General features: G+C 39.0%; 4 protein-coding genes across 5 annotated transcripts; all 4 read left to right on the top strand.

The window, feature by feature from the left end:
• Window positions 1-44,513: 44,513 nt before the first annotated feature.
• Window positions 44,514-50,865, top strand: LOC145048935 (uncharacterized). Its single transcript, XM_078997585.1, has 16 exons — window positions 44,514-44,800; window positions 44,891-44,935; window positions 45,041-45,081; window positions 45,211-45,292; window positions 45,399-45,443; window positions 45,560-45,616; window positions 45,786-45,845; window positions 45,993-46,120; window positions 46,282-46,534; window positions 48,877-48,943; window positions 49,213-49,283; window positions 49,353-49,442; window positions 49,544-49,652; window positions 49,931-50,022; window positions 50,352-50,457; window positions 50,645-50,865. The coding sequence occupies exons 1-16, from the start codon at window positions 44,705-44,707 to the stop codon at window positions 50,734-50,736; spliced, it is 1,434 nt and encodes a 477-aa protein (XP_078853711.1). The 5' UTR covers window positions 44,514-44,704; the 3' UTR covers window positions 50,737-50,865.
• Window positions 50,866-51,191: 326 nt separating this feature from the next.
• LOC145046612 (uncharacterized protein PHLOEM PROTEIN 2-LIKE A4-like) lies at window positions 51,192-52,614 on the top strand. The gene is made up of 3 exons (XM_078994899.1): window positions 51,192-51,334; window positions 51,822-51,940; window positions 52,112-52,614. The coding sequence occupies exons 1-3, from the start codon at window positions 51,224-51,226 to the stop codon at window positions 52,479-52,481; spliced, it is 600 nt and encodes a 199-aa protein (XP_078851025.1). The 5' UTR covers window positions 51,192-51,223; the 3' UTR covers window positions 52,482-52,614.
• Window positions 52,615-58,948: 6,334 nt separating this feature from the next.
• Window positions 58,949-60,906, top strand: LOC144998580 (uncharacterized protein PHLOEM PROTEIN 2-LIKE A4-like). The gene is made up of 3 exons (XM_078958325.1): window positions 58,949-59,092; window positions 60,126-60,244; window positions 60,412-60,906. The coding sequence occupies exons 1-3, from the start codon at window positions 58,982-58,984 to the stop codon at window positions 60,776-60,778; spliced, it is 597 nt and encodes a 198-aa protein (XP_078814451.1). The 5' UTR covers window positions 58,949-58,981; the 3' UTR covers window positions 60,779-60,906.
• Window positions 60,907-64,088: 3,182 nt separating this feature from the next.
• LOC144997339 (protein PHLOEM PROTEIN 2-LIKE A1-like) lies at window positions 64,089-65,124 on the top strand. Of its 2 annotated transcripts, none has more exons than XM_078957220.1 (3): window positions 64,089-64,281; window positions 64,386-64,501; window positions 64,578-65,124. In XM_078957220.1, exons 1-3 carry the CDS (start codon window positions 64,138-64,140, stop codon window positions 64,942-64,944), a joined length of 627 nt encoding a protein of 208 aa, XP_078813346.1. In that variant the 5' UTR covers window positions 64,089-64,137; the 3' UTR covers window positions 64,945-65,124. The 2 variants fall into 2 exon arrangements, with proteins under 2 accessions (XP_078813346.1, XP_078813345.1); XM_078957219.1 differs by having other exon boundaries at window positions 64,095-64,281; window positions 64,383-64,501.
• Window positions 65,125-71,848: the final 6,724 nt, after the last annotated feature.

Below are 71,848 nucleotides of genomic sequence, written 5' to 3'. Positions count from 1 at the left end.
TAGTCAAAAGAAGCTACTCGGCCCACAATCCTCTCACACTTCTGCCTCTCCTCCCTGAGGCCCTCGGCCTGCGCCTTTTTGATTTGCTCTAATAATGGAGTAATCACCATCATCCTCAAACAAATGTCTCTAATCGGGGCCGCTACTGCCTTGCGGCTCAGGGCATCGGCCACCACGTTGGCCTTCCCTGGGTGATAAAGGATCTCATAATCATAATCCTTCAACAGATCTAACCATCACCTCTGCCTCATGTTCAAATTCGGCTGGTCCATGAGGTACCTCAATCTCTTGTGATCCGTGTAAATGGTACATCGGACCCCATAGCGGTAATGTCTCCAAATCTTAAGGGCAAACACCACTGCCCCCAACTCCAAATCATGTGTAGGATAGTTAGCCTACTGAAGCTTCAACTGTCTCGAGGCGTAGGCTATCACACGACCTCGTTGCATCAACATTGCTCCCATACCTATGATCGAGGCATCACAGTATACTACAAAATCCTTTACTCCTTCTGGCAAGGTAAGAATCGGTGCCTCGCACAATCTCTGCCTGAGAGTCTCAAACGCTACCCGCTGGTCAGGCCCACAACGAAATGCCACCGACTTCTTGGTCAGGCGGGTGAGCGGTACTGCTATCTTGGAGAAATGCTGGATGAATCTCCTATAATATCCTGCCAACCCTAGGAAGCTCCGAATCTCGGATGGAGATCTCGGGACCTCCCACTGCATCACAGCCTCTATCTTGGCCGGATATACCAAAATACCCTTTTGGTTGACGAGATGTCCAAGGAACTGCACCTCACGTAACCAGAACTCGCACTTGGAGAACTTTGCGAAAAGTCTCTCCCTCTTCAAAATCTCTAGCACCTCTCTCAGATGCTCTTCGTGCTGCTCCTGAGTCTTGGAATACACCAAGATATCATCTATGAATACTATTACAGACCGATCTAGCATCGGCCTGCACACGCGGTTCATGAGATCCATGAACGCTGCTGGAGCTTTGGTGAACCCAAACGGCATCACCACGAACTCATAATGACCATACCGGGTCCTGAAAGCAGTCTTCTGCACATCCTCGTCTCGGACTCGCATCTGATGATACCCGGAGCGTAAATCGATCTTGAAAAACCAAAACGCTCCCTGCAGCTGATCAAACAAATCATCTATCCACGGAAGTGGATAACGGTTCTTCACCGTTACCTTATTCAGCTCCCGGTAATCTATACACATACGGTGCGACCCGTCCTTTTTCTTTACAAACAATATCGGTGCACCCCAGGGCGAACTGCTCAGCCTGATAAAACCCTTGTCTAGCAGCTCTTGTAGCTGCGTAGATAACTCCTGCATCTCTGGGGGAGCCAACCGATACGGTGCCTTGGCTATCGAAGCCACACAAGGGATTAGGTCAATCCCGAACTCAACCTACCTCTCAGGAGGTATTCCCGGAAAATCCTCAGGAAATACATCCGGGTAGTCCCGTACCACCGGAACATCATCAAATGTCATCTTGCCCTTCTCCCGGACATCTAAAACATAGGCAACATAACCGAAACAACCCTGCTGAAAATAACGTCTCGCTCTCGCCGCTGAACACATAACCGGTCCGCGATGTGGCCTCTCGCCCTGAATCACCAACTATCCCCCACTGGGACTGCGAACTCTCACTAACTGTAGCTCACAATCTATCACCTCCCCATTGGGGCTCATCCAATCCATGCCTACTATAACCTTATTCCCTCGTAGGGGAATAGGGACCAAGTCCACCAGAAACCGCTCATCGAATAACTGTAGAGAACATCCTTTGTGTACCCTTACGACCCTAACGGTCCTATCAGCTGCTATCTCAACCTCAAGTGGACAATCTAGCTCCCCAGGATATCTGTTAAACCTCTTGCTAAGCGCAAGAGAGACGAATGATCGGGTAGCCCCCGAATCAAACAATACTGTAGCTGAAATGCCGTTCACTGAGAACGACCCTATACAAAACATATAACCATAAGAAACAATCAATAATAAATGCAGAGATAAGGGAAAAAATACATACACATCACCACGCCAGGAGTCACTCGCGCCTCCTCTACTGTCAACTGAAAAGCCATACTCTTTGCCACCGGTGTCGCAGCTCGGCCCTGACGGCCATCTGTAATCCTCAAAGTAGCAGGAGCAGGTGCTGAAACCTTTCCTGCAGCAGCTAAACTCGGACACTGGGACTTTTTATGTCCCCTATGATTGCAATGGAAGCAAATCAGATCTGATGCCGCAACGGCGGCAGTAGTGGCTGTACAATCTCTGCTCATATGCCCAGTCCGACCGCACTTGTAGCAGTCGACACTCCCTGCCTTGCACGCCCCATCGTGCAATCTCCCACACTTGCCACACCGAGCATGGCTCTGCTGACTCCTAGCTCTGTGATCTGAACCCTTAGGCTTTTTGGCCGCACTCCCTGTACCTGGAGCAGCATCCGGCTTCCTCTTTCTCTCCATCTCAAGGTCAATCTCTCTCTCTCTCTCTCTCTCTCTCTCTCTCTCTTTATATATATACATATATATATATATATATATATATATATATATATATATATATATATCGCCCTAGCAATCATGTCATCCAGCGTTTTACAGCTGGACCGGCTCACAAACTGGCGGATATCACTCCGCAGCATCTCATGATAACGAGCCTTCTTTATTTCCTTATCAGTCGCGTACTGAGGAACAAGAAGAGCCCTCTCCCTGAACTTGGCGGTAATCTCCGCCACTGTCTCTGTAGTCTGGCTAAGATCCTGAAACTTGCATGGTAACTGTTGCACCTCAATAACTGGTGTGAACTCGACTCTGAACCTGGTAGTAAAGTCTGCCCAAGTCATGGCATCCAAAGCTGTGTCATCCCCGATGGCATGACCAATCTCCTCCCACCAATCCCATGCCCTGTCCTTCAAAAGACAGGATGCCAATCTGACCTTGTCCCCCTTGGGACATCTGCTAGTGCGGAAAGCGTTGGCCATGTCTGCCAACCATTTGGTGCTCACTATGGGGTCCCGTGCCTCGTGATAATCTGGAGCTCCACATGCCCGGAACTCCCTAAAGGTAAGCATGCGCGACCCCATCATGGCCGCCACCTCAGCACGGAAGGTGCTTAGCCTCTCGTCCATCATCTCTAAGATACCCTCCTTGATCGAACCGAAGATCACAGGAGTCTGCTCAAGTATGGTGCGAGTAATCTCTGAAGAGAGAAACTCCCTAGTCTGCTCATCCAACTGCCCGACCTCCGGGCCTGATCCTGATCCCCCTCCGACACCTGAACTGCCGATTGCTGGTCTAGGGCGTAATACCACCATTCTGAAACACAACATAATAAACATCAGGAACACTAATATATCTCGAGGAATCACTACTACCACAAGTTTCCTGGTCTTATCTCAGCTTTCCTTGATTCGAGTACGGATCCTCTGCTTTCAGTAGTACGGGCCCACACTACCTTCCACATCTATCCGCACTTTCCTCAAGTATTGCCTTGACTCCACTAAGTAACTGTTACTGCTAATAATCTCTGCTACTCCCATCCTAGGCTTGCCCTAGGGAATTCTCTGACTATAGCCGATTCAGTCCTCAGCTGCTGAAAGCCTCCTTGTGATGCCAATTAGCCATCACCTGAATACCATCACATGCGGCGAGGCTCAGATAATCCTCAAGTAAAAGACTTGTCCCTACAACGGTTAGACCCAGACAAGAGTTGCGCAATAGCGCCAAGTCTAACACTCTGAGATTATTCAACCATGTTCACATGTGACGTGACGCATTCACCTAATGGCTAACTCTCATCACTCAGAGTCCCACAAAGCACAAAGCAAGCAACATTCAGACACACGAGACTACTCAAGCAATTCTATCCTCATAATGGGAAACTGTACTAGCATGCAATGCTAAGCTCATGATATCAAGCATCACCTAAAAAGACTATCATATCGTTAATTACTCAATGCCAGCATGCAATTCTTATAAAGCTGAAACACATAAAGCAGGCATATAAGGCATCCTCCTAGATCCCCAGTCCTATACTAGCATGTTGTTATACTGAAACTGAAACTGAACATTAACTGATACATACTGTTGTATGGGTAATTTGGGAGTACTTACTTGAGCTCGGCTGATCGCATGAGCCACACCCTTTTCTCTTTTCAAAGTTCTCTTCTTTCTAAAATTCTTTTTACTTTTCTGAAACTCTTTTCTTTCGAAAAACATTTTACCATTTCCTTAGTTTGAGTTCAAACACACCCGGAAGTGTGCCCGAATCCCTCAAACCAAGGCTCTGATACCAACTTGAAACATCCCAAAAATACGACCCAAAATTTTTTGTTTTTTAAATACTATTAAAAGTCATAACACTAAATGTCATATAATAAAACCATACGTCGGGTATCTCAAAAGCCATAATAAAAATGTCATATCAAGAATTGTATCAAATCATATTTAAGTATCTGAACAAAACTCCCAGGAATAAAGCTAAAGTTGTGGTGTGTGCGATGCCATCATCCTGAGCTCTTCCCTTTACTTGCGGAAATACCTGAAACCAAAACTAAAAATGTAACCACAAAGCTTAGTGAGCTCCCCCAAACTACCACATACCATACAACCACATATAAACACATACTGGGCCTTGACCACTGCATCGAATTGAAGTCCAGAAACTGCATCGGACCAAGTCCGGAACTAACCAGGGCCTTGCCCTCTGCATCGGACAGAAGTCCGGAAACTGCATCGGACCAAAGTCCGGAACTGACTGGGACCTTGTCCCCTGCATCGGACCGAAGTCCAGAACTAACTGCATTGGACCGAAGTCCGGAAACTGACTGAGCATAACATAGCATGGCATAAACATATCAACTAGCATGAACACATAAACTGCATACTGCATCGGGCCGTAGCTCGGAACACATATCACATAAATCCTGTCTGAGCCACAAAGGCACTAAAAACTGCATCGAACCGAAGTCCGGAAACTACTACTAGCTAAACGGGCCGACATTGTGGCCTTAGACCCGTTCCTACTCGAAGAAAACTCACCTCGTAAACTGGCTGGTAAATGAACGGCTCTGGAAACTGTCTGATGCTGCTCTGGTATCTCCCCGGCTACAATTTCCATAACACACTGAATCAAATACAGATAACTATACTGAGGGTAAAATGACTATTTTACCCCTGGTCAAAGTCAACCCAATTGGTCAAAGTCAACATACAATTGACCTGACTCGTCGAGTTGGGTCACTAACTCGTCGAGTCCTCACCCTCACTTCCTTGCTTCTGATCGCTACTACTCGTCGAGTTTGGCATAGACTCGACGAGTTCCCCTTCAATGCTATCACGTAGTCAATCTGCATCCGACTCGCCGAGTTGTATGAACAACTCGTCGAGTCCTCATTCAACGTATGAACACTCTGGCTGTGACTCGCCGAGTTGTATGAACAACTCGTCGAGTCTGATCTAGAGGTATGAAGACTGTCTTGGACTCGCGAATCGACTCGCCGAGTCCAAAGAATGACTCGCCTAGTCGCAGGCATGCAATTACTATTCAGATGATTATGCTCAAAACCAACGCATCCAACTGATAGACTTGGGCTCCTAAGGCTTGGTTTGCACGTAAAGGTTCCGTTTTTACGTGCACATATACTCCTAAAGAGGTTTATAGGCTTAAAATGCATGAATAAGGTTAGATCTAGGGTTTCTTTGCAACAAGGTTCAATAAAGGTATTAGATCTGGGTTTTTGGATAGAAATATGATTAGATCTGAAAGCTATATCACTTACACAAGCTCCCTTACTAGATTAAGCTCATAAATGGGAAAAAAGGTAACCTAAATGAGATTCTTAAAGATAAACAACCAAAGAACAGAAAGAGTCTGATTAATACCTCAAATGACTCTGAAATGGATGCAAGATCTTGTTCCCCTTCTTCTCCTTTGGATATAGCCTTCCTCATCTCTTCCAATCTTCACTCTTTACGCAAAAATGCTCAAAAACACTCAAGATAGGTTAAGGTATTGCTATGAAACGTTATGAGGGTGAGGGAGGCCAGATTGGGTGCATAAGGGGGATTATATAGGGTGCAAAACCTGTGGATCTAGGGTTTCTTCCAGACTGGCAGACTCGCCGAGTCTAGGATATGGACTCGTTGAGTCGCCCACTTTCATGTGTTCGAAATCCCGTCTCTACTCAACGAGTCGGGCAACAGACTCGTCGAGTCTCTCTTGAAAAACTTGGAAAAATAAACATTAAATAATATACCAGAAATGGGGACGTTACATATTCCCCACCTTAAAACTTAAGAAAACATGAAAAGATAGGGGTATGAACTCACCTTATGTGATATCAGTAGGTTTGTGTTGGAGAGGAGAAGTGTTCAACTCAAGAACACTTGAAGATGCCTTGAAGATTTTCGAGAATCTAACACCAAAGCGATGGAACTTATGTGAGCAACCTATGATTGGAGTAGAATGAAGTGTAATAATCACAAGGAGGATGAATTTTACTTACCAAGAGTGGAATAAAACTTGATGATCAACCTTGGAATCCCAAAATTGAGAGAGAAAGTTTGAGAGAAAAGTTTTGTTTGATCTTTGGTGAAATGAGAGAAAATGAGTGAAGTGTGGAGAGAGGATGGATGTTCCAGCCCTAAGAACGTGGGAAATTTTTGGAAATGATGAGAAAGGACATTTGCATGACTAGGGATGGTGGAGAGGGTGTGGGATGATCATGGAGTGGGTATGGGGGGTTGCTTGTGTCATCAACTAAAGAAAAGTCAACACTCCACCTCTTGTACTTCATCCACTCTTCTTGGATTAGATTTTATCCCAAAAATGTGATTAATTAAGGGATATGGGTCTTACTATGTAAAAATAAAGTGTTGGGTGAAAATCCCACGTTAAAATGATGAAAAACGAGCTTAAAATGAAGTGGTAGTCGAAAACCAGGCTATATTTGAGCTTCCTGCGAGGCTTCTCGCATGAGGGACCGAAGGTGCGAGGCTTCTGTCCCTCTTGGTTCGGGTCCGAGAGTGTGTGCAAGAGAAATGGGGGGAAGCTGATCCGGACCGAAATGGAACGAAGGCGAAATGGACTGAAGGGTTCGGGTTCGGGTCATGTGCGAGGTTCAGGCCCGAGAGCACCCTTCGGGTTCGGTCCAAAAGGGTTCGGTCCCTAAGAGTACTTTTGGCCCTAAGAGGCTTTGGCCTTATAAAGGGGGTTTCGGGTCTTTTAGGGTATTTTATCCGTTCTAACCCCATTTTAAGTAATTTTTGACGCAATTAAGGGTCGGGATGACCCGAATGATTACAAGAAGTTACGGGAACTTTTGAGATAGATTTGGGAGAGCTTTCAAATAGAAAGAGATAGAGTGAAAACAATTGAGAGAGGTTTCGTTTGTGACCCTTTTGAGTGTCCGGCTTTGAAACGCAAGGTCTGTAAACCCCGTTAAGCCATGTTTTAGTTTCTTACACACTTCCAATGAGTGTGCATTAGTGTTTTATCGTTTTGGTTCATTGTTTACCGCATTTAAGGCTTAGGAAATTCAATCACACGGATTTTCCAAATGATGTTTTCTCATTAGAATAATGAATTGTACAGTGATTACATAACGTAAACCCTAATGTACCTGGGTTAATTGAGTTGACCGGTTTGACTTGTTGACTTTATTTGACTTTGACTTGACCGGAATTTGACGATTATCACATTAGGACCGAAGGGTAGGTCAGTACCTGAAGATGCCTGATTGTATGTTTATATCTTGATGATGTATGGTAGTGGTAGGGGGTGGAATAGTCCCCCGTTACCGGTTGAAAGATACCGATGATGGTTATCGGTTAAAAGATACCGATGATGATTATCGGTTGAAAGATACCAATGGAAGTTACCAGTTGAAAGATACCGATAATGACTACCGGTTGAAAGATACCGATGATGATTACCGGTTGAAACATACCGATGATATTGTATGGTATGTGGTATAATGGGGGAACTCGCTAAGCTTTGTGCTTAAAGTTTCTGTTTTGGGTTTCAGGTACCTCTTCGTCTAAAGGGAAGGAGCCGGCGGCGTAGCATCGCATCACACACACATGATTCCACATCGGATTTTTTGGGATTACACTTTGATTTTCATTATTTTGATGTCATGGTTTGGGACATTATATTATGATTTTGTGGTGTGTTGTTTTATTGACAATGTTATGGTAAAATGTTTTAAAAATTAATAATTCAAAAATAAAATTTCGGACTCGAATTTTGGGACGTTACAGGGACAGTGGGAGGTGTTGAAGATAATAGAGTTGCGTCTTGGGCCCTTTTGTTTTACAACCGGATTGGGCTTGTCAATCCGTGTTCAGCTTGATTAGCGTTATTTTTGTTAGAAAAACTATTAGGGTTTGATTATAAATATATGCATGCATGTATGCGTATAGTAACGGTCGTCATTCTCATTGAATATTGTAAACCCTAAAATCCTCTACAGTTGACGTTCTTCATCGAGCTCTTCTGAGGATTGTTTATTGAATCATTCGACACCTTTTCATTCATTAGCTTGTTCTTAATTGTTTACTTAGTCATTCATCTACCTGTTTCATTGATCTAATCGATCTTTAAGTTTGTTTTTTAAACTCATCAATTGGTATCAGAGCAGGAGGCTGTGTAATCCATACACTTCTTTTCTGTGAAAAAGCTTCGATTAGGGTTATTCCGCATTCATTGATATTTATTGACCGTCATCCTATAATTGACGTATCTCAATATTTATTATCTTTGCCCTAATTCGATATATTACAAGTCTGATCTTTGAACAGGTTATTCGATCAATTATGGACGAGTCACAATCCAATCCCATCAATATTTCAAACAGCATTGGATCAACGACAAAGATTCCTATCCTCTACACCCATGATTATGAAGTCTGGGCGAATCACTTTGAAGATTATGTCATAGGATCTGAGGATAATGGATACCTCATCTGGGAAGCAATTATCTCTGGACCGTTTTCTCATTCAGCAACTTCAAGGATTATTAAAACTCAAAAGGAGTATAATGATCTCCTGAAAGATGTTAAAGATATAGCGCAACATGAAAAAGTTAAATTTCAGTGCAATATCAAAGCGCTAAGATTGATTAGATTTTCTCTTCAATCCGATACCTTTAGGCTGGTAAGTTCATGCACAACTGCTAAAGAGATATGGGACAGGCTACGTGAATTGTACTCTACAGATGAAGATCTTGAACACTCCATTCAAACCTTACTCTTGTCTGAGTTTGGTGAGTTCAAGCAAGGAACAGAAGAAACAGTGACTCAAATGTTTGATCGCTTCAATCATCTTCTTAGCAAGATGATCAAACATGACATCGAAAGGAAGCTTATCGAACAGAAGGTTACTTTTTTAAATGGACTCAGGTCTGAGTGGAGAGCAATTGTGTCCACAGTTAAAGCACACGAGCAATTCAAATCCTACTCTTTGGCGAAACTGGTGGGCATCCTAAAATCTCAGGAAAAGATTGTGCTACAGGAGAAGACCGTGGTTTCAAGTCTGGGTTCATTAGCACTCCTGTCGAAAAGAAAAGCTGTGATAGAGGATGAAGATCTCAACTTGGATGATTATGATCTCACATATGAAGACTATGCTATGATGGTGTCAAATCCTAAGAGATTCATCAAGAAGAGATTCCCCACAAATAGGAACCGAAACTGGCAAGGAAGCTATAGCACTGAAAAAGTCAAAGATGAACCAAAAGCTGAAGAAGCAAAGAAGGAACAGAAGGCTGAAGGGGATTCTGGAGTGAGCTGCTATTATTGTGGAGGAAAGAACCACTATGCAAAAGATTGCATCCTCAAAAAGATGGTAGAAAAGAACGAAGAAAATGATGAAGAAGCTGTGTTGATGAAAAAGCTTGATGAGTTAAGGAAGAAGAAATCTGCTGCTAACCCTTCCATGAATGCTTTAATTGTGCAGGGCTCAGTAGCTGATGATGAGTTTGGTGGCGTGGAGGTTCGGTCAACCGATTCTGAAGATGATGAAGTGAGGAAGCCTTCTCATGGAAAGGCCTATGTAGCAAAAGAAGAAAGCAGTGGAGGAAGATGCTTGATGGTGTCCGACGTGTCTTAGATGAGAGGATACAACACTGATGGTGGGAATGAAGACAAAGAACAGCAGAATCTATGCTTTACCGCCAAACCACTCAGCGAGCAGTTCAACGAACTTGATGAACTGATCAAGAAGGTACAATCAGTTTTTGTCTCATTTAAAGTCCCACTGCTCATATGAAAAGGAATTAAAAAATGTTAATTCAAGAATCTCTCATCTGGATAGTAGTTTAACTCAAACTCGGGTCACCAATTCTAACCTAACTGATCAATTAAGCAGGGTGTCTTCGAAGAGTGAGGAACGGCGGAAGTGGATCGAACTGAAGGAGTCAGAGTTAATCAAAATAAAAGATGAAAACATCTACTTGCAAAGAGATAACTTAAAGCTTTTGAAACAGCGAAATGTTTTTTGTCTGATTGCCAAACGTCTTTATACTAATATTACTCAGCTTCATTTAAATTGTGAAATAGGGCAAAAGATTCATCGCATGATTTTACCCTTTCTTGAATTTAAGGAAGATGAAATTGATGCTGATGCATTTAATTGTGAGAGTATTATTTCGTCTGAGGATGTTAATCCAACATATTTATATGGACTAGACAAAATTGAATCTTTCATAAAATCCAAGGACCACAAGAATATGCTCAAAAATCTTTTGGATGAAAATGATAAACTGAAGCTTAGAACCGAAACTATACAAAAATTTGACTCACTGAATGTCAACTTAAGCTCGGAAAATAAAATTGATGTTGAAAATGCATCTGAGCTTAATGAGGACGATAACATGAGTGAAATTTCTGTAGAAGACACAGTTGATTGCTCAGAATTTGTCAAAAATGAACCCGAGAACCACAAAAATCTCATCTCAGAAAATTCTGTGGAATTCGCTCGGTTGTCCCAACAAAAGTCCCCGATTCTTGTAGAGAAGGCAGTTGTATACCAAAAATTTAGGACTACTCCGAATCAGGTATACAAAGTCACTGGTGTAACCGAAAATCAGACTGCTGAGCTAACAGCTATTGTGAACGAAGACAATGTTGATGGCTGTGATGAGTTCTTCTGGTCGGCTCCCATTGACAATGCTGATGAAACGGTAGGTCTGTCTGAAAGGACTTCATGGAAAAGCAAAGGCAGATACGTTCCAGAACCTTTAAATAAACCTGATTGCTTCAACGTGGCAAGTACCAGTGGAACGAAAGATGTTCCTCAAGAGAAAGAAATTCCTGCAAAAGAAGTCACATCTCCAAGCAAAACAACATCGGATCAGAGTGGTTCAACCAATGAACATAAAGCTAACGTCCATCATCGACCAAAGCAGATGAGAAGTCAAAAACGGGAAAGGAATCAGAGATACAGGAAAAATCTCTCCGAAAGAAAACAGTTTTGGCGATCGCAAAATGCCTATTTCTCACATCATGACAGGAATTTAAAACCAGCGAAAAATCCTGAGGGATCGACGGAGAGCAACAACAACCGAAAGCAGAGGTTCGGTTCTGAGCAGAACAACATCCGAAAGCAGAGGTTCGGTTCTGAACAGAACAACAACCAAAAGCAGAGGTTCGGCTCAGAGCACAACAACAACCGAACGAATAGATTCGGTTCAGAGAATGATTTCAACCAAAAACACAGGTTTGGTTCGGGAAATAAAAGAAGTCAAAACTCTAAAGTTGGTCGTACCGTCAGTCAAAAGCAGAAGAGTCACCTAGGTTCTTCAATCAAGAAGTCATATCGTTCTGAGTCATCTCTTCCTAACTCTTCTAAATCCACAAAATCCTCTGTCTCCTCTCGTCCTAAAGTCCACTCTGTTTTTTCTCAAAAATCTCAGTCTTCAGCTGATCAAAAATGGAAACAGAAGGTTTCAGATACTGAATCAAAATCAATTCCAAAACCGTTAATTCCAAATAAAATCAAAGTTTTCACCATCAAAAGAAAAGACGATAAAACACTAATAAAAAGGACATATGTTGTTAACATCTCTCTTACTAATCCCGCAAACAACTCACGAGGACCCAAAAAGCTCTGGGTTCCTAAATCTGCTTAATTTTTGCAGGTTATCAGTGACTAGCAGTATGATGAAGAATGGTACATTGACAGTGGCTGCTCGCGTCACATGACAGGGAGGAAGGAAGAACTAAGGGAATTCAGATCTCTTTTAAATGGTGGAAATGTCAAATTTGGGAACAATTCCTTCGGAACAATCAAAGGCTACGGGATGATTACAAACAGTGATTTTTCAATCAGGAAAGTTGCATATGTAGAGGGGTTACAACACAATCTCATCAGTGTATCTCAGCTTGTTGGAGGTACAGGTCTCAAAGTCTCATTCGATGATAAAGGTTTGGAAATTATTGAGAAGAAGACGAACAAAGTTATTCTCCAATCAAAGCGCAAAGGTGAAATGTTTCCTCTAAATCTCAAACCAATCAAAGGAAACCCAGCCATCTGTCTGTTATCCAAGGCACCATCTGATGAAAGCTGGCTGTGGCACAAAAGACTCTCTCATCTCAACTTCAAAGATATCAACAAACTTGTCACTGGAAGTCATGTGAGGGGTCTCCCATTACTCAAATATGATAGAGATCATCTGTGTGCTGCATGTGAAATGGGAAAGCAGAGTCGTCAAAGTCACCCATCCATAATAAACACTAAAGTCGTTGAACCACTGGAATTACTTCATATTGACTTATGTGGTCCATCTTCTGTAGAAAGCATTGGTGGTAGCAAGTATATTCTTGTTATTGTTGATGACTTTTCACGTTTTACATGGGTGTTCTTTCTGAATCTTAAATCTGAAGAAACTCACAAGCTAAAAGTGTTCATCAAGCCGATTGAAGTTCAGCTGAAGAAGGTCGTTCGCAACATCAGAAGTGACAATGGGTTGGAATTCAAAAATAAAGAGTTTGAAGAATTCCTAGAAGAAAAAAGGATCAGTCACAACTTCTCTGCTCCCTACACACCTCAACAGAACGGAATTGTCGAAAGACAAAACCGATCCTTATGTGAAGCTGCCCGAACAATGCTAAGTTTTGCTTCCTTACCTTTATATTTTTGGGCTGATGCTATTTCTGCTGCTTGTTTTACACAGAACAGGTCGTATCTTAACAAACGCTTCACTCTCACTCCTTATGAGATCATCAACAACAGGAAGCCAAATGTGAAGTTTTTCCATGTGTTCGGTTCCAGATGCTTCATTTTCAATTCCAAAGAACACCGCAACAAGTTTGATGTCAAAGCTGATGAAGGGATATTTCTGGGTTATTCTCTTACTTCCAAAGCATACAAAGTGTTAAACAAGCATTCAAAGAAGATCGAAGAAACTTACTACATGACTTTTGATGATAGCTATGTTAAGAAGCTACAGACCAACGAAGACACAGCTGGAGAAATCTTTCCTCAAACTGGCCAAGTCACAGCCTCAATTGCCAATCTATTCGAGAAATTCATGGAGCTTTTTGATGAACAAGAAAAGGCCACTCTTTCTGAAGCCAGTGCAACAGACAACAGGGTAGATAACTTGACGCAACTTATTGACGATGCTGCAAGAAGAATGAATGAAGAAGAATCGAGTTCACAAGACCCTCCTCAACACAATGCATCAGTAGAGGGGGAGGATCCACCTGCTTCACCAACCGAGAGTGTCTCACCAACCGAGAGTGTCTCACCAATCGACAGAGCCTCAACACCCGAAAGATCATCACCTCAGGAAACCCTTATAACTCAAGATTCACAAGACATTCCTGCAGGATCACATGTCGAGGGGGAGCATGCTGATATATCATACGACTTCGACAGTCTGTCCGAACCAGAAGAGATGATAAATGCTGAATTGGATCCATCCTTTGATCCAAACTTCCCTCCTCTCACCAAATGGACCAGAAATCATCCTATTTCTCAAGTTGTCGGTGATATCTCAGAAACAGTTCTGACCCGATCACAACTCAAGGCAAAACAAGCATCCTTGTACTCAAAAGTCGAATTTTGCATGTTTAACTCATTCGTATCCAAAGTTAAACCAAAGACAGTTAAAACTGCTCTTGATCACTCTGATTGGGTTCAAGCAATGCAAGACGAACTGAATGAATTTGAAAGGAACAAGGTCTGGCGTCTTATTCCAACTCCTCCTCATGCCTCGGTTGTTGGTCTTAAATGGGTCTTTAGGAACAAACTCGACAAGGAAGGGAATGTTATCAGAAACAAAGCTCGTCTGGTCGTCAAAGGATACTGTCAGGAGGAAGGCATTGACTATGAAGAGACTTTCGCTCCGGTAGCTAGGCTGGAATCAGTAAGAATATTTCTTGCTTATGCTGCTCACAAAAACTTTGAGGTCTTTCAAATGGACGTTAAGTGTGCCTTTCTCAATGGAGATCTCGAAGAGATTGTGTATGTGGAGCAACCTCCTGGATTCGTGAATGAAAAGCATCCTGATCACTGTTACATTTTGGATAAAGCTGTGTATGGTCTGAAACAAGCACCGAGGGCTTGGTAGGAAACGTTGACTAAATTTTTAAAGATGTCCAAATTCAAACAAGGTTTGGTTGACCCAACCTTCTTTCGCAAAAAGGAAGGTAACCACCTTATGATAGTTCAAATTTACGTCGATGATATCATCTTTGGCTCCACGAATCCAAGCCTAACAGCTGAATTCAGAAAGCTGATGGAGACTAAATTTGAAATGAGCTCAATGGGTCCCATTAAACTTTTTCTTGGTTTAAATATCAGACAGGGACCTGAAGGCATCTTTATCAACCAGGAAGCTTACACAAAGAATCTCTTAGCAAAATTTGGCATGATGGGAGATTCAAAGGTCAAAGTCCCAATGGCATTCGACACTAAGCTCACTCCATCCCTGGACAAACCGGCTGTTGATCTTACCCTTTATCGTCAGATGATAGGCTCTCTAATGTATCTTACTGCTAGCAGACCTGACATAATGTTTTCCGTTTGTTACTGTGCTCGATTTCAGGCAAATCCAAGGGAACCTCATATGCTTGCAGTGAAAAACATATTCCGTTATCTCAAGCGAACTACCTCTTTAGGTCTGTGGTACCCTTCTAACTCAGGCTTCTTCGTTCAAGCCTACTCAGATGCAGACCTTGGTGGTTGTGGTCTCGACAGGAAAAGCACCACTGGCGGTTGCCAATTCCTCGATGGGAAGTTGGTTAGCTGGCAATCAAAGAAACAAACCTGCGTGTCACTATCTACTGCTGAAGCCGAATACATTACCGCTGCTTCCTGTACCTCTCAAGTAATTTGGATCCAGAGTCAACTCCGAGACTATGGACTCAATATAAAAAAGATCCCACTATATTGTGACTCTGAAAGTGCAATTGGGATCTATCATAACCTAGTGCAGCATTCCAAGACCAAGCACATTGCACTAAGGTATCACTTCATCAAAGATCACGTGGAAGACGGAAACGTTGAAGTACACTTTGTTAGAACCACTGATCAATTGGCCGATGTCTTTACCAAAGCTCTTCCTGAAACGACTTTCAACAAAATTCTACAAGGCTTGGGTATGATGGTTGGAGAATCGGTCCCAAATCCTTATATCTCCATCTAAGTATCAAGAACCGAAAGAGACAGACCGCTCGGTTGCTCTCTGCTCTGAAGATTTAAAGGAACCGAAGCAAACAGACCGCTCGGTCTCTGTCTGCTCTGAAGATTTAAAGGAACCGAAGCAAACAGATCGCTCGGTCTCTCTCTGCTCTGAAGATTTAAAGGAACCGAAGCAAACAGACCGCTTGGTCTCTCTCTTCTTTGATGATTTACTGGAACCGAACTAGGCAGACCGCTCGGTTCATCTCTGTTCTGAAATTGTCACCGAAATACCCAGATCGCTCGGTCTCTCTCTGCTTTATCATTTTTTATGTTGTATATTTTTTTCTTTCTGTTTTTATTTATTTTTCAGAAAAATCCCAAAATTACAAAAACATTTTATCTTTCTGTTTTTATTTATTTTTCCGAAAAATCCCAAAATTACAAAAACATTTTATCTTTCTGTTTTTATTTATTTTTCAGAAAAATCTCAAAATTACAAAAACATTTTATTCTTCTGTTTTATTCCGTTTTTTTTACTTACTTCCACTACTTGCAAGTCCTGGTCGGTGTATGTTTTGCACAGGTAAATACAAGCATCATCTTCTGTAGTGTTTACCCAAGTATGTTTTATCTTTCTCAGACTAGTTAGACGTCCCTAGAAGCATGCTGCTGTATGTTGTCGCAAGCCTCTATGACCTTGAGTACGCCTTAATGATTCGATCTATACCTATTTTTTCTTCCCAATCAGGCTATTCTCTCACACTCGGTCTAGAGCTACCTTACTCTACTCATTTGAAACATGAGTTGCTCTGCTTTGTCCCTATTCTGTAGCAGAAGGTACGTTCGGTCTCTTAACCACCTCCTCAACTTCTTCATTTACCTTCGATTCCCCAAAGTAACCCTTGATGCTTTCGGTCTTTACCACTGAGGCTTATGGTTACATAACCTCTGTGTTTATGATCTTGGATTCGTTTACCACGTTCTAAGTGAAACCCAAAATCCAATACCTGAAATGAATTGACGGTGAGTGATATACTCAAGATTTTACTTGGAAATCTCATTTTTTTGTGTGATCTTTTATGAAATCGTCTCCACCTAAGACATTTCTTCCCAAAGAGGTCCAGTTTATTTTTATTTGAGATTTTTGTCTATCCTATGCTTGTAACGAGATAATTCTCACCTACCTGTTCAATAGATCACATCGGTCTCACAGGTATCTCTGCCAACACTCAGTTTTATGTTAAGACTTGATGTTCGGTTAGAGGTCAGCCACCCTTCAGCCCATGATCAAAAGATACCTTTCATTGTTTATTAATAGACAACTGATCGTATTTCCCGGGAAACCACACAAGCACTTCAAGTCTCTCTTGGCTTTGAAGGAAGCGATTCTTGCCCAGAATCTTCCGCTTTCTGTCTTCTTAATAGACAACACTCACATCCCAAACACCTTTGATTTATTTCTTTATCTTTCACACTCCTATGCACGAAAATTAATTTTTTCCAACATTCTGATTACTGTTTGGTATATGGTTTTAAGTTTTAGTTGTAACCAAACAAGGGCACAAGGAATTTCAAACGGTACAAAAATGATTTGGGCACGTGCAATTGATTCGTTTCACATCCACGTGTGCTGACGTATTCCTGGGATACACCATAACTTCCAATCGCGCTTTTTCAGGCGACGTTTTGGTTTCCTCATCATCATGATTTTCTCTCTCCAGTAACCGGTATAAATAAGGGGTGATCGTGTTCTTTGGCATTTACCTCCCACGAATTATCTCTCTGAAAAGTTTCCACTGTTCATCTTCTTCCACAACTCAACAATGGCGACTTCTTCTTCTGCACAAGATCAAACTGCCTCTTCATCTCTGCTCTCCATCAAATCTAATCAGAATATGATTATAGAGATGACCCCGTTCTTATATGATTCATACATGCTACACATGGTGGAATGCCTAAAATATTCCCCATTGTTGTTGGCACTCACGCAGGTGGAAGCCGTTCCAATGTCCCTGCTCTCTCAAGTCTACACAACGGCAAACTACAACAAACACATAGATCGCATCTTCTTCACAATCCACGACAAGAAAACCTCTGTGTCCAAAACAAGGTTTTGCTCTCTTCTAGGGCTTGCAGTCGACTCTTCCGTCATCTCACCGGATTTTATCACCACTACTCAACTCTTCTCAATGATGTACGAAATGGGGTATACGGATGTTCTTACTACTATCGCCAAAGTCAAGAAATCCTGTCTTCCGTCTCAGTGGAACGGATTGCTTACCCTTCTGATTAAGGGTTTAGCGGAGAGGTGTGGTGGTTCTGACACCACGAGTAAAGGGTTTCTCACCATCTTGTATGGTCTTTACAACGGCATCAATCTAGATTATGGCTCCATAATCTGGTCTCTAGTAGTTCAGAGTCTCAACACCACTACACGGTACTCTGAGATATCATGCGGCCGTTTCTGGACGCTTATTACCAAGAAGGCCATGGATTCCCTTGAAATCCCGATGATGAAGGATGCTCTTATGGCTTCAATTGCCTCTTACCACACCAAGAAGATCATCGTCTCTGATCCAAGTAAGTTTCTCCATTATAGATTGATCCCTGAATCCATGTATAGGTGCGTCACGCCTCACAGCAAAATCATGGATGACTATAGCACCAGAACACCCTTGCCTCCAAGGGTTCTGTCCGATGAATAAAGAGCTGCACTCGACGCCCTCGATCAACCTCCCAACCGTGGCAAGAGGGCAAGCAAAAAGGAGAAAACAGAGAAGAAAGAAACTGAACCAACGAAGGAGAGAAAGCACAGATCCTCCAAACGCAAATCTGATGCAGAGGAACCTTCTCAGTCCAAGTCCAAGAAGGTCAAGAAGATGGCTAAAAGAGCCAAAGGGTCTCCTTCTCCTGGCTCTGCTCCTAATGACCCATCCGACACAGAGGTTGCTGCTCCTCCAACCGAAACTACAATTGCTCAGTCTCCTCAACAACCATCTTCTCCCGCAGGCTCTCATCTTCCCTCTCCACCAGCATCTCCCAAAATTCCCAAATCACCCTCTCCACCAGCATCTCCTAAAATTACCAAATCACCCACTCCTCCCTCTTCCCCTAAAATTCCTACACCACCCCAATCACCAACATAGGAGGTCCCACTTTCTGTTCCTATAACCATCCCTCCCACTACAACAGAACCAACCATTCCCTTCTCTGTTACTCAACCTTCATCCTCTATCTCGACACCAATTATCACCGAATCCGTTACTATCACCTCTTCCCAACCACCAGTAACAGTCAATGTATCTGATACAGGGGCTGCTACCGTGGTTGAAACCCCGGTCATCAATATTCCCCCATCTCCTTCTCCATCCTCCAACTCCGGTGCCACCTTGGGTGGCGATGATGAAGAGTACGACTCTCTTTATTATAGCCCATACCGGATTCCCACAGACACTGATGCCGATACCCCTGTTACTAGTCAGCAGATTCAAGAAATTCACGACAAACTCGATAGTCTGCTGGCTGATAATAAAGCCTACAGGGGTGTTGTGCTAAAAGCCTTCATTGAGTCTGCGATCAAGACGTACACTGATGCTCTGGATCATTCAACTAATGCCATCGACAACTCAGCTGCTTCATGCTCCAAAGCCACCAAGGAAGTTTCTGAGGTTGTTCACACAACTCAGATCTTTCTTGATTCTCTAAAAGCTCATGCTGATTCCAGTGCGGCCAAGTTTCAGATGTCCGTTAACTCTTTCTCGGCTACCCTTCAGGGTGAAACCTCCAAATTTGAGGCTCTGCGTGCTGACCTCAAAACTGAATCCACATCATTTCTCAAATCTTTGGATTCACGTTTTACTTCTCTAGCAGCAGAGAGCACCCTAAAGGAAGATCTTGTCAAGCATCAGGCAACTATTGACCTACAAAAGATACAACTGGCCCAGGCACAACAAGAAATTTCTTTGCTAAAATCTCAGCGGGCAGTTCTTCAAGGTTGCGCTGGTGATGTCAAGAATATGTTGACAAGTGTTCTTGACACTCATGATCCCTTCCTTACCCTTACTATCAGACAACATCTCCAGGCTAAACTCCTTCCTGCAATTAACATCTTGAGCGAAATGAAGGGTGTCTCGGAGAAGCTTGTTCTTCCGCGACAAGGGGGAGAGGAAGGTGTGTCAAAGATAGAACCGAAGGTTAATGTAGCTTCGGGTTCTGGGAAACAAGTCCTTGTTGAGAGCGAGTCAGATTCAGATGAAACTATCACTCAAGCTCTTCAACGAAAGAAACAGGACAAAGAGCTAGATGAAACTCTTAAGATAGCTCGAGAGGCTGAGGCTAGGGAAAGAAAGATCAAGGAGGATGAGGATGCCATACAAGCCAAGAAGACTCTGTTCCCAGAATAGGACAGAGACACACTCATCACTCAAGCGATTGAGTGTCCCTCCATATATTGGTTGGAACCGATTGCATCCTTCGAGTGTGAAAATACAAACGACTCGCAGTTTGACATGCTAATCACGCGAAAAGCCTTTACATTTCATTGCTTTGATGTCACTGCTGATGTCCCTCATCCGAACTTGAAGGTTGACAGAGAGTTAATAGATTTCTATCTGAAGTATGGTCAACCGCAGTACTTGACATGAAGTGCTCAGAAGATTATTAAAGTCAAGGTACTGAAACCGACACAGGCTGGGAAATTTGTGAACGTTAATTTCAAAATCAACAGAGGAACGGCCAACATAGAACATCTCATTTCTCTGGCAGATCTTCCCAGTCTGAATCCGCATGATTGGATTCTGCTATACAACATTCTTCTCTCCAATCATAGAGAGTATGAACCGATTCTTAAACATCTCAAAAGAATGTTGGCTTCCTACATCCATGAGCTCGCCACTATGGATCAGGAAATAGCAAAGATTATGAACAAGAAACCGACCGTCAAGCCTACTTCCAAGACAGGAGATGTTCATAAAATGAAGGTAGGGCAAATTGATTCTTCCAATCTGACGGTCATGTTCACCAGAGGCGACAAGCATAAGTTTCTGTTTGCTTTGGTAGACAAACATCTGTTTTCAACAGATTGTCTGGAGCATATTATAAATATCATTCACCGATGCAATCAGAACTCAACAGCAGACAAGAAGAACTTCACTGATATGCTTCGTTGGTATATCACCTTCAGGCATCACATTCTGGCTATAATACCGAGAATTTTTGAAACGGTAAAGAAGCCTTCTGCTGTTAAAAGAGAATGAAGACTCTATGCCAAAGACGCAAAGGGGGAGATTGTTGAAGATAATAGAGTTGCATCTTGGGCCCTTTTGTTTTACAACCGGATTGGGCTTTTCAATCCGTGTTCAGCTAGATTAGCGTTATTTTTGTTAGAAAAACTATTAGGGTTTGATTATAAATATATGCATGCATGTATGCGTATAGTAATGGTCGTCATTCTCATTGAATATTGTAAACCCTAAAATCCTCTACAGTTGACGTTCTTCATCGAGCTCTTCTGAGGATTGTTTATTGAATCATTCGACACCTTTTCATTCATTAGCTTGTTCTTAATTGTTTACTTAGTCATTCATCTACCTGTTTCATTGATCTAATCGATCTTTAAGTTTGTTTTTTAAACTCATCAGGAGGCAAATCTATCTTGAAGAGATTCAAGATTCGAGTGATGAAGGAACCTCCTATGCTGGCGCTCAACCCGAGGAGGAAACTCCGATTGAACCGATTGACGAGTCCTTAGCTCTTAGACGTTCCGAAAGAGTTAAGGTTCAACCCCAGTTTTATGGTTTTCATATTACTACAAAAGGGGATACGTTTATTGGTGATAGTACACTAATGAATTTGGACGAACCTAACAATTATAAGGAAGTCATGGCAGGCGCGGAGTCTGTGAAGTGGAAAGAGGCGATGGACAGCGAGATTCAGTCCATGTATGACAACAAAGTTTGGAATTTGGTTGACAATGTACCATGTCATAAGACGTTCGGGTGCAAGTGGATCTTCAAGAAAAAGACTGACATGGATGGGAATGTGCACACCTATAAGGTGTGATTGGTCACAAAGGGTTTCACTCAAACTCTCGGAGTTGACTATGATGAAACCTTCTCACCAGTTGCGAAGATAAAGTCTATTAGGGTGATGCTGGCCATTGTTGCATTTCATGACTATGAAATATGGCAGATGGATGTCAAAACCGCTTTGCTTAATGGAAAGTTAAATGAGGATGTTTACATGGCTCAACCAAAGGGTTTTGTCAATGCAAAGCATCCTGATAGAGTGTGCAAGCTTGAGAAGTCCTTTTATGGGAATAAGGATAGTGAGAAATAGAAGTAAAAGGTTAATAGGACTTAGTCAGAATACTTACTCTGACAAGGTATTGAAACATTTTAGTATGGAGAGTTCAAAGAAGGGAGAGTTACCAATCCAAAGTAATGCCAATTTGAGTAAGACTCAAAGCCCGAGTACCAAAATCAAGATAGAAGAGATGAGCCAAGTACCATACGCTTCCGTAGTTAGCTCAATTATGTATGCTATGACTTGTATTCGCCCTGATGTGGCCTTCGCTTTGAGCATTGTCAGCAGATATCAAGGGAACCCTGGTAAAGTGCATTGGACCGTAGTTAAGAATATTCTTAAGTACCTTCGGAGGACCAAGGAATGGTTTCTAGTCCTCGGAGGGAGTGAGGACTTAAGGGTGCGAGGGTACAGTGACACCAGTTTTCAGACCGACAGGGACAACTACCGTTCGCAGTCAGGTTGGGGCTTTACCCTTAATAGAGGAGCAGTGACTGAGAAGATGTAACATCTGGAATCCCAGGTATATTATTTAATATTTTTTTTTGAATTATGAGAAGGAACTCGGCGAGTTGATGCGTAGACTCGCCGATTAGAGTCGTGATTGTTCATTCGGATTCACTTTGGACTCGGCGAGTCCACGCTGTTTAATGAAAACCTAAATCCTCCTGGGTTGGAGCCTATTTAAGGGTACTCTTAGCCTTCCATTGCGGCTACCAGTCCCTTGAGAGCTCCCTTAGTGATCTGTATCGTTTGGAAGGAAGGAGAAGCCTTTATTGATCTTTCTTTCCTTGGTTTGGCAAAAAGGAGGTGATCAAGAGCAAGAGGAGGCTGAAGGAGGTGTGGTTCAAGTGGTTTCAGAGTCCAGAGATTCCAACTTGAGGTATTCATTCGACTTTTCTTCAGTTTTGGTATTGAACCTAGAGATTAGGGTTTTCTAACCTTTTGTAAGGATGTTTATGTGGAACAATTGGTCCCTTATCGAGTCTATGCTTTGGATCTGGACTCAAAGAGGTTCAGAGACTTCAATCCAGTATGCTTTATGGGTCCTTGAGGGGTGATTGAACTTAGGTTGCCACTTATGGGACTAAATCTCTATGGGCACTCAACTAATAATTGTGCTAAGGTGATTGCTGCTAATAAATTGAAGGCTAGTTTGGAGGATGCTTTAAAAGTTGATAAGTCATTTTCTGATGGTATAGTGAATAGCATTGTAATTGATGAGGGATTTACTATGGTGTCTAAGAAGAATGGTAAAAAAATGAATAATAATGGGAGGCCGAATCTGGATACAAGGGGTAAACAGAATATGGGTAATAAGAATAATGGAGGATCATATGGTAGACAAGGATTCCAAGGTGTGCAGAGGAATAATTATGGAAGATTTAATGAAGGGGGTTCTAAAAGGAATAGTACAGGGGGTTCCAATTACTATGGGGGAATCATTAATAAGGGATACAAGGAGAATGGAAGCAATAAAGATGGGAAAATAGATGTTAGTAGTAATAATTTGAATATGGAAATTGGAGATAAAGGGAGTGATGGAATTGTAAACCTTTAACCAAGGGTAGTGTGGGGAAAGAGAATAAGGATGGTAATGTTCTAGTTAAGGATATTAGATTTTGGAACATTAGAGGGATGAATAAAAGTATCAAACAAAAGGAGGTTAAGGAGTTTATAAGTAGTAATAAGATGAGTGTTTGTGTTGTTTTGGAATCACATGTTAAGGAAAGTAAATTGAAAAGCATATGTAAGAGAATTTTTGGGAGATGGGAGTGGGTTTCGAACACATGTGATTGTGTGGGTGGTACTCGTATAATCATAGGATGGAATCCAGAAGTCATTAACCTTATGGTGTTGAATAAAACTGATCAAGTTGTTCATTGTTTCGGGCGGCTGTGTGATTCTGGAAAGGTTTTATATTTATCCTTTATTTATGGAGATTCCTATCATATTCGAAGAAGGGATTTATGGAAGGATTTAATAAAGCACAAAGTGGTTGTAAAAGATGATCCATGGGTCCTAATGGGGGATTTTAATGTGGCTTTGAATAATTCTGATTATATGATTGATTCTTCGAAAATTAAAAGAGGAGTTGTGGATTTTCAAGAATGTGTTGATGAAATAGAAGTAGCTGATGTCAATTACACTGGAATGAAGTTCACATGGTTTAAATCTCCTAAAGATGGGAAAAGGTTACGAGGAAAACTGGATAGAATAATGGTGAATATGAGGTTTATTGATAGTTTTACTGATGCTTTTTCTATCTTTAAGCCTTATAGAATTTCTGATCATTGTCCTGCGATTCTATCTTTACCATTGATCAGAAAGCGAATGATTCCTCCTTTTAAATTTGTTAATGCTGTTGCTGATAAGGAGGAATTTATACCTATGGTTAAGGATGTGTGGGGAAATAAGGTTGAGGGGTATTTCATGTATCAAGTTACCCAAAAATTAAAATTGCTTAAGAGGCCATGCAGGAAATTGTTTAATATTTCATATAACTTTGAAGCTAAGAAAAAAGAATTAAGGAATAATATGGAGCATATCCAAATTTTGTTGGATTCTAATCCTGATAATGAGGCAGTTAGAGGTGATCTCGCTAATGTGATGAAAGAGTATTATTCCTTATGTGTGGATGAAGAGAAATTCTTGAAGCAACGATCTAAAGTAAAATGGCTTAGTGAAGGAGATAAAAATACGACTTTTTTTCATAATACTCTTAGGAGTAATATGAATTGGCATAGAATTGAAGCTGTTTTGGATGAGAGAGGAAGTTGGATTAGAGGGAAAGATATGACAGATAGATTTGTGGGACATTTTAGGGATTTTCTGGGATTGGAAAATATTGTCCAGATAAATCCTAATTTTGGAGCGCTGTTTGAGAACAAATTAGATGAGAATATGGCAACTGACATGATTCGTGTAATTTCAGATAAAGAGATTCGTGATGCAATGTTCGATATTGATGACTTGAAGGCTCCTGGACCTGATGGTTTTTCTTCAAAGTTTTATAAGGCAGCTTGGGGAATAATTGGATCTGATGTGTGTAAGGCTGTTAGGGAGTTTTTTTGGAGTGGAAAATTGTTAAAGGAGGTAAATGCTACTCGAATTTTTTTAGTTCCAAAGGTTGTTGCGCCTAAGAAGGTGACTGATTATAGACCAATAGCTTGTTGTAACACCATCTATAAGTGTATCAGCAAAGTTATTGTTAATAGAATCAGAAGTTGTTTGGGGAGTATAATTGATGAAAACCAATCGACTTTTATCCCTGGAAGATCGATTTTTGAAAACATCTTGTTGTCTCAAGATTTGATGAAGGGGTATAAATGTAATAAGATTCCTCCTCGGTGTGCGATGAAAATTGATATCCAGAAAGCTTATGACACTGTGGATTGGAAGTTCTTGGAGTGGGCTCTAGTTGGATTTGGATTTCACCCATTCATGGTTAACTGGATCATGACTTGTGTGTCGACACCTAAATTTACGGTTTGTATCAATGGTGTTGATCATGGTTTTTTTGAAGGAAAATGTGAGCTGAGGCAGGGTGATCCGCTATCGTCGTATTTGTTTACCATTGTTATGGAATTTTTCAGCTTACTTCTTAAGAAGAAAATTATGGATAATAGTGATTTTAAATACCACTGGAGATGCAAATCTCAGAAAATTATTCACTTGAGTTTTGCGGATGATCTGTTAATTTTATGTTATGGCAATACTCATTCAGTTCGTGTTGTTAAGGAAGCTTTGGATGATTTTAAACTGGTGTCGGGATTGAGTATTAGTATTCCAAAAAGTCAAATTTTCTTTTGTGGAGTTAAACCAAACATGAGAAGGTTGCTTTTAGGAATCTTACCATTCAAGAGTGGTATATTGCCAGTTAGATATTTAGGGGTGCCATTAACAGCTGGTAAAGCTAATATTAGTGATTGTAAGGTTTTAGTTGATAAAGTGAAAAAGAGAATTCAGGATTGGAAGAATAAAATGTTGTCTTTTGCAGGGAGGATTCAACTTATTAATTCTATCCTTCTGACAATGCATGTTTATTGGGCATATGTTTTTTTAATTCCTGCTAATACGATTTATGAGATTGAAAAGATTATAAGGGGTTTTTTATGGAGTGGTGGGGAATTGAAAAAAGGGAATGCTCAAGTTAAATGGGATGATGTTTGTATGCCTAAGAAGGAAGGAGGATTAGGAATAAAGAATCTAAGAACCTGGAATATTGCTTTACTTACTAAACATGTGTGGAAAATTATTAGTGGGCATAATTCGCTGTGGGTGAAATGGGTCAAGGAATACCATGTGAAGGATAGGAATTTTTGGGATATTATGAATAAGAATAATATGAGCTGGACGTGGAAAAGGTTCTTGAGCATTAGGCAATTCATAAGGAAACATATTTTTCATGAAGTTGGAATTGGTGATAAGGTTTCTGCATGGCATGATTGGTGGTACCCGAAAGGGATTTTGAGTGAGGTTATAACAAGAAGAATGATTAGAGAGGCTGGTTTTGTTGATACTACTAAAGTTGCTGATTTAGTTGAAGGATGTTATGTTAATTGGCCAAATAACTGGATTGAATGTAATCAAGATTTTTTTGGGGACATATTTGTTATAAAGAATCATAATGAAGAAGATAGTATTGTGTGGGTGGATAATAAGGGAGTTAAGGGTCCGTTTTCTACTCAATGTGTTTGGAATGATATAAGGGATAGTAGGATGAGGGTGAACTGGTCGAATTATGTTTGGTTTGGTGATAATATTGCGAGCCATGCGTTTATTTTATGGCTTGTGATTATTGATAAACTGAAAACACAGGATAAAATGAAAAAATGGGGAAAAAAAGATGGATTGGTTTGTGTTTTTTACAAAAATCAAGAAGATTCGGTGAAGCATTTGTTTTCTGAATGTGAGTTGCCTAAAAAATTGTGGATTTTTTCAAAAAGTATAGCTGATATTGGCAATTGTCCTAATAATTGGGATGATGTGCTAAATTTTTTTGTGAATAATGTTAAAGGGAAAAGTTTGAATAATGTTGTTAAAAGATTGATTTTGGCGTGCACAGTTTATTTTATTTGGAGAGAGAGGAATGGAAGGTTATTTAGTAATAGAAGGTTGGAGTTTGATTCTATATCTAATGAGATTGAGGATTGTATTAGATTGAAACTGTTAGGAATGAAGAGGCATAAATTGGTTTCTAATCTTGATTTATGCAGTAAATGGGGAATTGTGATTAATGGAAGGATAGGTATACAGTTATAATTTGAGATGTTTCCATGGAGTGTGGGAATAGAGTTTGGAGCTCTATGAATAAGCTAGTGTTCAGAATTGTCAACTGGGTGTGTAAGTGGAGTATTTGGACTAGTGTAAATTCATTATTGATCCCTAGTAAGTATTGGGATTTAATTGAAAGTGTGAATAGTTTTATAACTAAGGGAATTGACGGATTAGGTGTTAAAGGAAGTTTATCTTTCTTTAATTCTTTTTGTACCTCTCAAAGGAATATAAGGAATATGATCTTTTTAGAGATTATTCTTTTATATTGCTTTGGACACGTGATTGATGTCGTGTAAAGTCTGGAACTTGTTAGAATTAACGGAAGGGGTTTTGGGGTTCATAGGGGCATTTTTGTCTTTTCGTCTTTATTTTGTTTAGGTGTTTGCAATTGGGAGTATAGGATGTTATTTTTTGAGGAAAATATTTTTTGGGTTGATTTGTTTGTTTGTGGAAATACCATTTTGGGTTTTTTTAAGGGTCATAACTCTCATTGTTTTGTTATATATAAGGGGAGCAGTTGGTTTGACTATATAGGGATTTGCTTTGATGAGTTGATGATACCTTTTTTCCCATTCTATTGTGGTATTTCCTTGTGCAGGATGTATTGGCAAAATGGTGTGAGGAGGATTACTCGAAGAATGGTTGGAGATGAGATAAAAGATGGGAGTATACAAGGATGGAGTGGCGACTATATTGACACATTTTGGGGCTGGTCTAGAGTTTTGAACTGCAATCTGATGAGAGGAAGCATGGAGTATGAGGATTATGTGTTGTTAAACTTTTTGGTTGTTTTTTTCTTTATGAAATATTTTATGGGGTTTGTTTGTGTTGGTTATGGGGGTGTTTGGATTAGAGGGTGGAATGTATTTTGTGTTAGGAAGTGGATGTATTGATGGTTATGGATTGGTTGGGGTAGATTAGATGTGGGTGTTGGTGTTTATTTTGTTTGAACTTTAGTCTTCTTGTATTCTTTTATTTTTTAATATAGTTTTCCCGAGACTCTGGTCTCTTCCAAAAAAAAAAAAGTTTCGAGCTTTACGTGATCATATTGATTGGAAAGGTCAGATCTATGGAATGGAGGAACAGATCTGACCTTAGGAGGTCAAATGAATCCGTGCATGGCATGTACTCACCGAGTTGTTCTTGGGACTCGGCGAGTTGAGTCAAGGTAGCCCCACGATTCATGCCTTGGGACTCGTCGAGTAAAATGAAGGACTTGACATGTTAATTGGACTAAGGAGTTGAGTGGAGATAGGTGAACTCGCCGAGTTGCCCAAGTGCACTCGCCGAGTCGGGTCAAAGTTGACCGTTGACTTTGGTTGGCTTTTAGGGTTTGGTCAGCAGCGAGGCCTTTGAGTCAAAAGAGGGGTAAAATGGTCTTTTACCCTTCTGAGGATGTTAAGAAAGGTTAGAATACGGTCATATTTATGGGAATAATTTCCTTATGTGTTTAGGCGGAGGCTAGATCGCATTTCCCACCGAGTCAGTGAGTTACCGAGATATCTGAGGTGAGTCTTCTCACTATACTATACTCGGAAGAGTAATTATGTGTGACAGGAAGGTCGGATATGTTATGAGAAGTATGCATTGTATGCGATTAAGTTAACTGTTTGTATGTGCTATGTATGCTATGCTTGATGTGGGCTGGAAGGCGTTATGTTATGGGTCGGAAGGCATTGTGATGAGGATCGGAAGGTCGACGCTGGTAGGACCGGAAGGTTTATTGGGTTGGGACGGAAGTCCCCTGAGACACATGGACTGGAAGGTCAGGGCCTGGAAGGGCGTATGTGTGTGTAAGTAGTATTTTGGGGAACTCACTAAGCATTTATGCTTACAGTTGTTGTGTTATGTGTTTCAGGTACTAGTGAGGACCGTGGGAAGGCGCCGGCGTGATCTGTACACACTAGCGGAGGATTTATTTTATGATCTTGGGATTTATATGTTTTGTATGACGATATGATATATTGGATTTTTATGACTTGATTTGGAGGAAAACATGTTTAAGAAATGAAAATTTTGTTTTGAAAATTTATGTCGTTACAAGTTGGTATCAGAGCCTTGGTTTGAGGGATTCGGGTGCACCTTCTGGCGTAACTGAACTCAAACCAAGGATTTGAGAAAAAAAAATTCAATAATAAAAGCATAAAATTGTATAAGAGATTTTGTGATAACCAAAGAAGAAGCGGTGTGTACGGTCAGCCAGCGCCCGAACGGTAACATCCCCAAAATACCCTTACAATATGTGTCATGAGATATGTTATGATACGTTATGCATGCTAAAGTAGACTAGGTATTCATATTAGGACTAGAGTGGCCTGATTTGTGATGCCTTAGTCAAGGAAATCCTGCTGCTATGAGATGTCTTGAGAGCGAGTAGGTAGCCAATGCATAGCCAAGAATAGAGTACTCGTGATCCGGAGTCCAAGGAGGAGGGCTGGGGTGAATGCTGATGCAGTGTAGTCAGTAGTATTGGGCCCGTACTACTGAAGACACCGGATCAGTGGGCAACCCAAGTAAGAATCCTTTGGGAATCGGAGGTCGAGTAGGGTTGCGTTATCGAGTGTCAGTATGCTCGATGGAGTCTCTGATATTTTTGTGTTGTATTTCAGAGAGGCATTATGGTTGGGACACGCCACAGACCTGGGACAAGCGATGTGAGTGACGAGGAGCTTCGTCAGATGATCCACGATGAGGTGGCTGCAGCGATTCGGGCCGAGATTTCGGAAATGTTTGGGTCTATCAAGACCACGCTGTTGGAGACTTTCGATGAGCAGTACGCCGCGGTGACTGAGGCCGCAGCCGCTGCAGCTACGGCAGCTGTGGCTGCTGCCAGACCTCAGGGAGGTGACTCGTTGCTATTCCGGGAGTTCAGCAACACGAAGCCACCCGAGTTTGATGGGACGTAGGATCCGATCGCTGCGATGAGATGGATTGCTGACATTGAGGGATGCTTCTATACGCGTTCGTGTCCGGAGCATCTGAGGGTACGGTTCGCTTTAAACCAGCTCCACCTAGGGGCGAAGGATTGGTGGAAGTTCGTGACGGTGAACTTCACTCTTGCAGAGATTTTAGCAGTGACTTGGGAGAGATTCACTACCATGTTTAGAGATGAGTATGTTCCCCTGGTGGAGAGGGAACGGTTGATTCAGGAGTTCTTGACCCTCAAGCAGGGTAATGATTCAGTTACTGTGGTCACCCGGAAGTTTCATGAGAGGGCGATGTTCTGCCCTGAGCAGGTGTCTACTGAGCAGGCACGGATGAGCCGATATTTGGGTATTCTGAGGAGGGACATTCGGGAGTTCGTATCGAACTTGACATACCAGACATTTGTTGAGCTCCAGGGCAAACGCCCGGAAGAGGGAGATCGAGTTGGAGACTCAGGTCAGGGAGGAGGCCGAGTCTCAGCGGGTGGATCGGAAACCGGCTCAGTCTTAGCCAGCAGCCAAGTGGACCAAGTCCGCCGATTTGAGGACAGGAGGTCAGAAGGGCTGCACTTGCGGAAAGTGCGGTAAGGGTCATGAGGGGGCCTGTCGATCGGGTGCTTGCTACAAATGTGGCAAGGAGGGGCACATCGCCAGGGATTGCCCCAAAGGATTTATGGTTTGCTTTCATTGCAACCAGACCGGCCATCAGAAGGCCGAGTGTCCTCAACTTCACCAGGGATCAGCACAGGGATCTGCGCCTGCTGCTAGGGTTACCGAGATTCGAGGCGAAGGCCGAGGCTCCGAAGGCTCGTGGGAGAGTTTTTCAGTTGACTACGGAGGAGGTCCACGCGGCACCCGATGCTGTGGCTGGTATGTATTCTTTCATGTATTTACCTTCATGTTGAGATATTGTGCTTATATTATGACATTTGTAGGTACTTTTCTTGTGAATTCTGTACCTTCCTTGGTATTATTTGACTCGGGTGCGAGTCGGTCTTTTGTATCTTTGGCTTTTAGTCAGCACATCAGTATTGATCGGGAGGTGATGAGTCGACCCCTGAGGGTTTCCATAGCTGATGAGAAAGCAGTATATGCCACCGAGGTGATTCGAGGATGCGTACTCGAGATTTTTGGTGTCAAGTTCCCTATAGATCTAGTTCTTATCGCGATGGGAGATGTCTGTGTCATCGTGGGCATGGACTGGTTGAGTAAGTTTGGAGCGGTCATTGATTGCGAGAGACAACTGGTGACCATACGAGACCCTAGTGGGGGAGTGCTTACTGTGTATGGCAAGGGGACCCGGTGTGGGTCAGCATTTTTTTCAGCTGCCAGGGCGAGACAGAGTTTACAGCAGGGCTGCAGTGGATTCATAGCCTATGTGATGGACACACGAGTGGCCGCGGGGCGGCCAAGTTCGGTCGACGAGGTACCGGTAGTGTGTGAGTTTCCGGATGTGTTTCCTAAGGAGCTGTCGGGCGTGCCTCCGGAAAGGCAAGTGGATTTCCGTATCGATCTGGTTCCGGGAGCAGCACCAATCGCCATGGCGCTTTATCGCCTCGCTCCACCAGAGATGCAGGAGTTATCCTTGCAGCTTCAGGAGCTGTTGGGAAAGGGGTTTATTCGACTGAGTAGCTCACCTTGGGGAGCACCGATTCTTTTTGTCAAGAAGAAGGATGGTTCACACCGGATGTGCATTGATTGCCGGGAGTTGAACAAGTTGACGGTCAAGAACCGGTATCCGTTACCTAGGATCGATGATCTGTTCGATCAATTGCAGGGGGCATCTTGGTTCTCCAAGATAGACTTGAGGTCGGGTTATCATCAGATGAGGGTTCGGGATGAAGATATCCAGAAAACTGCATTTAGAACTCATTATGGACATTACGAGTTTGTGGTGATGCCTTTTGGGATCGCCAATGCCCCAGCTGCGTTCATGGATCTCATGAACAGGGTGTGCAGGCCGATGTTGGATCGGTCGGTGATCATATTCATTGATGATATTTTGGTATATTCGAGGTCTAGAGAGCAGCATGAGGAGCATTTTAGGGAAATCCTTGGAGTTCTGAGATCGGAGAGGCTATATGCTAAATTCTCCAAGTGCGATTTCTAGTTACGAGAGGTCCAGTTCCTAGGGCATCTTGTTAATCAGAAAGGGATATTGGTCGATCCATCCAAAATCGAGGCGGTGATGAGATGGGAGGTGCCGAGATCACCCACTAAGATCAGGAGTTTTTTGGGATTGGCCATCTATTATCGGAGGTTTATTAGGGATTTCTCCAAGATCGCGGTGCCACTTACCAAGATGACCCGGAAGGGTGTTGCATTTTCTTGGGGTCCGGAGCAGCAGTACTCATTTGAGACACTTCGCCAGAAGTTGTGCGAAGCCCTGGTGCTCGCACTCCCGGAAGGAGTGGAGGATTTTGTGGTATATTGTGATGCATCAATGTATGGGTTAGGGGCAATGCTCATGCAGAGGGGGCACATTATAGCATATGCGTCGAGGCAGCTGAAGCCTCATGAGTCGAGATATCCTACCCACAATCTGGAGCTGGGGGCTGTGGTGTTTGCCCTCAAGATTTGGCGGCACTATCTGTATGGGGTTTGGTGTACCATATACACGGACCACAAGAGTCTGAAGTTTTTGATGGATCAGCCAAACCTGAATATGCGCCATAGGAGATGGTTGGATGTGGTGAAGGATTATGATTGTGAGATCCTGTACCACCCGGGCAAGGCTAATGTTGTAGCCGATGCTTTGAGCCGTAGGGCGGAGAGCGCCCCGATTCGAGACGTTTGTATGAGGTTGACAGTGATGACTCCGGTATTGGACACCATCCGAGGGGCCCAGTGTAACAACCCGGATTTCCAGGTATCTTTTATTCATATATTTTTGGTGTTTTGGTGAGGGGACTCGGCGAGTTGGAGCTCAAACTCGCCGAGTAGAATCACGGTTCTGGACGCGGGTTCGCGCCTAGACTCGGCGAGTCCAAGGAATGGACTCGGCGAGTCCGTGCTGTTTGATGAAACCCTAATTTCCCGGTCCTAAGCCCTATTTAAAGGACCTTATGGCCCTTCATTGCGGCTACCTTGACCTTGAGAGCACCAAAGTAGCTAAGGGCTTCCTGTGAGTGAGATAAGAGGCTATTGTTCACCAATTTTGTGTGTATTTGCAAGAAAGGAAGGGGGAAAGTCAATCTAGAAGAGTTGGGAGCTTGGATCTACTTCCATTTCGCCAGGGGAAGCTTCTTGAGGTATCATTCAAAGCTTATTTCCATATTTTTGTTGATATGGTCAAATATAGGGTTTCTTCTTGCCTTGTTTGCTTTGTAATTGAAGTGTGAGAGGTCCCATAGGGATATGGTACCTAGATCTGGACCTTAGCAGGTCAAGAAAGTCCCTAATGTTATGCTTTATGTCCTTCCTTTTAGGTTGGAGACTAGGGTTGCCATCTTAGAGGTCATTTCTCCAAAAAGAGCCTTGTAGGTGTTGCATGGTAGCCAAGACTGTGACTTTACGTGATGAATGAGCTTAGGAGGACCAGATCTACGAGTGGATGGAGCGGATCTGACCTCAGAAGCGAGATTGAGTTGATGCATGGCATGGACTCGCCGAGTCTGAAGAACAGACTCGGCGAGTAGCATGAAGATTATCCTTAACCACTCAGTGAGTGGTCCTGCCGAGTTATGGATGACTCAGTGAGTCATGGAGAGTTAGAGAGGGTTGACAGGTGGACTGAGTCGAGCGGGAACTCGCCGAGTTGTTCTTGTGACTCGGCGAGTTGAGTCGTGGTGGCCCCGCGATTCATGTCAGGTGGAACTCATGGAGTCAGGGGAGTACTCGACGTGTCAAAGGAGAATCCTAGAGAGTTGGTGAAAACGCTTAGACTCGCCGAGTCGCTCTAGTGCACTTGTCGAGTACGGTCAAGTTGACCATTGATCGTTGACCGTTGACCAGAGTTGACCAGTGTTGACTTGATAGGGGTAGTCAACCTTAGTGGTAAAAGTATTAATTTGGGATATATGATGTTATAGGAGGATTATATCTCGGGGGATCGAGCACGAGTGATTTCCAGGATTCGCGAGTTATCAAGATATACGAGGTGAGTCTTCTCACTATACTGTACCCGGAAGGGTTTGACTGTGTGACCGAAAGGTCGAATATGATATGAGATATATGCATTATGTGTGATAAGTTAATCGGTATATGTGCTATGTATGATATGCTTGATATGGGCCGGAAGGCATTATGTTATGGGCCGGAAGGCGAATATGTTATGGGCCGGAAGGCGTTGTAGTATGGACCGTAAGGTTGACGTGGGTAGGACCGGAAGGTTTACCCAGTCGGGACGGAAGTCCCCTGAGACACATGGACCGGAAGGTCAGGGCCTGGAAAGGTGTATGTGCGTAGGTTGTATTTTGGGGAACTCACTAAGCAGTTATGCTTACAGTTGTTGTGTTATGTGTTTCAGGTACTAGCGATGACCGTGGGAAGGCGCCGGCGTGATCGTACACATACTCGGGGAAAACTATTTTTATGATCTTTGTGATGTATTCGGTTGTGACAATATTGTTTAAGTTGGAATTTAAAATATTACTCGATGTTTTGATGTTTGCAAAAATGAAAAATTGGTTTTAAAATTTACGTCGTTACACCCAGGCTGAGGCTGCGAGATCAGAAAACCGAAAGAGGGAGCGGGTTGTCGTGCAGGTATCAGAGTTCGTTACCGATAGTCGGGGACTTATGACATTTCAGGGACGGATTTGGGTACCGTTTGTGGGCGGCACGCGTACCGTTTTGATGGAAGAAGCACATCGATCGAAGTTCTTGATCCATCTCGAGGCTACTAAGATGTATTTGGATCTGAAGAAGGAGTATTGGTGGCCCTGTATGAAGAGGGATGTTGCATGGTTCGTCGAGAGGTGCCTGACTTGTCGTCAGGTTAAGGCCGAGCACCAGCATCCGCATGGTAAGTTGCAGCCGCTGGAGATTACTGAGTGGAAGTGGGAACATATTACAATGGATTTTATCACCAAATTGCCAAGGATTGCGAGAGGGGTCGATGCAATTTGGGTGATTGTGGATAGATTGACGAAGAGTGCTCATTTTCTTGCTATCAGTGAGAGCTCTTCCGCGGAGAGGTTGGCAGAGTTATATGTGAGAGAGGTGGTATCGCGACACGGGGTCCCAATGTCGATTGTTTCAGATCGGGACGTATGATTTACTTCCAGATTTTGGAATAAGTTTCACGAGGAGTTGGGAACGAGACTGCATTTCAGTACCGCATACCACCCACAGACGGATGGGCAGAGTGAGCGGATGATTCAGACGCTCGAGGATATGCTCCGAGCTTGTGTTTTGGATTTTGAAGGGAGCTGGGACACCTATATACCCTTGGCTGAGTTTTCGTACAACAGCCATCACCCGAGCATTGGTATGCCACCCTTTGAGCTGTTGTATGGGAGGAGGTGTCGGACCCCCATCTGCTCGGGAGAGGTGGGGTAACGGGTAATGGGTAGTACGGAGATTGTGCTTCAGACGAAAGAACAGATACAGCAGGTCAAGCAGAGATTGTTGACTGCTGAGAGTCGCCAGAAGAGTTATGCGGACAGGCGCCGTTCCGAGCTCGAGTTTCAGATTGGCGACCTTGTACTCTAAAAGGTCTCTCCTTGGAAAGGAGTGATCCGATTCAGGAAGAGGGGCAAGTTGGGGCCTCGATATATTGGACCTCTCAAGGTAATCGCGAGAGTAGGCAGGGTAGCCTACCATTTGGATCTACCTGCGGAGCTGGGTCAGATTCACGACACCTTTCATGTGTCGCAGTTGAGGAAGTGTATTGCTGATGAGTTGGCAGTAGTACCATTGGAGGACATTCAGGTGGATGCAAGCCTGAACTATGTGGAGAGACCAATAACAATTAGGGATCGGAAGATCAAGGTTCTGAGGAATAAGGAAGTGCCTTTGGTGCAAGTGCAGTGGCAGCACAGGAAGGGGTCAGAGCTGACTTAGGAGCCGGAGCGCGAGATGCGGGAGAAACATCCAGAATTGTTTGTAGAATGAGACTTCGAGGGCGAAGTCTGATTCTAGTGGGGGAGAATTGTAACATCCGAAATCCCAGGTATATTATTTAATATATTTTTTTGAATTATGAGAAGGAACTCGGTGAGTAGATGCGTAGACTCGCCGAGTAGAGTCGTGATTGTTCATCTGGATTCACTTTGGACTCGGCGAGTCCATGAGTGGACTCGGCGAGTCCACGCTGTTTAATGAAACCCTAAATCCTCTAGGGTTGGAGCCTATTTAAGGGTACTCTTAGCCTCCCATTGCAGCTACCAGTCCCTTGAGAGCTCCCTTAGTGATCTATATCGTTTGGAAAGGAGAAGCCTTTATTGATCTTTCTTTCCTTGGTTTGGCAAAAAGGAGGTGATCAAGAGCAAGAGGAGGCTGAAGGAGGTGTGGTTCAAGTGGTTTCAGAGTCCAGAGATTCCAACTTGAGGTATTCATTTGACTTTTCTTCAGTTTTGGTATTGAACCTAGAGATTAGGGTTTTCTAACTTTTTGTGAGGATGTTTATGTGGAGCAATTGGTCCCTTATCGAGTCTATGCTTTGGATCTGGACTCAAAGAGGTTCAAAGACTTCAATCCAATATGCTTTATGGGTCCTTGAGGGGTGATTGAACTTAGGTTGCCACTTATGGGACGAAATCTCCATTTGATGCCATTATGTACGTTTATAAGCATCAAGTTTCGAGCTTTACGTGATCATATTGATTGGAAAGGTCAGATCTATGGAATGGAGGAACAGATCTGACCTCAGGAGGTCAAATGAATCCGTGCATGGCATGTACTCGCCGAGTTGTTCTTGGGACTCGGCGAGTTGAGTCAAGGTAGCCCCACGATTCATGCCTTGGGACTCGTCGAGTAAAATGAAGGACTCGACGTGTTAATTGGACTAAGGAGTTGAGTGGAGATAGGTGAACTTGCCAAGTTGCCCAAGTGCACTCGCCGAGTCGGGTCAAAGTTGACCGTTGACTTTGGTTGGCTTTTAGGGTTTGGTCAGCAGCGAGGCCTTTGAGTCAAAAGAGGGGTAAAATGGTCTTTTACCCTTCTGAGGATGTTAAGAAAGGTTAGATTATGGTCATATTTATGGGAATAATTGCCTTATGTGTTTAGGCGGAGGCTAGATCGCATTTCCCACCGAGTCAGTGAGTTACCGAGATATCTGAGGTGAGTCTTCTCACTATACTGTACTCGGAAGAGTAATTATGTGTGACCGGAAGGTCGGATATGTTATGAGAAGTATGCATTGTATGCGATTAAGTTAACTGTTTGTATGTGCTATGTATGCTATGCTTGATGTGGGCCGGAAGGCGTTTTGTTATGGGTCGGAAGGCATTGTGATGAGGACCGGAAGGTCGATGTTGGTAGGACCGGAAGGTTTACCGGGTTGGAACAGAAATCCCCTGAGACACATGGACCGGAAGGTCAGGTCCTGGAAGGGCGTATGTGTGTAAGTAGTATTTTGGGGAACTCACTAAGCATTTATGTTTATAGTTGTTGTGTAATGTGTTTCAGGTACTAGCGAGGACCGTGGGAAGGAGCCGGTGTGATCTGTACACACTAGCGGAGGATTTATTTTATGATCTTGGGATTTATATGTTTTGTATGACGATATGATATATTGGATTTTTATGACTTTATTTGGAGGATAACGTGTTTAAGAAATGAAAATTTTGTTTTGAAAATTTACGTCGTTACAGAAGAGTTCCAAGCAGGAGACCGTAGCTAATTCAACGTGCGAATCAGAGTACATTGCAGCGAGCGAAGAGTCAAAATAGGCAATATGGTTGAAGAACTTCATTGGAGACCTTGGAGTTGTGCCAGCCATACAGGAGCCTATGGAAATTTTTTGTGATAATGAAGGAGCGGTTGCCTTGACAAAGGAACCGATGGATCATGGTAGATCTCAACATATCAACATAAAATATCACTTTATTCGACATCGGGTGGAAGAAGGACTCATCGTAGTGAAGAGGGTATCGTTGGACGATAACCCAACAGATCCACTTACGAAGGGACTGAGTAGGGTTAAGCACTTACAATACGATAAGAACATTGGGCTGAAGGACGATATTAGTTAGATTAGATAGTTTAGAAACGTGTAATAGATAAATTGTAATTAACATTTGATGATTAAATAAACGGGTGTTATTTATGAGTAAAGTTACTGTCTTGTGTTAGTTTACCTATTATTTCAATTTTGCATCATTGCATGTTTTGACTTCATGAATAATAAGATTATTCGAACAGTCCACAGTCGTTCATATGTTGGAAGCAGGTATGAATGAAGATTGTCATGAATTGGTGTGTAGATTGTCTAAAATGTATTAGACATAACAAAAGTTTTCTACAACATTCATGAGTGCTTATGAACTTGATTTGAGCATTGGAATAAACCCACGCTTGCTGGAATCACTTCATGGAATTTTATCACAAGTGATCGTAAGATAATAATATCAAAAGGTCTTAAAACCTAGATATATGGTTTGTTGTTTACTAATTGGTTGTGCATTAATAATGCGTAAACTCATGAGTAACTTGATGTTATAAAACACATTGTTGTGCATGATTTGATTAGTGGATAGTAAATTCATATAAGGCGAAGTTTATCTGTTCGAATTATCCTAAGAGGGTAAAAGTGATATCAGGGTCCCTCGATGATTTGGTTTGACTTATGTGCCTGGCCCGGTCAGGACTGAATTGATATGTTCAATTAAGTTCTATGTCAAACGAATTTGAGATCGAGAAACAAACTGCTGGAAAATAAGTATGACTATGTTCCATGTAATTGTCCGCACGATATCTAGAACGGAGGACTATACGATCCCTTATCTAAAGGACAGGTTACTGATAAGATCAGAGTTCGACAACGTCTTTGAGAGTTACGATTGCTAATCGGATTGTATTTACATTTGTAGTTACTAGACTTATCCAAGTGGGAGACTGTTGGGTTATTGTCTAAGCCCGTAACTATATTTGGTAAGTATTTGACCCGGTTATGCATGGTCATTTTGGGTTGCCTTCACTAAAGCAACATGATAGGATGGTTTATGAATAAAGAGGTTATTATGACTTATTAATATGTTATATGAATAATATATTAAAGGAGAAATCATATAGTTTAATTAATATTAGACAAGAATTAATTATGTGGCTAAAAGAGATTAATTAAATAAAGGGGACTAGAATTGTCAATTGTGTGATAGTTGATTTGGGCTGAGAATCCTTTTGGTTATAAGAGGTGGATGAAAATTAGAGTGGGAGCCCATCTAATTTCATCCAAGGCCTTTATTCTGGGAGATTCTTTGGACTATTTAAGGCCTAAGCTATCCAATTAGGGTTTTGACTGAAACCCTAACAACACAAGTATAAATAGACCCCTAAGGCTTCATAATTTGGCGAACCCTACTTCTAAGAGTACCAGAGCCGACTTCAAGAGCTTCTAACCCCTCTCCAAGATCATCCTCTTGCTTGTGGTGTTTGTAAGCCATTAGACGAGTGACATTTGTGACTCTAAGATCGAAGGACAAGAAGATTCAAGCCTTTCAAGAAGAGGTAATCATATATATTTGTTTTGTTATGTCAATTTCGAATTATATACACTAGATCTAGGGTTCACAAGTCTTGGATGAATTGCATATACAATAGAGAAACCTAGATCCAAGCATTAGGGTTTGCATGAGCACATAGGATGTTCTTTTGGCTCAAACTCATCACATATTACATGTAAAGTCACAAAATTTACGTCCATGCATGGGTCTTCAAGCTCAAAAGACCAAAAAATGAGGTCCACAAGGTGCATGGGACTCCCATGGCCATAAAGTTGCCACCTTTATGCCATGGGAACCCTCAATGGTTCCAGATTTGAAGTCATACCCCCTTAGAACCACAAAATCCCCAAAGTGGCCCTACTAAAGCTTAGAAAATATAGTAACTTGCCCTAACTAGAGATCTGAGAGATAAATGGTCAAGGTTGAAGCTTTTTACCTTGAATAAGCTGGAAATGAAGCAAAACCTCTGGATCTACTTGCTTCTTCTGGAACCCCCAAGCTTCCACTTCTTTCTTCAAGCTTCAAACAACCAAAAACACACAAAAATGACTCAAGGACACTCCAAATGCTTTAGGGTTTCGAGTCAAGGCTTTCCTGGGCTGTGAAAGATGATGGAGGCTGAAATAGGATAAGTTAAGGCGTTAAATAGGATGTAAACCCCAAATATTAGGGTTTCATCCAAGCAGTCCTACTCGTTGAGTCGGGCTCCCGACTCGTTAAGTAGGTTACTTAAAACTCGCGTCCAGAATCTAGTCTACTCGACGAGTTGGGCCTCCAACTCGTCGAGTCCCAGTTTAAAACATGCAATTACTTAAATTTAAAATCCAATCTATGTGTGTGTGTGTGTGGGGGGGGGGGGGGGGGGCGTTAGCCTTCTTAAGGAAAAAGTAAGGAAAACAATTGTTTGGTCCCTTCGATTATTTAATAATGACTTTTTTTAACCCCTGGAATAAACTTTATGCCTTACGAGTGCAAAAAAAAATATTAAGGACATTTTAAACCAAAATAAAAATGTTGTAGGGTTACAATGATATTATCTCTAAAAAAGTATATTACACTAACGGTCCATATGGTTTGATGTAATTTATGCATTTGGTACCTACCTTATTTTTTTTTAACTCGGAACGTCCCTATAATTTGGTTTTGTTACGCTGTTGGTCCCTAGCTGACTTAAAATGGCTGATATACCCTTATATAATGTTTTAATTGGTTTGATTTTTATTTGCTTTTTAACTAATTATAAAATAACTTTTTTTTATTAAATGTGGGCCTACTCTTTCTCTAGTATCAGTAAAGAATGAAAATAAAACTGTAACATACACGTTTTGAAATCGTGTTTTAAGTAAATAATATTATGAAATATTATGTGAATTTGAATGTTGAGTTCTAACAGATAGTTTTTACTAGAAATAAAATAAAACTATGTTTAGAATCACTCATAAAATATTGGAAGTCTTATGAGATTCCAATTAAAAGCCAAATAGTGAAATATAGCGAAAATATAAAATTTGAAATAAGTAAAATTTTATTATTGAAAGTCGTAGATAATCTCGTTAGAAACATTTAGGCAAAAACCTTATCGAAATGCGAGTTATAACGAAGAAGTTATGACCAATCAAAGATCCGCGACAAAACCGGCACGTCGCCGAATGACGTAAAAAGTGAGTTTTTGATAATCTACTTTTTAGCCTTAATAATCTAAATGAAAGTCATAGTATTCGTTAAACCGAGAAGTTCGATAAAAAGAACGCTAAAATCTGACTTCATATGAGGAAGTTATGATTTTTCGAAGTTTCAGCTTAGAAGTAGACAACTAAAAACTTAAATTTTAGATCGAACGATTTTTAGCCGACACAACCTAAACAAGAATTGAAGGTCTCGTCATTAGTAGTACAACAATAAAAAGTATGACGAAAACGGACGTTGGATGAAGAAGTTATGAATTTTTAACGGATTTTCCTGCCCCGGTCTGTTAAAAATAATAATATTAAAATTAAAGTCAAAATTAGCAGACGAGGTCTAAAAGAAAGTTGTAGAGCATAATTTTAGCTACACGTGCATATAAAGAATGTCAAAATCGGAGCCCGTATGCAAAAATTATGAATTTCGGAAGATTTTGGTTCAATTTCCGAGAAAATTCGCATGAATAGTGCTAGACACGTCACCTCGCATGAATAGTAGCCGCTCTACCTGAATCCGACGCGTGTTGCCTTCTGATTCGCCTAGATCTTCGGCCCAATGAGCGTCCGACGCGCCTCGCCCCGTGTCGCACTTCGCAGCCTCACACCCGGCCCCTTGCATGCGTGCCATCTGTTCGAACCGAGCCTTGCTGGAGCCATGCGCAGCTGCCGCGTACCCTTCGCTGCTGACTCGCCCTTCCCCTTCGCGTGTCTCTTTCCCTCGCTGCCACCGAGCTGCTTCGCTGCTAACTCCTCCTCTCGACCAACCTCGGATTTTCCCTATAAATAGAGGGTTTGCGAGCCTTCTCGGGTAATTTTGGAAAATTGTCATCTTTTACCCATTTTTCCATATTTTCTTCATCTTAACATTCCCTGAAGCCCCGATATCGATTATACCCCCCGAAATACGCCACGAAGTGCCCGAGAAGCCCGAAAAATTTATCTTTTCGGTTTTGAAGCTCTACTTTCGCAGAGCCCGGTTATCAAGAAAACTTCCGGTTTTCAACGAAGAAAGTGATATTTAGAACCGAAGTGCTGCCCAAATTAATATTTTAGCCCCCCCCGGTTATTTCACGGTGAGTTTAATATATAGGAGCAGTTGTATGTTATGTGTTATATGTGCTATGTGCTTTTCAGTGCTATTATTTCGGGTTTTTTTTATTCGCTATTTTTAATAGCAAAGATATACCTTTGACCATGTGACCAGTGAAAGGACTTAGATTCACGTTGGTACTGGTATGTAGCCTCTGGCCATGTAGAACATGTCTCCGTAAGAGAATGATTTCTATTCTATGGTATTGGCAGAAGGTTAGACAGAGCTATAAGCCTGAAATCTACCAAAATGTTAATCCGAAGTTTGTGCCATTTGGGCCAAAGCTTTATTGATGTATATCAAGCATGAAATTTTTTGTCTCATTGATTGTATATCTCTAAATCAAATCAATGATTGATATGGAATGTTTGTCACATGATTCACATATGCCCTTGTTGTTCCTTGTTCCTCTGTGCTTCTGCCATATTGAAGTATATATATATATATATATATATATATATATATATATATATATATATATATATATATATATATGGCATAACGTTATATTGTATCTATTATTGAACTCACTAAGCATCATCGCTTACCCTCTCAATGTTTAACAAATTGCAGGAGATAAGTATCCAGTATAGTTATATACTGATAGCAGATTTTTGAATAGTTTGAAACTATTGTATCGATAGAAGCTTATGAATAGTTTGAAACTATTGTATTTTGCACTCCCATATGTATAAAACTATAGAATCCTGGGAAGTTATGTAATATATAACACTTTAAAATAGTCAGTTTGTATCAAGTAGTTGTAACCTCTTTATCAATGTTAAATATTGTTTTTATGAATATGCAAGTAGCATGTTTTGGGGTAACTATATTGTCAAGTATGAAAGTTTGAGTCTTTCATAAATACGAAAGTTAGGGTCTTTCAAAAACCTAATCCATCGGACCAACATCAGTCTCCCTTCCTCCTTCTCCTCTCTTTCCAGCGCCACCTCCTCTGTTCCATTGAAATCGCTGCCGTCGACGAGTAGAAACTTCAAACAATCGTCTGACGATTATATTCAAGGGAAAGATGTTGCTTACTCTTCCTTCCAATCATCCCCCCCCCACTTTTACTCTAAACCAGTGAACCACCCAACCATCATCTGTCGCCTTTCTCCTCTAAACCAACGACACCCACAACGCACCTTAAGTCCATGACACTAAAGCCAACAAGAAGAAGCAACCTATTGCAAGGGACCCAACGTCCGACTTTCAACGACGACATCAACCAAAAATTTATGGATTTTGATTTCTTCACTACAATTTTAATCTAAGGTTTAAAATGGCAGACCATGGTGAACCTCTGATGACGAGAAAATCAAATGTTTGGAGGAGAACATGTGATGGGGAACAACTGGAAGCTTCAAGTTAGATCCATCCGATCCACCAAAATGGCAAAACCAAAGGGAAAATTTTGATGTAGCTGCATTGAATCATGAGTCCCCTTTGTTAAATTGTTAAATCTCAAATCTTTTTTTTTTTTTTTTTTTTTTTTTTTTTTTTTTTTTTGTAATTACCGATCAAACTATCGAGTGTTAATAGAATAAACTGGTCTCGTGTGTTGATTCACTTGGGATTGTATGTGGGATTTTTGTATCTGCAACCTTTTCATCAATGATTTTGGTTTTAGATTTAAGGTACGGGTTTGATTTTAGATGTATTACAAATTTATTGTTGAACTTTACATAGATTTATTTATGAACTTTTCATCAATGATTTTGGTTTTAGATTTAAGGTATGGGTTTGATTTTAAAATAATAAAATAAGGACTAATAAAATTAAATATATCATTAAGGGCAAAATAGTCATTCTAACCTGGGTAGGGACGAACGACGTAATAAAACCAAACTATAAGAGTGATCCGAGTTAAAAATAAGCTATGGACCGTGTAATTTACTAAAAAAAATCAATTTCCTTATTTTTTTTTTGTTACGTTGTCAAAACTCTAAAGAAAAGGGACCTGTTTGTGAAGTTGGATGAAATATGACGGCGAGTTCGTTTAAAAAGGAGCATTCTGCAACCTTCCTGCCTGTTCTAGAGGTTCCTTCCCAACTGTTTTCAAATTTCATAGCTCCCACAAAATCGCTTTTTTTTTCTGTGAACTTCTTCCATCAATTAGCAAACTCGAAAGAAGATTCTTAACGAAGACATTAAACGATTCAACAGTAATGGATGTGAGGTCTGTTGTTGAAGCTGTTTCTACCGATGATGACGACGCTCCATTGTACCAGGTTGAGAGCCTCTGTATGCGATGCGGTGAAAATGTAAGTTTGTATGCGAATGCACATGTATGAAGATGATTACAGTGGAAGTTCTTTGATGCTGATATAGACTTCAATTGCATTGAGTGACAGGGGATAACGAGATTTCTATTAACTTTGATTCCACACTTTAGAAAGGTAATCTTTATCTTCTTCGTTCAATTGCTTTCTCAATTTAATGTTGTAGCTGTTAGCTGTATGTTTCATGAATTTTTGTTTTTAACAAATCTTCGCGCCTTGCAGATCTTGTTGTCAGCCTTTGAGTGTCCTCATTGTGGCGAGAGGTGTGTGGATGTTGATTTTACTTAACTTGTTGCAATTCATAGATCTCTCTTCATTAAATTTGCTGGTGAATGTTTAGTTGAAAGAGGCTCTATTAAATTTCTTATTGTGATGTTCTTGTTCATATGAAGGAACAATGAGGTGCAGTTTGCCGGTGAGATACAACCCCGAGGTTCTTGCTATCGTTTGGAATTCTCATCAGATGATCAAAAGGTTGTTGTCTAGTGAACTAAAATAAGATTTTTGTACTTCCAACTTACGTAATTTCATATAAAAGTATTTGTATATTTCATTTTTCTGACTGGATTTTTCATTGCAGATGCTTAATCGTCAAGTAGTGAAATCCGAAACAGCCACAATTAAGGTATGCGACTTTATCCTCTCAATGCGACTATCACCAATCGAAATCCAATTTGCCAAATTTATGGAACAAATCGTCAATTTGATTGTGCTTTCTTCCCTACATCTGTGTATATGTAGATACCTCAACTTGATTTTGAGATTCCTCCCGAGTCACAACGTGGATCTCTATCAACGGTAATTCCGTCTTTTCCTCTTCGAATTTATCTTCTGGAATCTTCTAAATTTGAACTTCCTTTCAGTTCATTAACTATTTGATTACCTGTGAGGTTTTCCATTAAACCCTAGGCAGAAATAACTTAGTTCTATTGACATCGATTGGAAGTGCATTGTGTATATCTTTCAGGTTGAAGGAATTTTGGTCCGATCTGCTGATGAATTACAAGCACTTCAAGAAGAAAGAAAGGTTTGCCACTTGATTGTACATATTCAATTCCCTCTTTCAACATAGATTCAATTGGTAACTGTGAAACGACCTAATTGGCTAATTTTCAGTGATTTTGGACTTTTTTTTTTTTTTTTTTTTTTTTTTTTTTTTTTTTTTTTTTTACAGAAAGTTGATCCTCAGACTGCTGAAGCTATAGACAAGTTCATATTAAAACTAAGATCATGTGCAACAGGGAATTCATCTTTTACCTTCATATTAGATGATCCTGCTGGCAACAGCTTTATAGAGAACCCGTAAGGTTTTTTTTTTTTTTTTTTTTTTTTTTTTTTGTTCTGAAAAATAGCAGCATATTTTTATTGATTTGTTTATTATATATAATAAAGTAGTATGCTATAATTAATAACTTATAGTAATAAACAAATAAATGAAAGTAGAATGCTATTTCTTGCAACAGGTATGCTCCATCTGTGGATCCATCATTAACTATTGATTTCTATGAGAGAACTCATGATCAACAAGCCTCACTTGGATATCTTGTTGACCAATCACAAACAAGAGAACATGAAAATGATGAATCATCAAACAAAAACAATCAAACATCTCAACCCCATGGATCAGTTGGAGCAGTTGCTGGTAGGCGAGCTATTGCTCAGGGTAACACTGCAGAATTTGCTGAAACTCTTTTTCGCTATACTGCTCCAGAAGAGGTACTTTAATCATCTACCATGGAAAAGACCAAATTGCCCTCTAGAGAAAACGGACTGAATTTAAAGATTGCCTGAAATAAGGAGCAAAATGACAAAAATCAATAATACTTGGGGACCATTTTTGTAACTTGCTCTTTAGAGAAAGAATATATGTATAATGTATTTAACTTTATATATATATGAGTAAATTACAGTTTTGGTCCCTGTGGTTTGGTCAGGTTTACACTTTTAGTCCAACTTTTGAAAATTTGACAGTGGTTTAAAAAAATTACACTGCATGTCCCTGGTCCATTTAAAAAAACCAGTAATGTTTTTAAACCGACAAAATTGCAAAAATGGTCCCTGTGGTATGCAAATTTTTGGGGTTTTAGTCCAAACAGTGACTTTTTTGGTTTCGTAGTCCTTTTGGAGTGGTTTGTATGTGAAAATGGTCCCTCCGAAAATTGAAATGACTATAATACCCTTGGGGTATTTATTTTTCATTTTTCTTTCATTATTCTTAAAATTTAATATTTATTTATTTATTTTAACAATTAAAAAAATAAAAAAGGTTCCACCTCTCTCTCTCTCTCTCTCTCTCTCTCTCTCTCTCTCTCGTTCAATCACAAGTCCAACAGCTCACACTTCTTTTCATTTTATTTCGTGTATATCTTCTTGGTGAAAAACATCCATATTGCACCATGAAAAGTATCTTCTCTCTAACTGATATAGCAAAGGGGAAATTGTTTAGTATGTGGCCAGCACAATCCAATCCCGAGATACAAGAACCACACACCAATGAGGACATATGAAAACCTATATCAGCAAGGGATGAAGCAGTTGGAAACTTGAAATACCCCATTGTTTATACCAAGAACAGAGTGTTGATTCGCTTTCAATCTGGGTCATGACAGTGCAAAAGAGCCCTAGGATTTTCATATAGGAATTATCGGGTAAGAAAGGGTTTGTGGTTTTGATTTGAAATCAAAGATGAGAGACTTTAGGGTTTTCAGAATGAATTCACTTGTGTATCCTATATGCTCAATCGAGCTTTATCCCCCCAACAACCATTTACAAACATCGATCGCTGAAGTTTCCCTTGGGTTTGGTTTTCATACGCTCGTGTTCAACTGCGAGTCTGAATTTTGTTTTCAAACGGAGTGTATGAGGGGGGGGGGGGGGGGGGGGGGGGGGGGGGAAGAGTTTGAGTCGTGATCTTCTTAGTCATCAAAAACTGGGTTCTGTTTGTGTTGATGGGTGATGTCCTTGCAGAGGGAGGTGTTAAGGTGTTTCTTGGTTGTGGTGGTCAATCTGTTTGTGTTGGGGGAGAAGGAATATTGTGAGACAGTGAAAACAAAGGCTACTGAAGGTAGCAGATTCAAAGGGAGAAAGATACGAAAGAGGGTGCGGGAGATTAGAGGTCACGATCTGGGTGTTGTCTTGCCACAAAATACATGCATCTGACACACATTTCCAAAGACGAGAATGTTGAATATCTTCTTTCTAAAGACGAGAATGCTGAATATCTTCTTACTTGAAACCCATTTCTATATGTATTTGTTTTCCCGCAAGTCTTATAAAGTAGTTCTATTCCTAAGATTTGAGAAAACCCAGAAACTTCAGAAAGCATATAATACCCCAGAACTTCATAAAGCAATTCCATAAAGCACTACTGCTTATTGTCTTGTAAAACTTAGATTTGAAGATTGTTGTAAAAGTGTCCCAAAAATGGAAGAGAGGGAACGAGAGTAAATGCTAATTGATACTGTAGATCTCCGACACCACCATATCCTTATACGATCTAGGTGGGTAAACTGGGAACTCACCGAATCTGCAACATGAACAAGTCTTGAATTCTGATCATGGTGTTGGTAGTGTATTTTGGTGACTAGAAGGAGAGATGGTGGTGACGAGTTAGGGTTTGAAAAAGACGAAGGTCATGAAGAAGATGATGGTGGGTTGTATCTTTGGGTATTAAAACGAGAGAGAGAGAGAGAGAGAGAGAGCCTTTTTTATTTTTTTAATTGTTAAAATAAATAAATAAATATTAAATTTTAAGAATAATGAAACAAAAATGAAAAATAAATACCCCAAGGGTATTATAGTCATTTCAATTTTCGGAGGGACCATTTTCACATACAAACCACTCCAAAAGGACTACGAAACCAAAAAAGTCACTGTTTGGACTAAAACCCCAAATATTTGCATACCACAGGGACCATTTTTGCAATTTTGTCTTTTAAACCACAAGGATGCATCTTGACAAATTTTCAAAATTTGGACTAAAATTATGAATCTGAGCAAACCACAGGGACCAAAACTGTAATTTATTCTATAAATAATATATGTTCTACTTTGTGCAGGTAATGACGTTCCCATCAACATGTGGTGCTTGTGCTGTTAGGTGTGAGACTCGGATGTTTGTGACCAGTATCCTTTTTTTATTTATTTTTTATTTTTAAGTATATAAATATTCCATAAATTCTTTTGCCACGTCAGCAATATATTACATGTGGGTATCCTATGCGGACAATGACATGGTGACTTGTGCCATGTCATCATATTGCCATAATGGGTAGATTTTTTTACAGTAAATAAATTGCAAATACAAGGCTACAATAAAAAAAGAAAAGGAAAGTACATTGCTGTTTTGTGCATGTGTCCCTTTTAAGGTTTGTTTAGCTTGACTTACTGACAAGAGATTCCATACTTCCAAGAAGTGATTGTGATGGCATCTACTTGTGATGCTTGTGGCTATAGAAATTCTGAGGTTTGTAGTTATTTTTGTACGCCTCTTTGCTTGTTGTTCAAGTTTTCTCATTTGCTTAGTTTCTTGCAGCTGAAGGCAGGTGGTGCTATACCTGCAAAAGGAAAGAAAGTGACACTGATTGTCAGAAACGTTAATGATTTAAGCCGTGATGTCATAAAGGTATCCATATATACATAAATAATCAATGACATTTTTTTTTTTGAATTTAGTTTCTTTGGAAAACCTGTGTTTTCTTAACAAATTGGTTTTGTGTGTTTTAGTCTGACACTGCAAGTGTAAAAATCCCGGAGATTGATTTGGAGCTTGCAGGTGGCACGTTAGGAGGCCTTGTGACAACTGTCGAAGGTTTAGTCACCAAAATCAACGAAAGTAAGTTTTTTTTTTTATTTTTTTATTTTTATATTTTTTTTAATCATTTTGACAAAATGTCAGCTTGAGGTGCTGATACTAGTCGATAACTAAAAAGCTAGCTGTTAGCTGGAAAAAAAATGACCATTGGTAATAAAATTAGTTGAAATATGTAAAATGACATAAAAATGACACTAAGACTATGTTTAAAATATTTTACTTTTTTTCAGTTATAAAGGTGACAAAATATGGTAAAATAAATAAGCTTGTTTGTGATTATGATTTGTAAATAATTACAGGTCTTGAGAGAGTACACGGGTTCACTTTTGGAGATAGTCTGGATGAGGATAGAAGAAGCAAATGGCTCGACTTCAAAGCCAGACTCCTCAAGGTATGAAATTATGAATCATGTAATTATCATTACAGTAAATTACATTTTTGGTCCCTGAGTGTTGCTTATTTTTTCAGCTTTGGTCCCAAAAACTTTTCTCTTGGAATTTTGGTCCTCATTTGAGATTTTTGTAATGTTTTTGGTCCAAATTCTACAAAAATTATATTCAGCGACCAAAAACAGTCATTTTCATTCTAACAAGGACCAAAAAAGTCATAAGGACCAAAGTGGCAAAATATAGTAAAATAAAGTCATTTTGACCGAAAATGTAATTTACTCTTATTGTTATCATTATAGGTATTAATCATTCCATCTTTGAATTTGTTTAGCTTCTGAATATAGAAGAAACTTGGACACTGATCTTAGATGATGCTCTGGCAAACTCTTTCATTGCACCAATAACTGATGATATTAAAGACGACTTTCAGTTAATTTGTAAGTTTTTAATTTTTTTTTTTTTGGAACAATTTCTTTGGTTACTGGTTTGTGACGTTGTTCCTTAATAAACATTTTCACAAGAATTGAAATATGGTTATTATTTTAAATAAAGTGATTTTGCAACATTTGTGATATGTTATTGTGCATATAATTGGCTTTTGATAAAAATGTATGAAAATTCCAGTTGATGAATACGAGAGATCATGGGAACAGAACGAGGAGTTGGGATTGAATGACATGGACACCTCTTCTGCTGATGTGGCATATGCTTCATGAAATCAGATGGCTTGTATCATAATTAAGTTTGTGTCATTTGTGTTTTTCAAGACTTTTTACTGTAAACTTAACGCCTAACTACTTTTTGTCTTATTATTTAAGATTTTACAAGAGACTGAGTTTAGGACATATTTCATAGTTATTTGTATAAGAAAATAAGAGATTCAAGTTTTTGTAGGCTTTAGGGTCGTGGGTATTTATTTATTTATTTATTTTTTAAATCAAGTTGTGAAGACACCATTTTTTAAAAGGATGTTGTGATACATAAATAAAAAATCTGACAAAGAGCATTCAAGACAAAAGGACCTTTAGAATAAAACCCAATTCAAAAACAAAAACATTCCTAAATAGAATAAATAGCATTAATTCAATGACATTGCTCTAGAGTGATGAATTGAATCTAATTCCTTGAGTGTCCAACTTAATTACTCCTCTACAAAATGGGGTTCCCAAGAAGTAATTTATCAATTACCATTTCAATATCAAAATGGGACTATCAAAATGGGAGGAAGATCTTCTCAAGAATGCAGATGCTGTTATAGATAAGTCCCCAATGGAACCCCTCTATGCTGGTGTGTTCTTTAACCAAAATAGAAAGGTAGACCTTACCTTCCATCTCAATCTATTCCTTTTTTCTTAGCATAAATTACCATTAATATCTACTTTCTAGTGTAAATTGATGTTTTTGTCATATCACTTATTTGGAAATGGTATACAAGTTTGGTTTTCTGTTTTTTGGTGGTAAATGAAAAAAATGTCCTCGGCATACATGGTATGGCCGAGGGTAAAATGGTCATTATACATGATACTTAACCGCGCTTCACGGTACAAAAACCGTGACCAAAAGGTAGTTTGAAGGACGATAAAGACCATTAATGAAAGTTATGCAGCATATTCATATAAGGTAAATACCACAAGGACAAAACTTGTTATTTAGGCTTTTTCTTATAAATGGTGATAGCATTCATATTCTGTTATAGGTTGTGTAGGTAAATTGTAGAATCATGTAATGTAAATTGTAAATACCACATCCTCGTATAATGGTAAATGACAATAATGCCATCATCTTTTTTTGGTTGAAATAGAAGTATTGGATTGACAAGGCAACATTTGGCAACTGCTTCATGGTTTTTGCAAGGGACTTTTCAGTCGCATGGGGCAGTGATAAACGTTATTGGGATTGGCCAAGCATTAAAGAAACAAGGTGATATTTACATGCACATGAGTCGAACAGATTTATTTATCAATGTACAATGAAAAAAAATAAAAATAAATAAATAACCAAATAGATTAAAATATATTGCTATTTTCTAAATTATATTGATAAGAAATGGTAAATGCAAAAAATATATAAAAAATTCCTTTGTCTATGCAGTGAAGTGTTTATAGATGTTGCGGAATTGCTACAAGTTAGTTGGTTATCGGTGGGGTCGAAATTTGACACAGCCAATTTAACAGTAGGAATGAATTATGAAGTTGTATTTGTGATGATGCTTAAAGAAGATAGTGATGGGTGGAGTGCTCCGGTCACTTTTAGACTCGACCTGCCAAACGGAAACAAACAACAACATGAAGAAAGCTTGCTTAAAAAGCCAAGATTGCAGTGGTTTGAGATTCAGGTGGGAGAATTTATGGTGGAACCAAAAAACGATGGAATTATCAAGTTCATGTTGGGAGAAACTAATTCCGGGGGTTGGAAGAGAGGTTTAGTCGTCAAAGGTGTGGTCATCCGACCAAAAAAGTGAGACTTGGGAGTTGGGAATACGCGAAATATCTTATTTGTTGGGATCTATACTTACTTATCGGACTATATTTGTTATGTAATAATGGTATTGGTTTTATAATTATAATGATCATTGAACAGGGATACGATATGAAGCTTAATTTCCATTTCTATATGAAGTTATAAATGGATGAGGAATATTTCAATGCCATCAATTTGGGTACTAGTTGATACTGATTGGATCGTATTTACTATTATAATGTATTGTGTATTATGTTATAAATAAGATGTGTATTGAGGTTCAATATAAAGTGTTTAGGTATCCGTGTACTAAGTGTGGGACCTGTGTATTATATGAGTTTATTAAAAATAAAAGTTTAATATGAATGTGTAAGCATAATGCTTAGGCCTGGTAATCGTGTCGTGTTCGGGTTGGTGTGTCGCGGGTTAACGGGTTAAAATATGCCAACCCAAACACATCTCATTTAAATATACAGGTCACGGATTGACGGATTTGGAACATAAACCCATATATGACCCGCCAACCCATTTATTTATACGGGTCACAGGTTGGCGAGATCGTGGGTCCGAATTTTTGAAATTTAAGTCTTAAACATCCAAATGAAAATTAAAAACATTCATAGAAACATGTTACAGACTTAGCTTTATAGGTTACGACTTACGACCTTAGACCATCCACCACGAGTCAAAATGTCAAAACAGTCAAATGGTCTATGAATCAGTGGTATATATTATATAATATTTATTAAATATTAATACTTGGTACATAAAAATAAAATAATTCTTTTATTGAGAATATAAATGGGTTGGCGCGTCACCTGTTTATTTTTTGAGTAATCTATATATGACCCGTTTAATAAACAGGATGACAGGTTGGTGGGTTGAAAAACTCAACCAAAATCCATTTATTTCGTGTCATGTCGCGGGTCGTGTGGTGGGTTGTGTCGAGAATTGTCAGCCCTAATAATGCTAAAATGAGACTTATTTTTGTACACCTCTTTGCTTGTTCTTCAAGTTTTCTCATTGCTTAGTTTCTTGCAGCTGAAGGCCGGTGGTGCAATACCTGCAAAAGGAAAGAAAGTGACACTGATTATTAGAAACGTTAATGATTTAAGCCGTGATGTCATAAAGGTATCCATATACATAAATAATCAATGACATTTTTTTTTGAATTTAGTGCATGTTTTTCTTAACAAAATGGTTTGGTGTGTTTTTAGTCTGACACTGCAAGTGTAAAAATCCCGGAAATTGATTTGGAGCTTGCGGGTGGCACTTTAGGAGGTCTTGTGACAACTGTCGAAGGTTTAGTCACCAAAATCAACGAAAGTGGGTTTTTTTTTTTGGTTAATCAGTTTGACAAAATGTTAGATTGAGGTGCTGACCAAACATACACTCAAGCTATGTTTAGGCTGATGACTAAAAAGCTAGCTGTTGAAATATATATAATGACATAAAAAGATATGTAGAAGATTGATTTTTTTTAAAGAAAATTTATAAAGGGTATATTTGGGAGAATTTTGAAAAATTCAAAGTTCTAGAACTGTCCCAAGAGTTATGAAATTTGCAAAATAGCCCTTGATATTTTGGAATTTCAGGAACCAAAACAATCTGTTGCACACTTTTACTTCTTTTGTGGTTTTAAAATTATTTACTTTTTTGTAATTACAAAGGTGGCAAAATATGGTAAAATGAATAAGCTTGTTTGTGATTATGATTTGTAAATAATTACAGGTCTTGAGAGAGTACACGGGTTCACTTTTGGAGATAGTCTGGATGAGGATAGAAGAAGCAAATGGCTCGACTTCAAAGCCAGGCTCCTCAAGGTATGAAAAATGTAGTTATTATTAGAGTAAATTACATTTTTGGTCCCTGAGTGTTACTTATTTTTTCAGCTTTGGTCCCAAAAACTTTTCTCTTACAATTTTGGTCCTCATTTGAGATTGTGTAACGTTTTTGGGACAAAATTATATTCAGGAGTCATTTTCATTGGAACAACGACCAAAAAAGTCACAAGAACATCAAATAAGGACCAAAATTGCAAAATTTAGCTATACCCAGTGACCGAAAATGTAATTTACTCTTATTATTATTGTTGGTATTATTTATTTCATGATTATTGTCATTGATATGTTGCAGCTTCTGAATATAGAAGAACCTTGGACACTGATCTTAGATGATGCTCTGGCAAACTCTTTCATTGCACCAACAACTGATGATATTAAAGACGACTTTCAGTTAACTTGTAAGTTTTAAACTAAAATTCTTAAAGCATTTGCTATGAAATAGCAAGAAATTAAAGAAATAACCATCAGAATTGCAGATGGAAGCTCCTCTCTAATGATTTCGCTTAGTGGGTTGTGATTTTATGGCTCATGAGCCAAATGTATTTAAACTCTTAGTCCCCGTGTGGTTCATGGATTCCTAAGGAATTAAAAGGAAATGGAATTTAAAATTCAATAAAAAGCATGTTTGGATTACCAAAGAAAATGATTGTGTTTTCCTTATTTACAATTATATTATGTATTTGACTCATTTACAATTCTTTAGTCAATAAGAAACTAGATTCCATCCTATATCTTTCATAAAAAGTCAAAATTGACCTTCCCTCCCGGTGTAAACTATCTACTGTTTTCAAAACATAATATCACTTTGAATTTTTTAATCTGATGTATCCGTAAGCATGTTGGAACGTAGGATATACAATTTCATAGGCGGATCCACGATAGATCACTGGGTATCCCGGGATACCCGTAAAAAAAAAATCGGTAGTATAATTTTTTTAGAAAAAATTCGTTTTATGTAGTGTACATATACATAATATTAATATGATTAGCGAGATAATAATACAAGATGTAATTGGTTCAGCTGGTTAAGGTGTTAGGGGATGTTTCCGGAGGTTGCAAGTTCAAATCTTCTTGTAAACATTTATTTCCTGTTATTTTCGCAGCTCATTTTCTATAGTTGTATACATATTATACCTATTATATTATGATGTTGTGAACATTATGCACAGGAATTGATTTGGCCAAGTGGATAAGTGTTGAACTTTTAAATTTGAGGTCTCTATTTTGAATCTTGGTTGTTTACATTGGTTTATTTTATTTTGTTTACTAGTTTTTTAACTTGTTTTTTAAAAAATTTAAAATTGTCCCACATCGACCATAACATGAAACATAGCTCTTATACATTTGTTATATAAGCAACACAAGCTTCTTAACTCTCAACAAGTTAAACTTTTGAATGGGTTTGGGTTTAAACACGAAACCGAGTATGGAAAATCAAGAAACTCGAACCCGGGATACCCCTCAACTTTGAACTGGGCTCCGCCACTGTACAATTTATCATTTTATAAGTTTGCATATAAGTTGTTTGTGTTTTTGTCTATGTGAATTATTTTTGATTTAATTTTTTTATTTGTAGGAGGGTGTTCGTCAAAATACATGTTAGTTATTTGTGTAATTTGTATTATGTAAAAGATTTTCATAATAATAAAAAATTAGTTTAAGGAATTTGGCTATGCTTATTAAAAAAAAGAAAAAGTTTCAACAATCACTAAAAGGGTATTTTGGTCATATTACATAAATTATTTTCCGATTCCTTTGACAAATCAACAAACCAAACATAAAACAGATTACATTTCATGTCAAGCAAATACATATCAGATTCCAATTTATTTTCCTTCAAATTCTAATTCATTTGTCAGATTCCATTCCTTTAAAAAAAAATCTATGAACCAAACGCCACCTTAGAAAAAAAAAACTAACTTCATTTTTCATATTTTCAAGCTCTATCAATTCTATCTCATGGCAGAAAATGGATTTCCATCTAATAATGTTGTTACTTAGAAAATATCTAGTTAATGTGTTTGTATTTTACTAGATATTGTTTACAACATCATCATTTTAACAAAACATAGTAGTTAATGCTTTAAAAACTTGTACTTTACACATCAAAACATGTATATGGTTGTGATGAAATCGTATATAGCATTGCCCATCTGCAATTATACACGTTTTTAATGCACGATTTAAGCATTAAAGACTTGTAAAATCACATATGGCATGGTAACATCCGTTTTTAGGGCCAACAGGTTTTAACCATTTTTGGTATGAAAATGAAATTGTAACGTCTCAAAACCCAAAAACAATTTTTTTTTGTTTTTATATTAAATCAAACATGTTTATCAAACCACAAAGTATTCAGAAAGTATCCATAAACATCCCAAAAGTACATTAGAGTTAAATAAGCGGAAAATCATGGTGTGCAATGTGATCATTTTGAGCTCTTCCCCTTCGCACCGGAAGTACCTGAAACATAAACTGCAAACCGTAAACACAAAGCTTAATGAGTTCCCTAGAATACCGCATACCATACATATATGTCAGCTCAAGGCTATATTGGGTCTATTTCACACCCGATTCTATTTCACTCCCGAATATATTTCAACTCATATGTCAGCCTAAGGCTGTATCAGGTCTATTTCACCCCGAACTATTTCATCTCATGTGTTAGCAAAAGGCTATACCGGGTCTATTTCACCTCGACTCTATATCACCCTACACACATATAGCATATAGACATACAATAATGAATGACATTTTTTTTTGAATTTAGTGCATGTTTTTCTTAACAAAATGGTTTGGTGTGTTTTAGTCCGACACTGCAAGTGTAAAAATCCTGGAGATTGATTTGGAGCTTGCAGGTGGCACGTTAGGAGGCCTTGTGACAATTGTCGAAGGTTTAGTCACCAAAATCAATGAAAGTGAGTTATTTTTATTTTTATTTTTTTAATCATTTTGACAAAATGTCAGCTTGAGGTGCTGATCAAATAGATGTTAAGGCTATGTTTGACAAACTAATTGATAACTGAAAAGCTAGCTGTTAGCTGGAAAAAAGACCATTAGTAATAAAACTAGTTGAAATATATCAAATAATATAAAAATAACCCTAAGACTATGTTTAAAATATTTTACTTTTTTGTAATTATAAAGGTGACAAAATATGGTAAAATAAATAAGCTTGCTTGTGATTATGATTTGTAAATAATTACAGATCTTGAGAGAGTACACGAGTTCACTTTTGGAGATAGTCTGGACGAGGATAGAAGAAGCAAATGGCTCGAAGGTTATTATTTTTGGTCCCTGGGTGTTGCTTATTATTAAGATTAAATTACATTTTTGGTCCCTGGATGAGGATAGAAGAAGCAAAAGGCTCCTCAAGGTATGAAAAATGTAGTTATTATTAAGATTAAATTACATTTTTGGTCCCTGGGTGTTGCTTATTTTTTCAGCTTTGGTTCCAAAAACTTTTCTCTTACAATTTTGGTTCTCATTTGAGATTTTGTAATGTTTTTGGGACAAAATTATATTCAGGGACCAAAACAGTCATTTTCATTCGAACAACGACCAAAAAAGTCACAAGAACATCAAATAAGGACCAAAATTGCAAAATTTAACTATACTGAGTGACCGAAAATATAATTTACTCTTATCATTATTGTTGGTATTAATTATTTTATGATTATTGTCATTCATATGTTGCAGCATCTGAATATAGAAGAAGCTTGGACACTTATCTTAGAAGATGCTCTGGCAAACTCTTTCATTGCACAAACAACTGATGATATTAAAAATGACTTTCAGTTAAATTGTAAGTTTTAAAAAAATAAAAACTTTTTTTTGGAACAATAAATAGTAAATTGTTATAAAAGTTTCTATTTATTTTTGTTGATACATGGCAAGTTTATTGAAACGATTTCATTGGTTACTGGTTTGTGGCAATGTTCCTTTAATGTTTCACTATTTTTCACAAAAGTGAAATATGGTTATTATTTTAAATAAAGAGATTTTGCGACATTTGTAATATGTTATTGCGCATATAATTGGTATTTGTTAAAATGTTTGAAAATTTCAGTTGATGAATATGAGAGATCATGGGAACAGAACCAGGAGTTGGGGTTGAATGACATGGACACCTCTTCTGCTGATCTGGCATATGCTTCATGCATGAAATCAGATGGCTTGTATCATAATTAAGTTTGTGTCGTTTGTGTTTTTCAAGACTTTTTCCTGTAAACTTAATGCCTAACTACTTTTGTCTTATTATTTAAGATTTCACAACCGACTGATTTTAGGCCATAATTTATACTAGTTATTTATATAAGAAAATAAGAGATTCAAGTTTTTGTAGGCTTTAGGGTCGTGGGTATGTTTTTTTTAATCAAGTTGGGAAGACACCATCTTTTATAAGTATGTTGTGATACATAAATAAAAAATCTGACAAAGAGCGTTCAAGACAAAAGGACCTTTAGAATAAAACCCAATCCAAAAACAAAAACATCCTTGAAGAGAATAAATAGCATTAACTCAATGACATTGCCCAAGCATAAGATTCCTCTAGAGTGATCAACTGAATCTAATTCCTTTAGTGGCCAACTTGATTAATCCTTTACAAAATGGGGTTCCCAAGAAGTAATTTATCAATTACCATTTCAATATCAAAATGGGACTATCAAAATGGGAGGAAGATCTTCTCAAGAATGCAGATGCTGTTATGGATAAGTCCCCAATGGAAGACCTCTATGCTGGTGTGTTCTTTAACCAAAATAGAAAGGTAGACCTTACATTCTATCTCAATCTATTCCTTTTTTCTTAGCATAAATTACCATTAATATCTACTTTCTAGTGTAAATTGATGTTTTTGTCATATCACTTATTTGGAAATGGTATACAAGTTTGTTTTTCTGTTTTTTGGTAGTAAATGAAAAAAATGTCCTTAGTATACATGGTATAGCCGAGGGTAAAATGGTCATTATACATGATTCTTAACCACTCCAAGGTACAAAAACCATGACCAAAAGGTAGTTTGAAGGACGATAAAGACAATTAATGAAAGTTATGCAGTATATCCATATAAGGTAAATACCACAAGGACAAAACTTGGTGATAGCATTAATATTTTGCTGTAGAATCATATGTAATGTAAATAGTAAATACGACATACTCGTATTATGGTAAATTGTTAGAAATATGGTTTAGTGGCACTTGGAAATCTGAGAATCGTGATAATCACTTTCAAATCGAAGTATTTGGGTGGTACTCCCAAATCCTCAATTGGATAAGACTCAGATAAAATCAAAGAGAAAGAAAGAGAGAATGAGATGGTGTAATTTTCGTGAGTACCAGAAAACTGACTAAAATTGGTTATATACATTCCTTGTCTGAAAAACTGTCAAAACTGTCATATAACAGTTTTCTCAACAGTCAAAACTGTTATAAATCCGGGTTTGGTATAAGGATTAATGCAAAGTCAAAACCAGCTCGATCCCAGCCAGGGGCTCTGCCCCTTGGACCCCGCCAGGGGCTGCTGCCCCTTGGACCCCGCTCCCAGGGGCGCTGCCCCCGGACCCCCGTTCGTTCAGGGGTTTCGACCTTAAATGACAGTGTACTTTGATACTTGATCAAACTTAAACAAGTGTGTACTCCACACCTTCCTTACTTGTTTAATATTTATCAATATCATTTTTAGTCAACAAAGTAATCCCGTTACACTTAAATAACATTGATGATAACAAATCACCAACAAATGACAATAATGCCCTCATTAATTATTGTAAATAGTAATGTGCTTTGTTTGGTTGAAATAGAAGTATTGGATTGACAAGGCAACATTTGGCAACTGCTTCATGGTTTTTGCAAGGGACTTTACAGTAGCATGGGGTAGTGACAAACGTTATTGGGATTGGCCAAGCATTAAAGAAACAAGGTGATGTTTACATGCACATGAGTCGAACAGATTTATTTATCAATGTACAATGTAAAAAAAAAAAAAAAAATAACCAAATAGATTAAAATATATTGCTATTTTCTAAATTATATTGATCAGAAATGGTAAATGCAAAAAATAAATAAAAAATTCCTTTGTTTATGCAGTGAGGTGTTTATAGATGTTGCGGAATTGCTAATGGTTTGTTGGTTATCGGTGAAGTCGAAATTTGACACAGCCAATTTAACAGCAGGAATGAATTATGAAGTTGTATTTGTGATGATGATTAAAGAAAATAGTCGTGGGTGGAGTGCTCCAGTCACTTTCACACTCATCCTTCCAAACGGAAACAAACAACAACATGAAGAAAGCTTGCTTAAAAAGCCAAGATCGCAGTGGTTTGAGATTCAGGTGGGTGAGTTTATGGTGGAACCAAAAAACGATGGAATTATCGAGTTCAGTTTGAGTAAAAGTAAAGAGAATTGGAAGACAGGTTTAGTCGTCAAAGGTGTGGTCATCCGACCAAAAAAGTGAGACTTGGGAGTTGGGAATACTCGAAATATCTTATTTGTTGGGCTCTATAATTTCTTATCGGAATATATATAATTGTTATGTAATAATGGATAAGGATTCCCAATATTTCCATGCATCAAATTTGGGTACTAGTTGACACTGATTGGATCGTATTTACTATTTTAATGTATTGTGTATTGTGTTATAAATACGATGTGTATTGAGGTGCAGTATAAAGTGCTTAGGTCCCTAATTTGAAACAATGTTGATTCAATCATATTTATTTAGTAGATGGTCTACTTAGGCTTGTGTGCTTTAAAATTAACATGTGTATTAGAGTTTAATGGAAACATATATTCCAACTTGTATATAACGGATGCGGATCTCAATATACTAACACTCCTATTTGGGCTTGTAAATGAGTCGTCATATTTGCTATTTAATCGTCCATATATATATATATATATATATATATATATATATATATATATATATATATATATATATATATATATATATATATATATATATATATATATATATATATATATATATATATATTTTAAATGACCAAGGAAAAGAACAATCGTCAGCACCATATTATCCTGTCTGCTATGGAACATATGGAGGGTAAGGAATGATAGAATTTCAAGGATTTGAGAACTTATTACACAAAAGTAGTCGATAATATCATCTCGCTATTGTTTCTATGGTGTAACCAAGGAGTAGTAATTGATGTGGAAGTTGGGTTGAATATTGGTGTTGCTCGCCATTTCTTCATCTTACTAATGTTGTCTTGTAAATACTTTGCAATTTTCTTTTAAGCTCCTTGTACTACTCCGTTTTAGCTTCTTGCTAAGCATAGTCTTTTGCTTTGGTTATTATATATATATATATATATATATATATATATATATATATATATATATATATATATATATATATATATATATATATATATATATATATATATATATATATATATATATATATATATATATATATATATATATATATATATATATATATATATATATATATATATATCGTATTTGCTATTTCGAAAATAAATAAATAAATAAATAACCACCACATGCATCCATTATCCTATTTTTAAATCTATATTTTTTTTTTGTCTCCAACAAGATTTGAACCCTCAACTTTTAGCTAAAAGTCACTTTTATGTCAACTCCTCATTTCTACTCCCTTTATCTATATTAGCAATGTAGAGTAACTTTATGAAGGAAAAGGAAGGATGTAAAGAGATTAGAGTGCTGAGACTTTTTAAGGAAAGAAATGAGAGGGAATATGTTGTTGAGTTTTTTAGGGGAAAAAAATACAAATTAAACTAAAATTCTTAAAGCATTTGCTATGAAATAGCAAGAAATTTAAGAAATTACCAAAATAACCAGCAATTCTGAGGTTTGTAGTTATTTTTGTACACCTCTTTGCTTGTTCTTCAAGTTTTCTCATTTGCTTAGTTTCTTGCAGCTGAAAGCAGGTGGTGCTATACCTACAAAAGGAAAGAAAGTGACACTGATTGTGAGAAATGTTAATGATTTAAGCCGTGATGTCATAAAGGTATAAATATATACATATATAATCAATGACATTTTTCTTGAATTTAGATTTTTTGGAAGACCTGTGTTTTTCTTAACAAAATGGTTTGGTGTGTTTTTAGTCTGACACTGCAAGTGTAAAAATCCCGGAGATTGATTTGGAGCTTGCAGGTGGCACGTTAGGAGGTCTTGTGATAACTGTCGAAGGTTTAGTCACCAAAATCAACGAAAGTAAGTTTTTTTAATCATTTTGACAAAATGTCAGCTTGAGGTGCTGACACTAGATGATAACTAAAAAGTTAGCTGTTAGCTGGAAAAAAACTAACAATTGGTAATAAAACTAGTTGAAATATGTAAAATGATATAAAAATGACCCTAAGACTATGTTTAAAATATTTTACTTTTTTGTAATTATAAAGGTGGCAAAATATGGTAAAATGAATAAGCTTGTTTGTGATTATGATTTGTAAATAATTACAGGTCTTGAGAGAGTACACGGGTTCACTTTTGGAGATAGTCTTGATGAGGATAGAAGAAGCAAATGGCTTGACTTCAAAGCCAGACTCCTCAAGGTATGAAATTATCATTACAGTAAATTACATTTTTGGTCTGAGTATAGCTAATTTTTTCAGCTTTGGTCCCAACAACTTTTCTCTTGCAATTTTGGTCCTCATTTGAGATTTTTGTAATGTTTTTGGTCCATATTTTACAAAAATTATATTTAGCGACCAAAAACAGTCGTTTTCATTGGAACAACGGCCAAAAAAGTTTCAAAAACCTCAAATAAGTACCAAAATTGCAAAAACTAGCTGTACTAGCGACCAAAAATGCAATTTACTCTTATTGTTATCATTATAGGTATTAATCATTCCATCTTTGAATTTGTTTAGCTTCTGAATATAGAAGAAACTTGGACACTGATCTTAGACAATGCTCTGGAAAACTCTTTCATTGCACCAACAACCTATGATATTAAAGATGACTTTCAGTTAACTTGTAAGTTTGTTTGTTTGTTTTTATTATTTTTTATATTTTTTTTGGAACAATATTGCTAAATAGTAATTTGTTATAAAAGTTTCTATTTATATTTGTTGATACATGACAAAGTTTATTGAAACGATTTCATTGGTTACTGGTTTGTGGCATTGTTTGTTTAATGTTTCACCATTTTTCACACAATTGAAATATGGTTATTATTTTAAATAAAGAAGGTTGCTATGGATTTTGCAACATTTGTGATATGTTATTGCGCATATAATTGGTTTTTGATAAAAATGTTTGAAAATTTCAGTTGAATACGAGAGATCATGGGAACATAACAAGGAGTTGGGATTGAATGACATGGACACCTCTTTTGTTGATGTGGCATATGCTTCATGAAATCAGATGGCTTGTATCATAATTAAGTTTGTGTCATTTGTGTTTGTCAAGACTTTTTATTGTAAACTTAATGCGTAACTACTTTTGTCTTATTAATTAAGATTTTACAACTGACTGATTTTAGGCCATATTTTACCGTTGTTTGTATAAGAAAATAAGAGATTCAAGCTTTTGTGGGCTTTTGGGTCATGTGTATGTTTTTTTTTTAATCAAGTTGGGAAGACACCATTTTTTATAAGGATGTTGTGACACATAAATAAAAAAATCTGACAAAGAGCATTCAAGACAAAAGAACCTTTAGAATAAAACCCAATCCAAAAACAAAAACATCCCTGAACAGAATAAATAGCATTCAATGACATTGCCCAAGCATAAGATTCGTCTAGAGTGATGAATTGAATCGAATTCCTTGAGTGGCCAACTTAATTACTCCTTTACAAAATGGGGTTCCCAAGAAGTACTTTATCAATTACCATTTCAATATCAAAATGGGAGGAAGATCTTCTCAAAAATGCAGATGCTGTTATAGATAAGTCCCCAATGGAACACCTCTATACTGGTGTGTTCTTTAATCAAAATAGAAAGGTAGACCTTACCTTCCATCTCAATCTTACACACACCCTCGTATTATGGTAAATGACAATAATGCCCTCATCTTACACACATTCTTTTTTTGGTTGAAATAGAAGTATTGGATCGACAAGGCAACATTTGGCAACTGCTTCATGGTGTTTGCAAGGGAGCTTGGAGTCACTCGGGGTGATAACAAACGCTATTGGAATTGGCTAAGCATTAAAGAAACAAGGTGATATTTACATGCACACTTGTATAGATTTTTTAAATGTACAATGTAAAAAAAAGGTTTTCCTTTGTCTATGCAGCGAAGTGTTTATAGACGTTTTGGAATTGCTAAACGTTTTCTGGTTAGCGGTGGAGTCGAAATTTGACACAACCAATTTAACAACAGGAATGAATTATGACGTTGTATTTGTGATGATGATTAAAGAACATAGTTACGGGTGGAGAGCTCCCGTCACTTTAACACTCATCCTTCCAGACGGAAACAAACAAGAACATGAAGAAAGCTTGTTTGAAAAGCCAAGATCGCAGTGGTTTGAGATTCAGGTGGGAGAGTTTATGGTGGAACCAAAAAACGATGGAATTATCGAGTTCAGTTTGAGTAAAAGTAAAGAGAATTGGAAGAGAGGTTTAGTCGTCAAAGGTGTGGTCATCCGACCAAAAAAGTGAGACTTGGGAATTGGACTATATTTCCATTTCTATATAAAGTTATAAATGGATGCATGAGGATTCCCAATATTTCCATGCCTCCAATTTGGGTACTAGTTGATACTGATTGGATCGTATTTACTATTTTAATGTATTGTGTATTGTGTTATAAATAAGATGTGTATTGAGGTGCAGTATAAAGTGCTTAGGTTCCTAATTTGGAACAATGTTGATTGAATCATATATTTATTAGATGGTCTAATTAGGCTTGTGTGCTTTAAAATTAACATGTGTATTAGAGTTTAATGGAAACACGTATTCCAACTTGTACATAAGTAACGGATGCGAATCAGAGACGGAGGTAGGCAGTAGGGGGTTGCCGGATGGTCCACTGTACGACCCAGGCAAGAAGATTTGGTCAGGTTTATGAAAGGCGCGACAGGAATATCTTAGATTAGGATTAGGATAATTTTGATTATTTGTGTTTAGTCTTTATCTTTTATGTTAGTCTCTATCTTTTTAGGATATGGTCAATATCTGTTGGAGTCTAATTAGGTTTGCTAGCTAGACATTATAAATCGAGTTTTATAGGATCTTGTTTGGGGATTATTGAATGAATAAAACCGTGAGGTGTTTTGTGGAGTATTCTTGTGACTCGAACAACAGGCAACAGGAAGGGAACTTGGGTTACCTGAGTTCATACCATTTGGTATTAGAGCGAGGTTCTTATGACAGAAAAATTGGAGGGGAAGGGCACCAATGCCGAAAGGCTTGCTGCGCTTGAGGGATCCGTCAATCAGGTGATCGATGCATCTGAAGTAGCTCACCGTGTGGAAGTGGCAACACAAATGCAGGTGCTCACCAAAGCCGTTTCAGACTTGACTGAAGCGATCAAGGGACCAAGGAAGAAACACAAAAAATTATCCCACAATTCCTCTTCTGATTCTGGGGAGAGTGAGGATGATGAGGACGAGGAGTCTAGCGAATCGGACAACAATGCTAATAACGACGACTCAAAGCGAGCCAAGAAGAAGAAGAAAAAGCGGGATCCTTTGTTTGATTGCTGGAAATTGAAGATTCCTGTCTTCAGTGGTGCAGATGTTCACGGATGGATTTACAAGGTTGAAAGATACTTTGAGGTCCATAAGTTTGGGAAGAAGGATCAGTTGTGGGCAGTAGCAATTTGCTTAGAGGATGCTCCTTTGACATGGTTTCGCTGGAACGTTGCCAAGAATCCTTTCCGTTCTTAGGGAAGGTTTAAACGCAAGCTCCTTGAGAGGTTTCAGGGGTCGTGTGAGGGAAGTGTTCAGGAACAATTCTGGGCCATCCAACAAACAGGGACGGTACGAGAATACGTGGATAGATTCGAAGGATTTGGAGGACAACTACATGACGTTTCAGAATCAATTCAGGAGAGCACATTTATTAAAGGCTTGAAAGAAGACGTATGAGCAGTAGTGCGGATAACAGAACCCGATTCTTTATCTCAGGCGATTCGAATCGCCATGAAAATTGATGAGAATAGGGTTGGAGGGTTGATAAAAGGGACAAACAACTTATCTAGGTCGGGTTATGGCGCCCTGGGCAAGTCCAACACGTCGACCACTGTTGTAGTGATTAGGGTTTAGTAGGAGTTAAGCTGGGTAACGGGTTGATAACACGGAGCCATGGGTGTTGCAAAGATGTCCGTCTTGAATTACCGGAGGTTAGGATTGTGGAAGATTTTGTACCTTTTGAACTAGGAGTTTCAGATGTCATATTAGGTGTCAAATGGTTGCAAACGCTTGGTGACATGACAGTCAATTGGTTGGAACTTCAAATGCAATACTGGGAAGGTGATAGGTTGGTTACCCGAGCTTATCAAAAACTATGGTCTCGTGTGAGACACTCCACAAGTTAATGCAACAGAAGGGGGAGGGATATTTAGTCCATCTTCAGGCGAAAGGCGTGGTGCCTAATCATGTTGTGATTCCCGATCTGGTTATCAAGTTGTTGGAGGTGTTTCAAGATGTTTTTGAAATGCCTGGTGGTTTACCCCCCGAACGTTGCAAAAATCATGCAATCATTTTAAAGGAAGGTACCCCGCCCGTGAGTGTAAGACCTTACCGATACCCGCAAGTACAGAAGAATGAGATAGAACGACTGGTCCAGGAAATGTTGGATGCCAGAATTATTCAGCCGAGTACTAGTTCTTTCTCTAGTCCCGTGCTGTTGGTTAAAAAAAAAGATGGTAGTTGGCGTTTTTGCGTGGATTATAGAGTACTTAATAAGGCAACGGTTCTTGACAAGTTTCCTATTCCCGTTATAGATGAGCTTTTGGATGAGTTGCATGGGTCGGTTATATTTTCAAAATTAGATTTAAAGTCCGGGTACCATCAGATACGGATGAGAGAAGAAGATGTTCATAAAACTGCTTTTAGGACTCATGAGGGGCACTGTTAATTTCTCGTTATGCCTTTCGGGTTGACCAACGTCCCCGCCACATTCCAATCATTAATGAATTAGGTATTCCGACCGTTATTACAACGATTTGTACTCGTTTTCTTCGACAATATTCTCATTTATAGCAAGTCCCGAGATGAGCATGCGCGTCACTTATCTTCGGTTCTACTAAAGATGAAAGAGCATAAACTTTTTGCAAATAAATACTCGTTTGCCCAAGATCAAATTGAGTATTTAGGGCATCTGGTTTCGGGGGAGGGTGTATCGGCTGGTCCCTTAAAAATTAAAGCTATGGTAGAATGACCGAGTGTTGTAAAACTCGCCAAGTTGGCCGAGTACTTGTCCGGGTACTCGCTACTCTGCCTAGGTGAGTTACAAAATCCGAGTACTCCCCGATCGGCCCCTTATTGAAGCGAGCACGGTTGTAAAACTCGGCCAACTCAGTGATTTATATGCATAGTATACTTAATGATTTATTATTTAACACACACATATGTGATTATTACTACATATATATCTTAAATTTTCAATACTTATTCACAAAGTTGGACCATTTTGTGTTTTTTTAGTTTTTGTGTATTCAGACGTATCTAATTTTGTTATATATTTCATTCATTTTATGGTTTTAACTTATGATTTTGACATATATAATTTCCCTAAAAATATTTATATATGAATTACTGAATCCGAGTACTCCCCGAGTACTCCCAAGTACTCGCTACTCGGTAGTCGGCCGAGTAGGTACCGAGTAGCGAGTTCTACAACCATGGAATGGCCGGAATCGAAAACGCTTCGGGAATTACGTTGGTTATTAGGACTGACGGGTTACTACCGCATGTTTGTCAAGGATTATAGAAAGATTGCAGGACCACTCACGGATCAGCTCAAGAAAGATAATTTCCATTGGAACCAGGAAGCTTCACAAGCTTTTCAGCAATTAAAGACTGTTATGACTCATGTTACGGTGTTGGCCTTACCGGATTTTACAAAAAACGTTTGTGGTAGAAACTGATGCTTTGGGGGTTAGTGTGGGTGTAGTACTTATGCAAGATTCTCGTCCAATTGCTCACTTTGGTCAAGTTTTGGGTACTCGGGCATGTCTAAAGTCTCTATATGAGCGCGAATTAATGGCCATTGTCTTTGCTATCCAAAAATGGCGACCTTATTTGCTCGGGCGAAGGTTCGTGGTTCGTACGGATCAGCGGAGTTTAAAATATTTGTTGGAATAGCGCATCGTGACTGAAGACCATCAGAAGTGGCTGTCTAAGCTTTTAGGATACAACTTTGACATTGAGTATCGTCCGGGACGAGAAAACAACGCAGCTGATGCGTTGTCCAGGAAGAATGGGGCTGAATTGTTTGAGTTGGTGACCGGTTATACAGTTGATTGGGAACGGTTGTGGCATGAGGTTGAAAATGACCCCGAGTTGGTCGAACTCAGGCAACGCATCGTTTCTGGTCAGCGGGTACCAATTGGGTTTTCGGTGGATGACAAGCGACTATTGTTTAATGGTCGTTTAGTGTTAAATCGTAAGTCTTCTTGGATTCCACAGTTATTTCATGAGTTTCATGGGAGTTCGTTGGGAGGCCACTCGGGAGTTCAAAAAACTTAGCGTCGGATGGATTGAGAACTGTTTTGGACGGGGGTGAAGCGTGACATATCGCTATATGGAAGTATTTTATATGATTTATGCCCTTGGTTTTAGCAATAATTCTAATAAATCAAAGAAATAACAAAAGCTCTTGAAATTTTCCAGATTATCTCATGCATGAAAGGGCTTTCAAATGGAAAAATGTTAAGAATGTATTCAGAAGAGAAATGAGGGTAATGATCCCAAACAATTTAAGAAAAGTTGCATGCAATAATGCATGAAGTGTAGATGTGGCTGAAGTTCATGAATTTGTGTAGCCCATTCAGTAAGGTTTTAAGCCATGAAATTACAACCATAATTCACTAGATATGTTAAGTTTCTAAGGTATTTTTCCTCAGATTTATGGTTGGGTTTAAGGCCATTGTTTAAGCAAGATAAAAATAGTGATCACAGAAAAAGAGCTGTATGCGCAACCATTTTGTAAAATCTGCCAAAAATCGGATATTTAATATTTTACAGTGAGACCAGATGGGTTTGAAAGTTAACTCGTGGAACTAACCAATACAAAAAGAATATCATGATTTGGTTAAGAAATGACTGAGTTATGTCCTTTCAAAGACGAGCAAAGTAATCTGGCAGATTGCATGTTTGTTTGTGTGCATTATTAGGGTATTTCAACAAGAACATCATGCATGCCTTTGGTAAGATCCGATTTATAATACATGCATGGAATGAATGAGCATCCAAGATGTACTAGAAATGGTTTAAATGCTTTTGGTCATGCATGAACATAAAAGAAATGGAGAAGAACATGAAATATTAGATTTTGATGTCACATGATCATATGTGCATCTTTTTCACTCCTTGCATGGGTTTGATCCCGGATTTTCACCATTTCAAACACATGCATTGTGTTATGGTGAGAATATACAAACCACAAGGGAAGAATAAATATTTCTAGCCATGGAAAGGCATAGAATCCGAAAAGTAGAGAAGACTAAGAAGAAGAAGAAGTTTAACCATGAAACTATGGAAGAAGATGTTGTTGTTTACCTTGGTTTTGACCTTGAGAGAAGTAAGAACACTTCAAGGGCTTCAAAATCTGGAAATTTTGCAGAGGATTGAGAGGATTTTCGTGAGTTTAGAGAGAGGGAAGAAGAGAGTGAAGTGTGTGAAGAGAGTGAAGTGAGAAGAGTGAAGAGAGAAGATGTGGAGTGTGGGTTTGAGTTTAATCATGAGTTTTGGGAAGAGAGTGCATGGGGAGAGGGGAGATGGCCAGATTTTTGAGGCATTAAAGCCTCCTCTCTCCTCAATTCAAATTTTATAAAAATCCCTCCTTAATTTTTATAAAAATCTAATTTTTATAAAAGTGATTCTTTAAGCAATTTTTGATATTTTTAAAAATCTTGTTTTTAACTAATAAATTATGATTAATGCATGATAATTTAATTTCTATTTCATTGAATATAATTCATAATTTGATTAATAAAATTTGATATTAGGAAGTTTATAGCCAATTTTTATAAAGTTTTTAAGCTTTAAGATTTATAAATTTGGATTTTTGGCTCGTTAGAGTTTTTGGAATATTGTTTGATATTCAACATGTTGAAGTATAATTAGAATGTTTTAATTTATTTTTAGAGTTTTATACTCTATTTCAATTATAACAAAGCTTGAAGCTTTATTCTAATTATAGTATTGGCATTTCCTATTGTAGCTAAGCAACTTACTAGAATTGTAAGTATCAAGTATATTAGTCCTAGACCTTAGTTGGATCCTAGTTTATGCAAGATTTTTGACCTAATTTATACTACTAGGTCATGGCATGTTGTGCATGAATGATTTTTTATAAAGATGCATGAGTCCGAGAATGACTTGAATTGACAGTTGTCACAGTATCCCCCACTTAAAAAGAATTTTGTCCCGAAATTCATTCTATGTCATCGTTTGTCGTCGCAAGGGAAAAGTCGTGGATACTTTTCCTTTATGAAGTCCTCGCGCTCCCAGGTGTACTCCGGCCCGCGTTTTGAGTTCCATCGAACTTTCACAATCGGGATCTTACTCCGCTTAAGTTGTTTTACCTCCCTGTCAAGGATTTCTATCGGTTCCTCAACGAAGTTCAGCTTATCATTGATCTTAATTCCTCTAGGGGTACTATCAATGCTTCGTTGGTTAGACATTTCTTAAGGTTGGAGACGTGGAATGTGTCGTGAATGGCGCTTAACTCTTGGGGCAATTGAAGTTTATACGCCACCGGACCAATCCTTTCAATGATTTCGAAGGGTCCAACATATCTCGGGCTTAGTTTTCCTTTCTTACCAAAACGTACAAGCCCTTTCCAAGGCGACACTTTTAAAAGTACCTTGTCTCCTACTTGGAATTCTAATGGTTTTCGACGATTATCAGCATAACTCTTCTGATGATCTCTAGCAGTTTTAAGCTTATCCTTGATGATAGCAATCTTGTCAGATGTTTCCTGGATAAGTTCGAGTCTAGTCAACTATCTGTCTCCGATTTCTGTCCAACATAAGGGCGAACGACACTTGCGTCCATACAATGCTTCATATGGAGCACATTGGATACTCGTGTGATAACTGTTATTGTAGGAGAACTCAACTAGAGGCAAATGAGTATCCCAATTTCCTTTGAACTCAATGACACACGCTCGTAGCATGTCTTCCAATGTTTGTATTGTTCTCTCTGTCTGCCCATCTGTCTGAGGGTGGTAAGCTGTGCTCAAATCTATCTTGGTTCCTAGTGCCTTCTGTAACATCCACCAAAACCGTGATGTAAAACGACTATCTCTATCAGAAATGATAGATAGGGGTACACCATGCAGAGAAACAATTTTGTCGATGTAGATTTGGGCCAATTTTTCCATCTTGAAATCT

This window comes from Lactuca saligna, chromosome 5, assembly GCF_052625555.1.
Source record: "Lactuca saligna cultivar CGN05327 chromosome 5, ASM5262555v1, whole genome shotgun sequence".
Lineage (NCBI taxonomy): Eukaryota > Viridiplantae > Streptophyta > Magnoliopsida > Asterales > Asteraceae > Lactuca > Lactuca saligna.
Note: the sequence above shows the minus strand (reverse complement) of the source record. Positions and strands in the feature narration are given on the sequence as shown.

Bases quoted from the DNA above. Each gene is read 5' to 3' on its own strand.
- LOC145048935 (XM_078997585.1), top strand. From the start codon at position 44,705: ATGGATGTGAGGTCTGTTGTTGAAGCTGTTTCTACCGATGATGACGAC. The intron at 45,444-45,559 runs GTATGCGACTTT...GTGTATATGTAG, and splicing joins CCGAAACAGCCACAATTAAG to ATACCTCAACTTGATTTTGA. The intron at 45,617-45,785 runs GTAATTCCGTCT...TATATCTTTCAG, and splicing joins AACGTGGATCTCTATCAACG to GTTGAAGGAATTTTGGTCCG.
- LOC145046612 (XM_078994899.1), top strand. From the start codon at position 51,224: ATGGGACTATCAAAATGGGAGGAAGATCTTCTCAAGAATGCAGATGCT. The intron at 51,335-51,821 runs GTAGACCTTACC...TGGTTGAAATAG, and splicing joins TCTTTAACCAAAATAGAAAG to AAGTATTGGATTGACAAGGC. The intron at 51,941-52,111 runs GTGATATTTACA...TTGTCTATGCAG, and splicing joins CCAAGCATTAAAGAAACAAG to TGAAGTGTTTATAGATGTTG.
- LOC144998580 (XM_078958325.1), top strand. From the start codon at position 58,982: ATGGGACTATCAAAATGGGAGGAAGATCTTCTCAAGAATGCAGATGCT. The intron at 59,093-60,125 runs GTAGACCTTACA...TGGTTGAAATAG, and splicing joins TCTTTAACCAAAATAGAAAG to AAGTATTGGATTGACAAGGC. The intron at 60,245-60,411 runs GTGATGTTTACA...TTGTTTATGCAG, and splicing joins CCAAGCATTAAAGAAACAAG to TGAGGTGTTTATAGATGTTG.
- LOC144997339 (XM_078957219.1), top strand. From the start codon at position 64,138: ATGGGGTTCCCAAGAAGTACTTTATCAATTACCATTTCAATATCAAAA. The intron at 64,282-64,382 runs GTAGACCTTACC...TGGTTGAAATAG, and splicing joins TCTTTAATCAAAATAGAAAG to AAGTATTGGATCGACAAGGC. The intron at 64,502-64,577 runs GTGATATTTACA...TTGTCTATGCAG, and splicing joins CTAAGCATTAAAGAAACAAG to CGAAGTGTTTATAGACGTTT.